This window comes from Suricata suricatta, chromosome 6 (assembly GCF_006229205.1).
Source record: "Suricata suricatta isolate VVHF042 chromosome 6, meerkat_22Aug2017_6uvM2_HiC, whole genome shotgun sequence".
Classification (NCBI taxonomy): Eukaryota; Metazoa; Chordata; class Mammalia; order Carnivora; family Herpestidae; genus Suricata; species Suricata suricatta.
In genome coordinates, this window is record NC_043705.1 from 14,000,531 (window position 1) to 14,072,258 (window position 71,728).

The 71,728-nt window shown below is 38.4% G+C and overlaps 2 protein-coding genes and 1 pseudogene across 3 annotated transcripts; 1 reads left to right on the plus strand and 2 right to left on the minus strand.

The window, feature by feature from the left end:
- The first annotated feature begins 9,084 nt into the window (after window positions 1-9,084).
- CNOT6 (CCR4-NOT transcription complex subunit 6) lies at window positions 9,085-58,854 on the plus strand. Of its 2 annotated transcripts, none has more exons than XM_029941677.1 (11): window positions 9,085-9,196; window positions 34,750-34,936; window positions 36,759-36,844; window positions 45,376-45,480; window positions 45,561-45,629; window positions 46,686-46,843; window positions 47,607-47,761; window positions 48,346-48,500; window positions 49,661-49,891; window positions 51,783-51,985; window positions 54,498-58,854. In XM_029941677.1, exons 1-11 carry the CDS (start codon window positions 9,085-9,087, stop codon window positions 54,708-54,710), a joined length of 1,674 nt encoding a protein of 557 aa, XP_029797537.1. In that variant the 3' UTR covers window positions 54,711-58,854. The 2 variants fall into 2 exon arrangements, with proteins under 2 accessions (XP_029797537.1, XP_029797538.1); XM_029941678.1 differs by having other exon boundaries at window positions 45,376-45,465.
- Window positions 20,733-27,128, minus strand: LOC115293971 (annotated as a pseudogene).
- A 10,983-nt stretch (window positions 58,855-69,837) lies between the features above and the next one.
- Window positions 69,838-71,307, minus strand: SCGB3A1 (secretoglobin family 3A member 1). The gene is made up of 3 exons (XM_029941432.1): window positions 71,181-71,307; window positions 70,232-70,521; window positions 69,838-69,987 (listed from the first exon to the last, which is right to left on the minus strand). Exons 1-3 carry the CDS (start codon window positions 71,290-71,292, stop codon window positions 69,964-69,966), a joined length of 426 nt encoding a protein of 141 aa, XP_029797292.1. The 5' UTR covers window positions 71,293-71,307; the 3' UTR covers window positions 69,838-69,963.
- Between the last annotated feature and the right edge of the window lie 421 nt (window positions 71,308-71,728).

Sequence of the window (71,728 nt, forward strand, 5' to 3'; positions counted from 1 at the left end):
ATATTAAAAGACTACCCCTTAGAAGTAGGTATGCTGTTATAAATTTAGGACTTTATAGGGTGTCATGAGTAAGTAGATGAAGAGGAATGAGAAAATAGTTGGCTAAGTCTAGATAGTAAAGGAATTTGAAATTTGGACTTTAAGTAGGTAGGTGGAAAGGCCCATCTTTGGTTTTTAAGCAGAAGAGTGACATGAACAGGCCTATCTGTCTGGAAGGTAGATATAGAGAAGATTGTTTAATACTTGAAGCTGAGAAATGATGAGGGTCTAAATTAGCTTCAGTAGCGGTGAAACACAGGTTTGAACTGCATGGGTCCATTTATTGTGGATTTTTTACAGTACAGTTCTGTAATTACTTTTTCTGCCTTTCTTTCCTTTAGCTTATTGTAAGAATACAGTATATAATATATATTACATAGAAAATATGTATTAATCAGATGTTCATGTTATCAGTAAGGCTTGCGGTCAGCAGTACGCTGTTAGTGAAGTTTTTGGGAAGTTGGAAGTTACATGTGGATTTTCAACTGTGTTCAAGTGTCAACTGTATATCCTAACTTGCAGCTCTGAGAGGGGCCTGAAAAGTCAGTCAAAAGGGTCTTTCTGCGCCAATGAGTTTCTTTCTGCTTCCCTCCCTTCCTTTCCTTTGCCCCTCTCCTTTTTTTTTTTTCCTCCATGTTTGAGAAAAAAGTAATACACAAAGAATGGAGGAGAAAATGTAAAAACGAAAAGAGATGTTAAATTTAGCATTTTTTTGGTCAGTTGAGGATGGCTGTAACTCAATTTCACTTTCCTTGAAAAAGATCTGGCCAAGGGGTGCCTGGGTGGCTCATTCGGTTAAGCGTCCAACTGAGGCTTGGGTTATTATCTTGCGGTTCATGAGTTTGAGCTCCACATCAGGCTCTGTGCTGATAGCTCAGAGCCTGGAGCCTGCTTTGGATTCTGTGTGTGTGTGTGTCTCTCTCTCTGCCCCTCTCCTGCTCATGCTCTATGTCACTCTCAAAAATAATAAATGTTAAAAAAAAAAGATCTGGCCGATATCATTAAAATATTCAACTTGAGAGTGCCTTTTAGCAAACATTTATTTGTATATGGCCAAAATAACATGATTTCATAATTATTTATTAATATTCAATTTTTTTCTTATTTATTTTTTTAGAGAGCATGAGCAGGGGAGGGACAGAGAGAGAGAATCCCAAAAATCTGTTAGCACAGAGCCGTCTCAACAAACTGCGAGATCATGACCTGGGCTGAAATCAAGAGCTCAACTGACTGAGCCACCCAGGTGCCCCTTATTCATTCATATTTTAAATATGAACTAGGTATTAAATATTTCTCCAGCTGCCTAAAAAATGTCCTTTATTGCTGATTTGTGGATCCTATATAGGGACCATTTATTGCATCTGATTATATAGTCCTTAATTCTCTTCGAATCTAAAATAGTCGGCATTAGCTTGTTGAAGGCAGCAGCCCAGTTATCCTGCAGAAGCTCCTGCATTCTCACTTTGATTGATTTTTTGGTGTCATCTGGCCCGTTCCTCTAGTTCTTCATCAAGATGAACATTGTTGATATGTACTTGGTGTTTGGTCATATCAAGACACTCGTCAGTATCTGGTTCTCCCCCCATTAGTAATGTGAAGATTGAAGAAGCTAACCTTTTATTCCTCCCTTGAACTTTTTCTACCTTGTGATCTCCAAAAACAATTTGGGCGATGGTGTTACCTTAGCATTACACCAGTGCCAATGATTCATCTAATGGTTTTAACACAATTTAGAATCCTTGCCTTAAAAAGGAATTATAAAATGATACTGCTTTTTTTTTTTCTTATTCATTCTTCATCTGTTAGCTGTCATTCTTTTGTAAAGTGGGACTGTTCTTCAAGTGGAGCTGTTTGGTTAACTCTGAAATGCGGTACCTGCTGAAAAGTCAAATACCTAAATCTTTCTCTTTGGTGACCAGTTTTCTTAGTTTAAAAGCTGCCTCAAATGGTGGCTGACTTGTACCTGTGGAACTGGCTTTCCTCCCCCTCCCCGTTGCTTGCTTCTTGCCTTGATTACTGCAGTAGTTTTCTCTGCTGCTGATGTGCCTTTTATAGCGCTGCCAGCTCTATTTTCTGCAGCACTGGTACCCGTGTTATCTACACATCTTTGTTGATTCAGTGTATTTCATTCCATTATACTTATGGTTCTTTTTGCTCAAGTTGTCCACAGTTTTGGCCAGTGAGGACTCCTGTTAACTTCGGTTTTTTGGCACTAAAGGATCTCTCAGGCTTTAAACATTTTATACATTTCCTGCCCCAGACTTGTAATTGTCCATTTTACAAAGAACTTCACTTTCTTGGTATTAGAGATCAAAACTGAGGATGAGGGGTGCTGTTATTCCAGAGATAGCATTGCTTCTGGAACACTCCAGCCCATAGTTAGAAACAGTTTTAAAGTCATTAGTTTAAAATTCTCAAGTCAGTTTTGGTGTTGGTGTTTTCACTTCATTTATAAATGCTTTCTTAGCCTAAAAATCTTGGTTTGTAACATCATTGACATAAATCCTCCTTTGCTTAATCCTAAAATACGAAGTAAAAAATTCAATGTAATGCCAATACTTTGCATCATTCTTTCCACAACTGCGTGATTTCCCCTAGTATGGCTGTAGAGTGACTCATTGAACTGTACACTCTTGTTATGGCCACTCTCAGGTTGTTTGCATTTTTACCATATACTATGAGTAATTTAGAAAAGTACATGGGTTGTATGCTTTGTTAGTAATTGCTTGTCTGAAAATGTCCTTTTGTTTGTCTTCATGCTTGACCATGTGTTTGAGGACAGGTTTTTTAGTTAAGGTAAAGTTCTATAGAGTGAACTGTATAGGCTTTAAATGTAGAGTTTGGGGTTTGATAAATATATATACCAATATAAATTACACCTCATTTAAGATATTGGGTACTTTCATCATTTCCCATTAGGGAAGCCGTTGTTACTGCAAATTCATGTAAATGGAATCTCTTTTGGGTCTTTTTCATACGTATTGATACATATACCAGTATATACCTAATAAACTTGTTCTTCTTTTATTGCTGAGTAGCATTTATATGGATATACCACAATTTGATTATCCTTTCATTGTCGAAGGACATTTGGGTTTTTAGGTTTTGGCAGTTGTGAATAAAGCTCTTATGCAGATTTATATATAAATATATTTTTGTGGAAATACAGTTTTTTTCTCTCTTTGGTAAATACCAAAGCGTAGGTTTATTGAGTTACAGCATTACTCACTTTCTTAGATATAATGTTAATCATCTCTGATTTTTCCATAAAAAAGTATGTTAATTTTTGCCTGCTTTTGCCTTTTGTTTTAGTAGGAATTGTGTGTATGTTGTTGGTGACTTTCCTTTTTTGCCTCAGTTTTGTTCTAGACATGCTAATTTTCAAATACTTTCCCCCCTGTTAGATCTGCGCTCTTTTTATCTCCCTTTGTGTTGTCCCACAGTTGACTTTTGCTTATGAGTGACTTTTTTTAAGCGCGGGAAACAATTTTTTGTGGAATATTGCTTTTTTCTTTTGTATTAGTGATTTTGTATAATCATTGTGCTGTGTGTATTCTACTTAACTTGTGTTTGATAGTGACCACTCTTTTCACTTGCATTTTATGAAGATATGAGGCGGGTGGGTATTTAGGCACTTTTGTTGGCTTTCTCTCACACTGATTTTGAAGGTTAAGTACAGTTGAGGGAGAGGCAGGCTGTAGCACACCTGTTGGCTGTGGGTAGTTATGATTAGTGGAATTTAGCCCCCAGTTGGTGGTTTTTGTAATTACGTTTTCCTTCCCATGGGGAGCATTCAGATACCTGATTGTCCCCAGTTTTGATTGAGTAGAAGTTTGGTTCCTGACAGGAAAAAAACAAAACAAAACAAAACAAAACAGAGGTTCCTTTCCCTTTCTTTATGTTCCTGTCTCTAGCAGCTGTTTCTTTCCACTCCTAGCCTGAGGATGGTTAAAATAGATTTAATATAAGGGTTTCAATTAAGGAGCTGTGAATCTGTTTGGGGCTGTGGGGGTGGGGTATAACTTTCTGCAAGGACCTTTGTATATTCTAGTCTGCTTCTTTAGGTGTTCTTTTCTTCTCTCTCTTTCTACTTTAGATTCTGATAAATCCCTTATAACCCCTCCCTGTGATTCCTGTCCCAGCCTCTTCTCAGCACCATATCCACACACACACACACACACACACAGCATTTCTGGAAATGTTGGGTAGAGAATATGTAGATTCCTAAATTTTCTCCCTATCTAAGTATGGTATGCAGTTAGGTCATTCTTCGTTTAAACACTCCAAGATAATCTTACTAGTTGTGTTATGGTTTGTAACTCTGCTTTGCAATGCTAACTTTCCCATGATGGTTATAGTTCTGTATTTTGAGGCCATTTCTTAAAATGTATTCTCTGTTGGTAAATTATGTCCTGTGTTTCTTTACGGTAAATAATAATTCTTAGATAATGAAAACCTGTTTCTCTGAGATCCAGAATGGGGATGGATTTAATGCTGCCAGAGTTAGTAGTGATGTCTGGCATTGGGTTGGAGGGATAGGGAATTGACTAGTCAGGTGCTACATACCTGCTGTCTCTGGCCTGTTTCTAATTCTTTTGTAATACTTGGCAGTTTTTAAGTCTGTTTTGGAAACAGTTTAGTCTTTTTAGATAAAAATATGGTATGCCACTGCAGATTATTTAGAGATCTGCTTGTTGATTTCAGAGTCTTGGGAAAGATCCTAAATTGCATGCATACTTATATCCTTTTCCCTACCTATGCTATGCTCTGCCAGACTCAAAAAAAAGGAGGGGTAGAGGTGTTCAGTGGGCAGATGTGCTCGTCTTGTTGCTTCTGGAGTTTGTCCACTTTGCCTTTTTTTTTTTTTTTTTTTTTGACAATAGGTGACACAGTGTTAAATTAGTTTCAGGTATACAGTGTAGTGATTGGCCAACTTCTGTGCTATCATACACCCCTCCCCCCTCCCCCTGTACACCCCCCCCCCTTTCCAAATCCTCAGTCTCAGGGATTTGGAAATAAAGATGATCTCCTCACTGCTTTTACTTTTAATGAGCTGTCCCTTAAATTTTAAGACCATCCATCCCACATTATGAAAAATCGAGAAGGGGAGTGTTTGGCTACTTAGGCAGAAATTATGACTCTCTGGAATGACCCTAGGTCTAGTTTTCAGATTTCTTAGTTCTGTGGCACTTCTGTCCATTCTCTGAAGTGGGATGAAACTCTAGACCTTCATCTAACTAAGCTCACATGAAGTTGGTAAATCAGACTTCTGAACTTTCACTAAGAAGTCAAATGATTAATAATAGAACCAAAATACTAACCTTAGCTGGAGAGAGCCAATTTGTTACCATTGTTGAATTGTACTTGGAAAAGCCAGTGAAGTTCAGATGGTTGTTTTAATGTTTTATTTATTTTTGAGAGAGAGAGAGACAGAGCATGAATGGGAGAGAGGCAGAGAGAGAGAGAGGAAGCCACAGTTTCTGAGCTGTCAGCACGGAGCCCGATGTGGGGCTTGAACTCATGAACGGAGAGATCATGACCTGAGCTGGTTGTATTCTCAACCAACTGAACCACGCAGGTACCGCCAGATGTTTGTTTTCTAAGTCTGGTCAGAATCATGGCATTTGGGTGATCTTAAGGGCTGTTCTCATCAAGCCCTGGTAGCCTTACACAACGTTTTATATTTTCTAGGTTATTACTAGAATATTCATATCATTCAAAAAGGGCACTTGCTTTGCCAAATTGTCTTCTGGATGGAATAGGAACAGTTTCTGACTGTATAGCTCTCTGTTAGGGATGTTGTAACAGTCTAAAAACTTCAGACATTTTATTTCTATTCTCAAGAAGTTAACATGTAAGAGAACAGTTTTAGCAATAATACTTAAAAATATAAATGTGCTATTTCTTGTGCAGATGATTGGTCTCATCATTTATATTTTTTAAGCAGCTTTTTAAGATTATTTACCTCCTTCTATGTTTTGATTACTCAGTCAAAGCTCATTTCTGTTTCAAAAATAGCCCCACTTTCCATCAGTTAGGGATGCAGCATAGTATAATGAAAGTTGCTTAATTTTTTCCAGTCTTTTTTTATTGTGGCAAGTATACATAAAATTTATCATCTTAACCATGTTTAAGTGTAGCGTTCAGTAGTATTAAATACATTCATAATGCTGTGCAACAATTACCCCCACCCATCTCTATAATTCTTGTATACAAACTCTGCAACCCATTCAGTAACTTCTCTTCCCCACCCCCTGGCAACTGCCATTCTACTTTCTGTCTCTGTGAGTTTGGTTACCTCATGTAAATGAAATGATATAATATTTGTCTTTTTGTGATTGGCTTATTTCACTTAGAAAGTAGCTTTAACTTTTTACTCAGATGCAATCAAAGCCTGACTGTGCTACTTCCGAGCCTTACAATGCTGGTTAAATTTCTTAAACGTTTTTGGGCTTCAGGTTTCTGTTGGCAAAATGGAGTTAATTCTGACTGCAGGAAGAATAGCAAAGGACTAAGTCTAGTGAGATAAGAGGAAAACCAAGAGAAAAGATATCCTGGAAGCCAACTGAATCAGTCTGTCTACAGGGGAGTGATCATCTATATCGAATACTGATTGTAGGACAAGCAAAAGGAGGTCTAAGAAATGACCGTTGATTGTAACAATATGAAGTCACTGATTTTCTTCTGGCAGTTTTTGGTGGAATATTAAAAGCACATACTGATTTGAATGATTTTAACTGGGGAAAAAGTAGTAGGAGACAGTATATATAACTCCCGAGGATAAATTTTTTTTTTTTTTTGAGAAGAGAATGACGAGAAAAAGTGTAACTGGAGAGGGAAATGGGGTCAGGACTCTTAAATAGAGGAGATAATACCGTGTGTGTGTGTGTATGTGTGTGTGTGTATATATAGATATAGATATATATATATATATATACATATATATATATACTGAAGATAAAGCTCTAGTATAGAGGGGAAAAGTGATGTAGGAGAGAATTGCATAGTAATGTCTTTGAATAGACAAGATGATAGGGCTGGGATTGAGTGTTCAGAGGGTGGGCAATTTATTCTAAATAAGAGTGTAAATGGGTGGGGGTGGGAGTTCATAGAAAAGCCTCTTGTGGTTGTTTTCTGTCTCAGTGAGGAAATGGAAGTAAGGGAAGGTGGAAGGATAAATTTGAAAAGTCATATAGAATGGACTAGGAGAATTTAAAGTATAATTTCCTGGCAGCATAAATAGTCCGTTTGAGGTAAGTGACTGCTGAGTGGCTTGCTCTAAGTTCACATGGTAGTAGGTTTTTCTCTGGCTGTATTTAGCTAGGTATGTATCCAGAGTAGGTGGAGTTGACAAAAGTGAAATGGGCTCATCCAAATGAATAAGGTGAAGTGAGACTCAGAAAAAGAGTTGGGGGGATGTGCCAAGGGTATGAGACTTCATTTCACCTGTTTCAGAATTTATTGATAACAGATAAGGATTAAGGAAATAACCACAAGTGAAATGAACAGTAGTCTTTCAGTATCAACTTATATTTAGTTCTTATTGTCTGATTCTCAAAAATTTTAAACTTGGTTTGTTCAGATTGGACCCAAAGAAGGTGTATATATCGCATTTGCTTGCTGTGCTCTATAAGTTGTATAATTCATGTCAATTTCCTCTCCTCTTTTTTCACGTCCTTTATTTTTGAAGAAATTAGGTCTTTCTCAGGTAGAACTTTCCATATTCTGTATCTGGTTGGCTGTTTTTTTGTGGAGGTATTTACCATTTTCTTAAAATTTTTAGTTGTGGTTAAAATATAACAGTTTGCTGCCTTCACCATTTATAAGTGTACAGTCAGTAGTGCTCAGTATGTTCATATTGTTAGTCTTGTGTTATTTTTTTAATGTTTCTTTATTTTTGAGAGAGTGCGTGGCTGCACAAGTGAGGGAGGGGAAGAGAGAGAGGGAGACACAGAATCAGATGCAGGCTTCAGGCTCTGAGCTGTCAGTGCAGAGCCCTATGTGGGACTCGAACTCAAGATCCACAAGATCATTATTTGAGCCGAAGTTGGATGCTTAACCAACTGAGTTGTCCAGGCGCCCTGAATGTGTTGTTTGTAACATATTCCTCTATCCTCTTCCTTTTGTGCTAGCTGGTACCAGGAGTAGAAGGGTTTAATATAATTCACATTCAATTTATTTTTTATTTTTTAATGTTTTATTTATTTTTGCGAGAGAGAGACAGCATGAGCAGGGGAGGGGCAGCGAGCATGGGGCTCTAACCCACGAACTGTGAGATCATGACCTGAGCCAAAGCTGGATGTTCAACTGACTGAGCCACCAAGGCGCCCCAAATTTTTATTTTATTATTTTTAAACATTTTTAATATGTTTAGATGAGGGGGCAAAATATGTCATGTTGGCTGGCACATGAGTCTAGCCCTAATGATGAGATGAACCGTTGGGCTGACGTCTCATAGCCTAGATATCGATTTGTAATTTTTCACTGGATTCTTTTTTTCACCTAATGCTTTTATTAATCATCAGTGGTCATTACCGTGATTCATTTTTTTTTCATTTTGGGTTGTGAAATAGTGATATTTCTAATTATGTAACTCTTTCTGCATTTATTAGCTGGAATTCTATTAACGTTCTCATATCTAGTTTCAGCCAGAAATGTCGGATAAACACTTAATTCTTTCCCTTCTCCCAATTTTTAGGTGACTGAGTTTTTTTTTTTTAATTGAAGTTTTGAATTCATGCAGTTTGTAATGTCTCATAGCTTTTCCTTTGATGTTCATGTTGTCTTACTTGTGGCCACCGGGAGCTGTCTGCCGTCTTCCACAGTCACAGCATCTTTGCTAGCATCCAGCCTTAGTTTGGTATTTTTCTGATTCTGGACCTGCAGTTCTGTTTGTCCAAGAAGCACCTGGTTCTTTTTAGTGGGAAGTGGTCTTTAGAGATCATAATATGGATGCTTGATTTTAAAAAGATGTTGCTTATTTTCAGTTATTCGGTTCTTCAGGATACTGATTGCTTTTTTTTTTTTTTTTTTAATTCAACAGGAATGCCCAAAGAAAAATACGAGCCTCCTGACCCTAGGAGGATGTACACAATTATGTCCTCTGAAGAAGCAGCAAACGGGAAGAAATCACATTGGGCAGAGCTTGAAATAAGTGGTAAGACATGCATATATAAATATAATGATTTGGAAATGAAGATGGTAGAAAATTAAGCTTTCTAATACTAGTACACAAAAGAGGCAGTGTTGTATTTTACCAGTGCTAATTAACTTAGAAGCGGGAAGGTTCAGTGGAAAGAACATAATTTTGGTCAAAGTTCAAAACTCGTTCATTGCTTAATTCAGTGTCCGTGTCCTTTAAAAAAATGGAAATAATAACAAGGATGAAATGAAAATAACACATGTGAACTGCCTACTACATAATGCTGTTCTTATACTTAATTCTCTGATAAAGTAGTTTTGAGCTCTTGTATTATCAAACTACAGATTTCTAGTGGGGTGGGAAATGCCTGTTCTAAACTAGATCATGCAATAGATTTTTTTTCCTCCTCATTATTTTCATTTGCTTTTCAGTCTGCGTCTCCAAGGATAGCCTTATTTAGAAACACAAAATCTTTAAAGAATTTAAAGCAGATCTCAAAATTCCCTTTTACCTTAATGCAGTCTAGACCTAGTCAAAGAAAGACCCAGAGCCATAGAGATATCCCTGTGATCCCTGCCAGGGGGCCTGCAGCCTTTTTTTTTTTTTTTCTTTTTTTTAATACTTCAAAGGTGGTGAAGGGATATTATTCTCAAGGCAGCCAGTGCTAAAGAGGTTTTGTGTTAATACTGGCCTAATAGGCCTCCTCATAATTTCCTTCCAATCTGTCTTGATTTTTGCCTTCTGAAATAATGAATAACAAGTTTAATCCTCTTTTCCTAACTGCTCTTGATTTTTTTGTCTTTTTAATTTAATGCAGCAAACATACTGAGCATATGCTATATGTAAAATGTCTTGCCAGGTGCTGTACTAGGTATATGAAAGGTACATAGCATGGAAAAAAACAGTCTCTGCATTCTGAAGCTTATGGCATATTAGGGAGTGAGGAGAACGGAGTGCACCAGTATAAATAACTAATAGACAAAATATAATTGCCAAGACTAGGTAGAAAAGTATTTACAGGAAGCAAAAAAGGAAGTCATGATAGTAGTAGTCATCCCTTGTCAGCTCAGAATCTCTGGTGAACCTATTCCGTAAACCAAAACGCTCTCCCTGGGTATCCTCATGAGTCTCTCTTGGTTTCCCTCTCTTAGTTTTTAGAGTGCTCATAGTATGTAAGGGGAGTTCAGTTTCATAGAGTAGGTGTGGTAGATAGAGAGTAAAATTTCTCCTTCTCCTGTAAGATTTGGCTTTCTGGATCAGGGGAGCCCAAAGGGAAATATGCTGTCTGGTTTACCAGTTACCTTCAAAGCCCAGGCAGTCCTCCATTCTTGCTTTTTCCTTTTAATTTCCTCAGGATTGGTATTTAATTTTATTTTTCTCTCTCTCTTTTTTTTTTCAGCCTGTACTGGTGGTTTTTTAATTACAGTGCTTTGCATGTAGGGAAGCTTTCATTTTCTTACAATGCCAGGATAAGCTGAAAAGTACTTTGGTCAGTGATATTATATCTCTGAGGTTAAAAGGATTCTCCTCCACTCTTCCCTCCCTCTACCTTATGTTTGGAACTACTTGGCAATTTTGAATCACTGTTTTCGGCTTACTCTGAGCCTTGGTAAGAAATCTGTATACAAGATAGGAAGGAAGAAGGGATTCCTCTGAAGTAACTTTCTTAACAAATAGTCTTATCTTTGTATACCGAGTATCATGGGGGATAAACTGTTGGTTGAAATTGGTCTGTGGAATAGGAGCTTGTAATAAAGTCACTATCAGAAAGGTCACTTTTTATCTTAGCCAGTCTTGATAACTGGCTTGCGTACATAAGCTCCCACACGTAGAAATAGTCAAGGCTGAATTCAGTTCATTCAAAGATAGTTTGTTTATGCTCCAGTTCCTTAAGATTCTGTGATGCAGTGTTCTAGGGACCTGAGGTCATTGAGTCCTGGACCCACTTCATATGCTCCTCTGGTTCCAGGGGGATGGGTGGTGAGGGGTTTTTTTTTTGCCATTTAGTAGTAACCAGATAAGCCAAAAACTATTCATCATTTACTTCTTAAAGAAAACCTTTTTTAAATTATAAAATGAAACACAGATAAAGAAAACCACACAGATGAATCTATTAATGGTTTACTATAAGGCCAAAAACCTTGTGACCATAACCAGTCTCCAGGTCAAGAATTAGAACTTTTTCAGCTACCCCAGCTCCCTTTCCATTTCCACAGCCAATCATAACCACCTCTCTGTTCTCAAAAGTAACATTACTTTCTTTTAATCATTTCCTGTGTTTCTTTATAGTCTTATTTTTTTTAAGGGTGTTTTTTACTTTTTTTTTTTACATTTTATTTTTGAGAGAGCGTGAACAGGGGAGGGGCAGAGAGAGAAAGAGACATAGAATCCGAAGCAGGCTCCGACGCGGGGCTTGAACCCACGAACTGGGAGATCATGACCTGAGCAGAAGTCAGATGCTCAACCAACTGAGACACCCAGGCGCCCCTCTTTATAGTTTTAATAGTAAATTATGTGTATCTAAGCAAAGTAGTGAAACTCTTAATTCTGTCATCTTTTTCATTAAGTGAGCTACATCTACAAAGATGTGCTTTCCCTCACTTACTGATGAATTAGAAAAGAATGTTTATTTCTTTCCTTTTATTTACCAGTTTTCAAGATAAACTATCATCCTTTGAGGGTAACTAATCAGGTTTTTTTAAAGTGCCATTAACTACTATATCTAAACATTTGAGTTTCAAACTATGTTGTGGGTTGTGATTATTTTATTTTGATGCTTAAATTGCCCTGTTGTTGGCTAATTGGAGAGCTTCTTAAAGGATTTCTGTTTTTGATACAACCCTAACCGCCTTTGGTAGCTTCCTTGCTTTTTGAAAGAATAAGATTTTCTTGACTCACCTTGTGTATTTCCTGCCTCAAACCGGGAAATTTATAATATTTTCTAAGAAATCTTTTTTTTTTTTAAAGTGGGAAATGATATTTCAAGACCAAAATATCTGTTGCTAGGGACACTTGTTGCTATTGGGTTGGACATCGTTTCCAGGTCTTTTCACTGGAAAGAGCTGTGAAATAAGACTATGTATCATATCTGTATAGTCATACATATTTATGATTGAAAGATATATAAAATACATTACATACATACTTAGGATAAAATGTTTTAAAATATTTAAAATACATTTGTATACTTTCAGTTAAAATGTTTTATAAAAATATATTGAGATTTTTGATTCAGATTCAGAATAACAGGGATTTTAGTTAACCTTTTCTGTAATTACATGTGTATCTCCTTTAATACTGAGTGTCCTAGTTCTCAGGGATGGGGGATGATGGAATTTGAATATGCTGTGGTTACTTACTTGGTTTATCCCATATTACATTGCAGTCTCAGAATAATAGTACTAAAAATACTACCACTGATGAGTCCTGAAAGCAGGTAAAACTGCTTGGAATATTATCCTCATTCCCCACCTCACTCCCATTAAATAGTTGTCCTCTATCTACTCTAAAGAGTATGTAGTCCTTACATACTATCAGCCTTTCAATTTCATCTGCGTAACTCCCCATTTAGACGTTGTTTTGTATGTAAGTATGTATTCAGTGCCTCCCACTAATTCATTGATCTCTAATCATTTCAGTTTTCTGGAAGCTTGTTCTCTACATGTTTCTTAGAAAGGGCTCAATGGGAGCAGTATTCTCTGAGTTTCTTGCATGTTGATAACAGTTTGTGTCCTTTATATTTGAAAGTCAGTTTGGCTGAATATAAAATTGGTGGCTCATATTTTTCCCTTAAGTATTTTATGTATGTTGCCTCAGTTTTGCAATAGATTTATGCCAGTATAATTTTTCTTTCTCTTATTAGTTAGGTGTTCTTTTTGCCTAGCTGCCCCAAAGGATTTTTTGTTTTTTACCTGTAAATTTACTGGAATATATCTTGGTGTTTGTTGTTCTATCTTGATATTCTAGGTACAGTATATAAAGAAAAAAATTTTCAAATTACACATGTTTTGAAAGAAACCCATTTCAGGATAGTTTGGATAATATTTTTTATTCCAATTCCTTTGTGTTTTTTCAGAGATTTATTCTCTGAATTTGCATATTTGTCTCTTGAATCATTTTTAAAATTTTTTTTAAAAAGTAAGGTATAATTGGGGAGCCTGGATGGCTCAGTGGGTTAGGTGTCTGACTTCAGCTCAAGTCATGATCTCACGGTTTGTGAGTTCGAGCCCCGCATCAGGCGCTGTGCTGACAGCTCAGAGCCTGGAGCCTGCTTTGCATTCTGTGTCTCCCTTTCTCTCTGGCCCTCCCCAGCTCACACTCTGTCTCTCTCTCAAAAATAAATAAATGTTAAAAAAATTAAGGTATAGTTTACTGTGAAATAAAAAAATACAGAAAAACTCAGTTTTTTGGTGTACAGTTTTTAAAATAAATACACACAGTTGTGTAACCACTACCACGAGCTTTATCACCTCTAAAGAACTTCCCCATGCACCTTTTTAAGGCAAATCCTTCCTTGACCTCCAGCCCCTGGCAGCCAATGATCTTGTTTTTTGTGTTTTTTTGTTTGTTTTTTGAAATGACTATATTTAGAGCAGTTTTAGGTTCACATCAAATTTGACAAAGTATAGTGCATGACTCCCTCCACCCACTCACTATCAACATCCTCTACCAGATTGGTGCATTTATTATAGTTGATGAACACATGATCACCCAAAAGTCCACACTTTACATTAGGGTCACTCTTGGTGTTGTACGTTTCATGGGTCTGGACAAATATATAATGGCATGAATCCACTACTGTAAGCAATAGAGTATGTTCACTGCTCTAAAAGACCTCGGTGTTCTGCCAGTTCATCCTCCTTCCCTGTCCCTGAACCCCTGGCAGTCAGTGATCTTTTTATAGTCTCTATAGTTTTGCCTTTTCCAGAATGTCACATAGTTGGAATCATGTAGTATGTATGTAGCCTTATTCACATAGTTGAAATTTTGTAGTATGAATGTAACCTTAAAGATTTGTTTCTTTCACTTAATAATATGCATTTAAGTTCCTCCATGTCTTTTCATGGCTTGATAGTTCATTCTTTTTAGTGCTAAATAATATTCCATTGTCTGGATGTACTACAGTTTATTTATCCATTCATCTACTGAAGGACATCTTTGTTGTTCGAGGTTTTGGCAGTTATGAATAAAGCTGCTATAAACATCCATGTGCAGGTTTTTGTGTGGATATAAGTTTTCAACTTCTTTGGGTAAATGCCAGGGAGTGCAATTGCTGGATCATATGGTAAGAATATGTTTAGTTTTGTAAGAAACGACATATGATTAAGAGCATCTTTTCATATGCTTATATATTATCTGCATATTTACTTTCATAAGGTGTTCATATCTTTTGCCCATTAAAAATTTTTTTACTGTTTATTTTTGACAGAAAGAGAGAGCACTAGTCAGGAGAGAGGCAGAGAGAGGGAGATAGAGGATCTGAAGTGGGCCCCGAATTCATCAACCAGGAGATCATGACCTGAGGCAAAGTTTGATGTTTTACTATCTGAGCCACCTAGGGGCCCCTCTTTTGCCCAGTTTTAAATTGAGTTGTTTTGTTATTATTGAGTTTTAAGAGTTCTTTGTATTTTGATTGACAGTCCTTTACCAGGTAGGTCTTTGCAAATATTGTCTCCCAGTCTATGGCCTGTTTTCTCATTTTCCTGATTGTGGCTTTCACAGAGCAGAATTTATTAATTCTAATGAAGTCCAGCTTATTATTTCTTTCAATGGATTATGCTTTTGGTATTACAGCTAAAAAGTCATTGTAAACCCAAATAACAGTAGATTTTCTTCTTTGCTGTGTTTTTAGGATTTTTATGGTTTTGTGTTTTACATTTAAGTCTGTGATCCATTTTGAGTTCACTTTTATAAAGAGTCTAAGGTATCTCTTTTTTCTTTCTTTTCTTTTCTTTTTTTTTTTTTCTTTTGCTTGTCGATGTCCAGTTATTCCAGCGCATCTGTTGGAAAAACTTTTCTCCATTGTATTGCCTTTGTTTTTTGTCAAAGATCAGTTGACCGTATAGGTGTAGTGCAGTTCTGTTGATCTGTCTATTCTTTTGCCAGTACGCACTGTCTTTATGACTGGAGCTTTATGGTAAGTCTTGAAGGCAGCTAGCATCAGTCCTCCAGCTTTGTTCTCCTTCAATTTTGTGTTGGCTATTCTGTGATCTTTTGCGTCTGCATATAAGGCTTTAAAATTAGTTTGTCAGTATCCACAGACCTACTTGCTGGACTTCCAGTTGAGATTGCATTGAATCTATAGGTCAAGTTGAGAAGAGCTGACATCTTGATTATATTTAGTCTTCCTATCCCTGAATGTGGAATATCTATCCATTTATTTAGTTCTTTGATTTCTTTATTAAGTTTTAGTTTTCCTCTACGGGTCATGTGTATATTTTGTTAGATCTGTACATGAGTACGGTAAAACCTTTGATTGTAGTTAACTTGTTCTGCGAGTGTTCTGTGAGACAAGCAAATCATTTCTAATAAATTTTAACTTGATAAGTGAGCAGTGACTTGCAGTTTGAGTCGTACGTGATGCCAAATGTCACATGATAACAACTGAGCCAGTGGTTCTTGAAATTTGCTTTGATATATGGGTGCTGTGGATTATAAGCATGTTTCTGGAACAAATTATGCTCACAAATCAAGGTTTTACTGTATTTCATTTTTGGGGTACTGATGGTATGGTTTTTTTAGTGTCAAATTCCAATTGTTTATTGCTGGTATATAAGAAAACAATTGATTTTGAACCTTTACTTTTTCATTTATTTGTGCTTTTTAAAAATTTCCTTCTTTGTAAAAGCATACTTTGTTTGGTATTCATCATTAAGTTCTTGGTAATTTAGTTTTGTTTTGTTTTTTTACTGAGTTTTTCTAACTTATGTTCCTTTAAAATTTCTTAATGCCAAATTTTTAGCTCAGTTTGAAATTGTAAGTAATCGTTTTGGGGGCATATTTGTGGTATGCTTTCCTTTTCCGTAGGGAGTTATTCTGGTAACTTTTAAAAATACCTATAGCTTCTATGAGATTTGACCATATAACTTTTCTGTTCATTTTTATTTAAACTTCATATTTCTGAAGTTTTAGAAGATGTGATTCAGGATTGTTTTTCTAACTTTAGAGCTTCCTCTTCTGGTTTTCGCAGAGTGAAACTTTCTGATTCTGTTTCCTGCTCTCATTTTTATCTAGACCTTTTTTCCCCCTTCATCTCTTTTATGCCCATCTCACTAAATTTTAATTATATTTTTAGAGGGTTTCTCCTCCCCTCCTCAGTGAGGGATCTCAGTTGGCCAGTTTGTGGAGTTCCCGGGTCCAGATTGCTTTTAGACTTATCGTGGACACTTTGCTCTCATACTTGAGTTGCACTAAACTCCTCCTGGATGCAGTGATGTTCTCAGATGGGTGCTTCCAGTGGATACTAGCCGGTTTCTCTCTTTTCAGTTCTTTTAGTTGGGCTTAAATCTGTTGTCATGTGATTTAGTTCCATTTTCTAACCTTCTTTTTTTGTTGCCTTTTCTTTTTCCTTTTGGATTAACTTAGTATTTTTTTGTAAAATTGCATTTTATCTCTTTGTTGACTACTTAGCTATAATTCTTTGTTTAAAAATGTCTAATTCTTTTGAGTTAATAATATAAAGTATATCAAGTTATATTATATTCTATTATTTTATATTTAGTATAAGAGTCTTTAACAGTCTACTTATTTCTTTTCTCCTGTTGTTTGTGCTGTTGCTATCATCTATTTTCCTTATACGTTTATAAATCTCACAATATATTCTTATTTTTGCTTTAAACAGTGAAGTGTTAGGAAAAGTTGTTATTATTTATCCATGCACTTACTATTTCCAGTGTTCTTGATTCCTTTGTGTATAGGCAGGTTTTTTCTGTTCTCATTTTCCTTCTTATTGAAAAACTTACCTTAATATTTCTTGTGGTAGAGGTGTGCTGTTTCATATTTGAAAAGTCTTATTATTTTTTGTAAGATAATTTTTCCGGGTATAGAATTCTGGGTTAACAGTTTTCATTTTGAAGTACTATAAAGACCCTGTTCCATTTTCTTGCTTGCATTGTTTTTGATGAGTAGTCTGTTTGCATTGTTTTTGATGAGTAGTAATCCTTGTTTCTTTTAGGTATGTCCCTTTTCTTTGGGTGCTTTAAGATTTTTTTTCTTTATTACTGGTTTTAAGCAATGTGATTATGATGTACCTTGGTGTCTTTTTTTTTTCCCCCCTTGTACTTAGGGCATGTTGAACCTCTTGGATCTGTAGGTTTATAGTTTTCAGAAAATTTGAAAGAGTTTAGGCCACTCCTCAAGTAATTTTTTATATTCTCCCCTCTCCTACCCACCTCTTTTGGAATACAATTACAATAAAACCTTGGTTTGCAAGCATAGTTCTTTCCAGAAACATTCTTGTAATCCAGAGCACTTGTCTATCAAAGCAAATTTCCACCTAAGAAGTAATGGAAACTCAGATGATTTGTTCCACAACTAAAAATAATGCCTATAAAATTAATTGCAGTACTGTAATGTAATACAAAATAATAAAGAAGATACAAAGAAAAATAAGCAAATTAACTTGCACTTACCTTTGAAGACCTTCGTGGCTGGCGTGAGAGAGAAGAGGAAGGTTATTGTGTAGGACAACTTCCAGTGTCCCTAATGGAATCACTGCTATCTATTGGTTCAGTGGAATCTTTTTCTTTTGGTGCAACTTTAACAAGGAACCTATCCAGTGACACTTGCTTTTGTCCCCTCTTCAGGATTTCTCAGAAATGTATTATGAAACATTCATCTCTTGCACTGCTACAGTCTTATTCAGGTCATGCTTTTTGACAAAATTTGCACTGTTTCCCACATTTTACACATCTCCCTAATCTCATTTGAAGTGAGGGATTTCTCCGCCTTTTTCTCCTCCCTCTCTACAGATGAGATGCAGATGTAGACTTCTTATAAAATCAGTTTCGGCCACCCTCATACCTTGTTTGTACTTCTCGATGATTTCCTTCTATGTAATCAACTCCTTCTTACCCCCTTTCTTTTCAGCCTTTTTCTGCATGGGAGCCATTGTATATGCTCACACAGATGTTGACTACAGTACAGTATTAATTAAACTCTTGTGATATACTGTATTTAATGCAACTGGCAGTTAAGAAGGCAGAGGAATGAGTCTCTGCAGGCAGCCTGACCTAGAAAGGAGCAAAGCTTTCCTAAGCTTATTCTTGCGTGGAAAAGTAAAGAACTGTCCATAGGTGCTTTGAAGTGACAAAAATTCCCTAGTGCCAGTTGTGGGCATCTTCCAACATTTTGAAAAAAAATACTGATTTCTGCCAACACCATGGCCTGAGACCAACCATCTGAGCATGGGAGATGATCACCCACAATCCTACAATGAGAGAGAGAGAGAGAGAGAGAGAGAGAGAGAGAGAGAGAGGAAGGAGAATTAGACTCAGTTGTGATCATGTGACATTCAATGTCACGTACTACTCATATTGCAAGACATTACTTGTTTATCAAGTTAAAATTTATTAGAAATGTTTGCTTGTCTTGTGGACACTCGCAGAACAAGTTACTCGCCATCCAAGGTTTTACTGTACTTGGATCCTGAAGTTGGCTTGTAGCTCACTAATCCTGTTTATAATTTGTTCCTTTTTCTTTTAGACAGTTTTTATTGTTGTGTCTTTAATTTCATTAATCTTTACAATATCTAATTTGCTGTTAATTTCATTCAATTATAGTGTATAACTCTGTATTAATAATGTACTGGTGTCTTTACTTAACATTTTGCCTCTACCTTTTTGAGGGTATGTAATATAGTTATAATAACTTAATGTCCTTATTTGCTAATTCCCACCTGTCAATGATTACTGTCCTGTGCTGCTTGATGTCTAATGGCTGAAACTCAATTTTACGTATATTTGTTTGCTCTTTAATTGTTTTACGTGGGAGGGCAAATCTAGTATATGTCACTCTTGCTTAAAGTGCAAGTCCATCATAAGGGGGTTTTTTTTGTTTGTTTTTGTTTTTGTTTTTTTTTTTTGGTGTTTGTTTATTTTTGAGACAGTGCAATCAGGAGAGAGGCAGAGGAGGACAGAAGATCCAAAGTGGGCTCTGCGCTGACAGGCTGACATCAGCAAGTCTGATGTGGGGCTCAAACCCACGAACTGCAAGTTCATGACCTGAGCCAAAGTTGGTAGCTCAACTGACTGAGCCACCCAGGTGGCTCATCATAGTTTTTTTGAAGATTGTGTCTGATACTCCAGTATCTGAATCTCCTGGGAGTTCTGTTTTATTGTTTCTCTTTTTCTGTTGGTTTTCAATACTTTGATAATTTTCTTTCTTTAAGAGAGAGGGAGAGTGTGCCTGTGCACGCAAGCAGGGGAGGGGCAGAGGGAGAGAGACTTTTAAGCAGGTGCCACGTGGATCCTGCTGCAGAGCCTGAGCCAAAATGAAGAGTCAGTTAATTGACTGAGCCACCCAGTCACCCCACTTTTTCATTGAGTGCTGGAAATTGTATGAAATGGCCCAATCATTTGATGGTCTGGAGGGTTTTCTTTTTCTTTAGGAGTGTATTTACTTTTGTCCTTGGCAGTTAGTTACGGTAGGAGCAGCTGGCCATAATCTAATCAGAGAATCATCTCATTTTGTGTGGTATTCATTAGGTTGGCTTATTGCAGGTCACACTTAATACATTTATAGACCTCCCCCCCCCAAGTTTATTTATTTATTTATGTTTGAGAGAAAGAGCATGAGCAGGAGAGGGGCAGAAAGAGAGAGGGAGAGAGAGAATCCCAGGTAGGCTCTGCACTGCCAGCAAGGAACCCTGTGCGGGCCTTGAACTCACAAACCAGGAGATCATGACCTGAGCTGAAATCCAGAGTCCAGACCCTTAACCAACTGAGCCATCCAGGTGTGCCTCCCATTTATAGACCCTAAGTAGAATCTTGACGGTTTAGCAGGGTCCTGTGATGGTTTCCGATTTTCTGTATTGTTTCCCCAGTGGTGGAAGAGAGATTAGAGCTTTGCTTTTAGCACCTCAGCCTTTCTGTTTTCACCTCATCTACATGCCTTAGCTTCTTGGGATTCTGCATATTTTGCCAGAGGTAATGTGAGATCTGTTCTGCCTGATACTTCTCTTCTAAGCTCTTTGTCTATCATCTCTTTGCTGCCTGATAGTTCTCTGGTACTTTCAAATTCATTTTTTTGTTTTGTACCCTATTTTCATCTAGTTTTTCTTTCCTTCAGTAGAATGGTTGGTCAACAAATTATTTTATTGTTATAGAAAGCTGAAATTCAGATATTTACAAATTTTTAAATTCTACCTAAAGAATCTGCAGATACCAAACAACTTTCGTGTTCCTCTTGTTCTCCCATTGTGTGGTGGCAGCACTGTGACTGCCTGCTTTTCAGGTACATCTGTAGCCCAGAACAGCTACTTGTTCCAGGCCCTTGAGGTGGCAGTGTGGGTAGGTAGAGAGATACTGACCAGAGCCACACTCAGGAACTGAACTTAGGTCTGGATCCCTTGGTAGTCTTTTTTTTTTTTAACTTTCAATACTGCATGTGTCTCTAGGAGGTAGCCCTGGTCTGGCCTTTTCACTTTGTATACTTCGGGAAGCCTGTGACTCAGGACTCCACTTCTAGGAATCTGTCCAGACTCCCGATTAGGGAGATAGCTCCAGTCCTAGATATCATGCTCTGGCGACTTAAGTGTGTGCTGACTCACCACTGCCACCATCTGCCCTGGGCCTTTCCTCCTCATTCTTCAAGCCCACAGTACAGCTGGCATGTTGGGTGATGTTTCTCGATAGATTTCTGGCCAAGGATATATATGGTTCAGAAGTATTGTTGCTATAGTTCTGGTGATCCGGATTTTCTTCTCAGTCTTTGGCTTTTTGAAACCTCATTTGGGAACTTAACGTGTATTCAGTTGCACCTTTAAGGATATCTGCTTTGCTATGCTTCCTGCTCTGGAGAAGAAATGGCACAAGTGCCTTCAGTTTGGCAAAACCAAGGTTGAGATTTTTTTATCCACTCGTGCTCCTTGACATTGGCCACGTGCTCCTGCTCCTGCTGAGGCAGCCACTAGAACTGGCAGATGGCGGCCGGCTAGGGCAGCATCCCAGACTGTTGCCACAGCATGTCCTCTAGCACCTTGGCCTACAGGGCACCCATGAGAGTGGGTGCAGGTGCCATCCATGGTGGAGGGCAGTGGGCCTCCATGGTAGTCTTTAAATGACCTGATTTATAAATCAGGTGCCTTTAGCTACAAGGCTACATGTTAACTTTTTCTGGTTTGTGGCATTTTCTGGCATTTTGAAGGCTTCAGTTGAGTTTGAGTCTAGTTTAAGTAAGCTCTCTTCATGTTTCTCCATGGAGAGTAGTAGACCATGCCTCTCAAATTCTGGATCAGGTTCTTCTGATTATTATTATTATTTTTTTTAATGTTTGTTTATTTTTGAAAGAGAAAAGCACACAAGGAAGGGGCAGAGAGTGGTGGGGACAGAGGATCCAAAGTGGGCTCTGCATTGACAGCAGAGAGTCTGACATGGGGCTTGAACTCACAAACCATGAGATCATGACCTGAGCCAAAGTCAGATGCTTAATTGACTAAGCCACCTAGGCATCTCAAGTTCTTCTGATTTTTTTTTTAAAGATAGTATTATATTTGGCTCTTTTTGATAATTGTGGTAAGCATAACTCCAGAGTCAAGTTCAGAATGTTACCAGCTTGTGCAGCTGGCCGCCCTCTGGGTGACCCTGGTGTCTGCTCTAGGGAAGTTTAGAGTGGGGACAGGTAAACAGGAGGGAAACTCAAGTGGAGGCAGGACATCCAGAATAGTAGTTCTGCGGCCATCACTGACTCACTGGAAATCACTTACATGTTATTCACTCATTTACTCTGAAACTTCTCGTGTGGAAGGTGATGAGATATAAGGTTTCAGGAATCTTACAGACGGAAGGAGAAGACCCCCCCCCCAAGAAGATAATTATAAAACCATGATAAATACAGGACAGAAAGCTTGACCTATTATCTTTTCCTTAAGACCATCTTAGCCAGCTTGGCAGGATCACGGGAAACATCCTAGAATAGCTGACTACTGAGTTAATGATATTAGCCAGGGGAAAGTGGAGTTAAGGACATCTCAGGCAAGGGGGAGTGGGGAACACGAAGTATATAGTGAAAGTCTCCCTTTCTTCCCCCTTTCCCCATTACGCCTCCCAGCATGCACACACACATGCATTCATACAAAGGTTATTAGTTTCTTTTGTACATCTCTGTAATCCTTCCATGCATATGTAAATACAAATATAATTTCTTATCCCACACCTTATTTAAAAAAATTTTTTTTTAATGTTTATTCATTTCTGAGAGAGACAGAGCATGAGCAGGGGAGGGGCAGAAAGAGAGGGAGACACAGAATCTGAAGCAGTTTCCAGGCTCTGAGCTGTCAGCACGCAGCCAACATGGGCCTCGAACCTGTGAACTGTGAGATCATGACCTGACCCAAAGTTGGGCAACTAACTGACTGGGCCACCCAAGTGCCCCTGCACCTTATTTTTAATTTAAAAGATAGTATATTATGTACATATTTCTAATTTTTATACATATTTATACATATTTATAATTTTGACACATGATACTTGGCCACTTTTTTTTTTAATAATGAAATTCAGAATCAACTTATCTTGTCCTGGCATTTTTATTATGATCATGTTGTTTTATGTATTAGTATGATTTATCAGATTTTTTTTTAATGTTTCTTTTTTATTTTTGAGAGAGAAAGAGCAGAAGCAAGGAGGGACAGAGAGAGAGAGAGAGACACAGACTGCAGGGCAGGCTCCATGCTTTGAGCTGTCAGTGCAGACACCACGTAGGTCTCAGACTCAGGAACTGTGAGATCATGACCTGAGCTGAAGTCAGATGCTTAATCTATTGAGCTCCCCGGGTACCCCTATAGGATGTCTTTCCATTTGTTCCTTTTGCAGAAATCTAATCTACTTGTTGTTAGATCTGTTCCTAGGTATTTTACCCTCTAGTTCTTCTTATGAATAAAGTCTTCTGTTATTTTTTCATCTGATTATTGTATACATGCAAATTATTGGTTTGTATATGTTAATTTTGTTCTCTGTTATGCTATAAACTTATGTAATGGTTTTATTGAGATACAATTCACTCATTAAAGTGCACAGTCAGTGGGTTTTAGTTTATTCCCAGGTGTGCAACTGTTACCACATTCACTTTTAAAATATTTTTAGCACACCAAAAGAAACCCTATACTCATTAGTAGTCACTTCCATTTCCTTCCAGTCCCTTATCTCTAGGTAACCAGTAACGTATGTTTACATCTATAGATTTGCCTGAAAATTTTTTGTCGTCTTTGTGACTGCCTTCTTTCTACTTAGGATAATGTTTTCAAGATTCACCCATGTTGTAGCATGTATTGGTACTTCATTCCTTTTAGTGGCTGAATAATATTCCATGTGTGGATATCATCACATCTATTCATCTGTGGAAAAACACACTCCTGTGCGTCTTCTCTGTTCTCCGTACTCTGCTACAGTACTGCTTCACCACCACATGTGCCGGTTTTCTACACTTAAAGCAATTCTGTGACACCACCTCAGCTGGGTGTCCTGTAATTTAACTCAGTCTGACACTAGAGTTGGGTACCACAAGTCCCATGGAACTGCTCCCCGCAACTGCAGATACTAGTCACAAGTCCAGGTTCTTTCTTATCTTGTGTTTTCAGTTGAGGAGCCAGAAATCCAGAGGTTCCCATGATCATCCTCTCCTTGGTTTAATTAATTTGCTAATACTGGCTCACAGAACCAGAAAGGTGTACTTACTAAATTACTGGCTTATTATAAAAACTGAGGAACAGCCAGATGGAAGAGATCCAGAGAGCAAGGTGTAGGGAACAGGCAACAAACTTCCATGCTCTTTCCAGACCCCCTCATCTTCCCCATACCTCCCTGTGTTCCCTACTCTTGAAAGCTCAGAACTTTATAGTTAACAGACTCCCTCAGAGGGAGGCTTCATTAGGCACTGTTGATTAAATCTGATGATCGATGCAGCTTTTCACCCGCCCCTCTCCCCTCCCTGCTTGTTGGGGATGGGGGCCGGTTGGGACTGAAAATTTCAACTCTCTAATCCTGTTTGGTTTCCCTGGCAACAAGCCCCTATTTATGGGGGCTTAAAAAAAGTCACCTCATTTAAGATTAAACTCTGGTGTCCTTGAAAGGAGTGCCTATAACAAAAGACACCTTTACTACTTAATCACTTTAGAAATTCCAAGGATTTGGGGAACTCTGTTCTAGAAACAGAGATAAAGATCGGATGTATATTTTTTGTTATAAATCAAAGCTTCACAGATTGTTTCTAGTTTTTGGCTGTAAAGAATAATACTGATATGAACATTTGTATACAGGTTTCCTTGTACGCATTTTCATTCCTGTCTGGTAGGTACTTAGGAGTGGAATTACTGGATCATATGGTAAATGTTTAACTTTTTGAGGAACTGCCAGACTGTTGTGAAAGATTCTGCATCATCCTACATTCTAAACTAGCCTTGTATAAGGGTTCCAATTTCTCCACTCTTTGGCAACATTTGTTACATCTTGGATTTAGCCATCTTAATGGGCATGAAAGAAGTATTTCATTGTGGTTTTGATTAGCATTTCCTTGATGGTTCATGAAATCGAGCATCTTTGCATGTGTTTATCGACCATTTGTTTATCTTCCTTGGAGATGATACAAGCTTTTGATGATGAGAAAGTATGTAATGAGTGGATGGGGGAAGTGTAAAATGATGGTCTAGTTCACTCTCATTGTCAGCAATCAAGTTTAAAGGCAAAACATGCAGTTAAAACTGTAAGGTTTCTAACCTTTAATGTTTTTAGAATCTTTGTTAATCTAAGATCAGCTTTAGAAAATCTTGGGGTGCCTGGATGGCTCAGTTCGCTAAGCGGCCAACTTCAGCTCAGGAAGTGACCTCGTGGTTCGTTGGTTCGAGCCCCGTGTCAGGCTCTGTGCTGACAGCTCAGAGCCTGGAGCCTGCTTCTGATTCTGTGTCTCCCTCTCTCTTTGATCATACCCCACTCACACTCTGTATATCTCTCTTTCAAAAATAAATAAATGTTAAAAAAGTTTTTTGGAAAAACTTTTATAGCAAAAAATTAAAAAACGTTCTATTGTTCCATCATTTTTTCATTTTTTTTCTTTTTTAAATCACATTAAAGAATCATGTATAGGGGCGCATGGGTGGCTCAGTTGGTTAAGCATCCGGCTTTGGCTCAGTTCATGATCTCCCGGTTCTTGGGTTGAGCCCCATGTTGGGCTCTGTGCTGACAGCTAGCCTGGAGCCTGTTTTGGATTCTGTGTCTCCTTCTTTCTCTGACCCTCCCCTGCTCATGCTGTCTCTCTCTGTCTCTCAAAAATAAATTAAAAACATTAAAAAAAATTTAACAGCTACAACAAAAAGAATCATGTATAGTTCAACTCACTTTGATTCCTTTTTTTTTTTTTAATTAACATGAGTGTGATATAAGGGTAGTTATGGTATGTGGTAATTTTAAACAGTGCTGAATTATTTAATAAGCATGTTCATTTAAAAATAAATGTATTAACAGGGCACCTAGCTTGCTCAGTCAGTGGATCATACGACTCTTGATCTTTAGGTGGGGAGTTCAAGCCCCATGTTGGGTGTGGAGATTACTTAAAAATAAAATCTTTAAAAAATTAAGCTTTTTAGAAAAGGGTAAAAGGTGTAACAGGTTTAGATGTTACTGACTGAGTTTTGCAACAAACATTTCCTTTTCTTAAGGTCAAACCATTGCCAAGTGGTAGAGCTCAGACTGCGGTGTGAGTCCCTTGACCTGAGTGCAGCCCTGTTTTCATCTACATCACGACATAGCTGACATTCTGTTTTCAGCCTGATATTCTCACCTTTCTCTGTCCTTTTGCCTCTTTCCTAATACTTGCCTCAGTCTTTCCATTCTTAGGTTCTAGGCTTTTTGCCTTCAGGCCTAATCTTTTACTTAAACTAGATCTCTTTAATTTGAGCAAGTGGCATTCTTTCCTTGCATTTAAGACCTGAATTCTTTCCCACCAACATCGGATGAGTGTAGCTTTGCAGATGTGTGTTTTCCTTCATGGATTGAAACTTCCATTTGTTAACTCACATGCCCTGTTTAATACCGTTCCTTCCTCATAAACTTTACTATTTTTATATTAAGCACTATCAAAGCTTTTAATCTGCCAAATGTTCTCCTTAGTGCCCTTTATGTAATTTAATCGGGTCTCTCTTCTTCTTAATCCAATTTGCCATTCTTACAGCAGTTCTTTTCCTTTTGTAAAGTTTACCTTGATGTGAGCCTGAATCCTGGTCTTTAACTTCATCAGGAGTTGTGAGTGGGGAAAATTTCAAATGGCCACCTTTTCCAATTATAGTGGATTCTTGTTATTCACAGTAGTTATACTCTCTCTATGTGATCACCTTGAACATGGGATTAGCAAGTACTGAACCATTGCTCTGAGAGGAGATACTTGGTTAGGTTCCTGTGAATCTCTGGCCACAACACTTTGCATCAACTAATCAATACATAAGCTTGTTTCATGTGTGTTTATGTTTAAAGACTACGTATTTAATGTATATTGTCGACTCATTAACCTTGAACTCTCGGAAGTTGTAACGAATGCCTGAAAGAAGCTTACCTAAAACACTAGACACCTCACAGTCTTGCAGTTGGCATTATAGCACTATGCTTAGGGACCATTTAAAACCTCAGGTTCACCCACAAAAAGCACAAATATGCAAAAACTGGCACTATTTAGTGAAAAAGACACGTGCTCACATTGTGAAAGGTGGAGCAAGAAACCAGAATGTTACCTTGTTGGACCTCATCTGGGAACTGTTCTAGGTGCTCTGTTCTGTGCATGTTTGTGAATGAGTGTGACAGAGATACATACAGGAATTGCATTTGGAGTTAAGAAAACTGGAGGGGGTAGGAAAATTCACCAATAAGAGAACCTGGGAATAATAATCAACTGCATTTCCTTTTTCTTCTAAAATGTCAGTTTTAAAGATTCAGTCAAGATTTTTTTCCCCTTGCTTTGTCTAAATCTGCAAATGTAGAGGTGACAATTTTTTATTACTTCATAGGGATGTTAATTGTATCTGGTCCCTTTAATGTTTGCTAATTGCCCCTCTGATTTTAGGGTATACTAGTTAGATTCCCCCTATCTCCTAGTATTTAACAGTAAAGGATTCTGGACATGTTAGAATGAAATTACTTCTCAAAACACGCCTCTTAATTTAATTTAGACCACCATAATCCCTCCATTTCTCAAGTCACAAAGCTGCTTAAAATTGAATGCACATTTTTGGTTGCATAGGAATATGTACAATTTTATGGAGAAGTAAATAAGATATCCTCAGAATTTAAAAAACTGACTGTATTCATTGATCTCAAAAATTAGGAACCTTAATTTCTTAGATTACATAGTTCTACCAATAGAGTTTTATCTAATTGAGGAATTGGGATGGGGTAAAGGATATTCACATTTAAACTTTTAGTACCTATTTCAGGTTGGTTTCAAAATATAGTTGTGTTTCTCCCGATAGTCAATGAGGGCGTCTCAACCCTCTTAGCCTTGTGAATATTGGATCCTAACCTTATTTTGCTATTTGCATAAGTAGAAGTGAATGTTTTATTGTTTAAACTTGTATATGTTTTATTACTGAAACAAACCATGTTTTAAAAAATAACTGACCCCTTGTTTTTTCTTGAGGACTTTATATGTACTATTCTGTCCCCATACCAGCATACTAGTCCTTGAAAGTTGACTGAATAAATGAATGTTATCTCTTTCTTTTTTCTTTTTTCTTTTTTTTTTTTAAGAGAGAGAGCAGGCACTCATGCAGCGGAGTGGCTGAGGGAGAGGGATAGAGAGAATCTGAAGCAGGCTCCATGCCCAGTGTGGAGCCTGTGCAGAGCCATACATGGAGTCTTATGTGAGGGTCAATCTCACAACCATGAGATCATGATCTGAGCCAAAATCAAGAGTTGGATGGTTAAATGACTGAACCACCTGGGTGTCCTCGAGTGTTCGCTCTTTGGCTCGTATACGTGTCGGCATCTCCACATTAGAGAGGTTTTGAATTTTAATGAATTCAAACCTGACAGTTTTTGGATTCTCTGACTTGAGTTATGTTAGATATAGTGTCTTCCATTACTTTTCTGGGTTTTTGGCATTTAGAAACTTATTTGTTTTACTTTTCTGCATATGGTAGAGAAAGTGAATAATGTGATGATATATTTGGAAGTCTATACATCTTTGAAACTATCACCACATTCAAAAGACATAGCCATCATTCCCCCAGATTTGTAATTCCTTTCCCTACCTCTTTCATTTCTGTCTCCCTTCCCCCAATCCCAGGCAGTCACTCTTCTGCTTTCTTTAACCATAGGATTGGTTTACATTTTGTAAACTTTTTTTATATAAAGGAAGTAACACAGTATGTACTTTTTTTGTGTTTTTCTGGTTTGGTTTTATTACTTATTTTGATACTCATCCATGCAGTTGGTTTTCTAATAGGTTTTACTTTTTTTTTTTTAATGTTTTGTTTATTTTTGATACAGAGAGAGACAGAGCACGAGAGGGGGAGGGGCAGAGAGAGAAGGAGACACAGAACAGGAAGCAGGCTCCAGGCTCTGAGCTAGCTGTCTGCACAGAGCCTGACGCGGGGCTAGAACCCACGAACGTGAGATCTGACCTGAGCCAAAGTTGGAGACTTAACCGACTGAGTCACCCAGGCGCCCCCAGGTTATACTTTTTATTACTGAGTAGTAGCCTATTTTATATGCCAGCATTTGTTTATTCATTTATTTGTTACGGAAAATATTTGATAATTTCTAGTATTTGGCTGTTTCAAATAAAGCTGTATTTATGTACAATTCTTTGTAGAGGATAAAGCTTTTCTTTCTCTTGGGCAAATAAATACCTAAGAATGAAATTGATCATAAGGTAGGTAAAGTTTAATCATTTAAAGAAACTCAAAACTATTTTACATTCTTACTAGATGTCTTTGATCCATATCCTCACCAACACTTGGCAAATCTTTTTAATTTTAGCCATTCTTCTGGGTGTGTAGTGGATATCACATTGTGGTTTTAATTTGAACTTCCCTAATGATGTTGATGTTGAATATTTTTTCATGTGATTATTTGCCAGATGTATGTATGTCTTTGGTGAAGCGTCTGTTTAGATATTTTTCCTGTTTTGAAAATTGGATTATTATTGAGTTTTGAGAGTTCTTTATATAGTAAGTTCTAAAATCAAGTAGTTTTAGTCTTCCAGCTTCATTTCCAAAGTTGTTTTGAATTTTATAAGGTCTTGGGATTTGTGTGAATTTTAGAATCCGTTTTCCAGTTTCAGACATGCTGGCATTTTGATTGTGATTGTGTTGACTCTCAACCAATTTGGGGGAGATCTAATATCTTAACAGTATTGAATCTTCTGACCTGTCAACACTGAATATCTCTCTACTTATTTAGGACTTCTTTCATTTCTTTCAGGGTGTTTTATGGTTTTTAGTATATAGGTCCTCCGCATATTTTTGTCAGATTTTCCTGTTTCATCGTTTTGGTGCTAGAGTAAATGTTATTGTAAATATGTTTCTTATTATGCATTGCTATATATTAAAATACAGTAGATATTTATATATTGATACTTTATCCTACAATCTTGCTGAATTCATTTATTAGTGGTATTTTTATAGATTTTTAGGATTTTACATAGATGATTGTGCCATTTGCCGATAAACATGGCTTTACATCTTTCGACTTTCTTATTGCACAGGGTAAAACTTCCAGCATAATTTTTGATTGGGAGTGGTGATAGTGGACATATCTTTCTTTGTTTCTGATCATAGGAGGAAAGCATTCACTCCCTTACCATGAACCTCCTTATAGATGCCCTTTATTAAGACACAAGAAGTTCTGATCTTTTCTTAGCTGAGAGCAAGCTTTTTTTTTTTAAGTCAGGATTTGATTTGATTAAATGCTGATTTTTAAGTGTTGATTTTTGTCAAATGTTTTTCTACATCTATATATATGATTTTCTTTTCTAAGAAAAAGTTTTTGGAAAAATTATTTTGAATGTTTAACCTTGCATTTCCTGTTACAAATCTTACGTGATCATTATCTTTTTAATCTTTTGTTGAAATTAATTTGTTAAAATTTGCATTTTTGTTTATGAAGGATTTGATTTGTAATTTTTTTGGTACTAGTTTTATCTGCTTTTGTTTATAAAAGTGATGTTGGTCACATAGAAGAAGTTCAAAAGTATCTTCTTTACACTTTCCTGGATCAGTCTGTGTAGAATTATCAGTTCTTCCTTAAATGTTTGGTTGTATTCACCAATGAGCCTTTTTGGTTTTAGAATTTTCTTTGTGGGAAGGTTTTTTATCAAATACATTCAGGAGTTCCTGGGTGGTTCAGTTAAGCGTCCGACTTGGTTTCAGCTCAGGTCATGATCTCACAGCTGGTGGGTTTGAGCCCCGCAGCGACTCTGCTGACAATGTGAAACCTGCTTGGGATTCTCTCTCCCATCTCTTTCTGCCTGTACCCTGTTTGTGCTCTCTCTCAAGATAAACTTAATTTAAGAAAAATACATTCATAATGTTGTACAACCATCTCTACCTTCCATCTCGAATAGCTCTTATCATCTTTTAACTTGCCTTTTTTGAAAGATATTTTTGCTGGGTTGCCATGTTCATAGGAATTTTTTTCTTTCATTATATTAAAGGTATTGCTCTGCTCTCTTCTCTCATGCATTGTTTACAAGTAAAAGTCTGCAGACATTTTATCTTTGTTTCTCTGTGTAATTATTTTTCCTCCAACAGCTTTTTAAGATTTTTCTCTTTATCATTTGTTTTAAGTCATTTGACTAAGGTGTGCCTTACTGTAGTTTTCTTTTTTCTTCGTGGAATTTTCAGGTACTTGGTGTTCATTGAGCTTTTTGTGTCTAGGTTTATAGTTTTCGTCAAAAGTAGAAAATTTTCTGCATCTCTTCATTGTCTTTTTTTCCTCTTTGGTGATAGCCCAAGATACAATTCACATGATTCACCCAGTGCACATTCAGCACTTTTGTATATTCACCCAGTTGTGCATCATCACCACAGTCAGTGTGACAATATTTGCATTGTCCCTAAAAGAAACCTTGTACACATTAGTGGCCATTCTCCATTTCATCTCAGCTAGCCAGGCCTTGGTAAGCATTAATCTTTTTTCTGTCTGAATGGATTTGTTTGTTACTCTCCTAGACACTTCAGATAAATGGAATCATATAATGTGTGGTCACCAGCTTTTTCCATTTAGCAAAATATTTTAAAGTTTCAGCCACGTTTGAACATGTATTAATATTTCATATGTTTGAATATATCACATTTTATTTATTTGTTAATCTGTTGACAGACATTGGATTGTTTCAGTTTCTTGACTCTTAAGAATAATTCTGCTGAGTGTTTAAGTTTTTGTGTAGTCACATGTTTTCCATTTTGGGGGGGGTATAGTCACAGGAATGAATTGCGGGCTCACATAGTAACTTGTATAACCTTTTTGAGGAACTGCTGTACTGTTTTTCCAATGAGGCTTCATTGGTGTACATTTCCAACAACAGTATGTGTTCTCTTCTGTCTTTGATTATAGTCATCTTAGTGGGTATGAAGTAGCATAGCGTTGTTTTTGATTTGCCTTTCCCTGATGGCTGGTGATAATGAGCATCTTTTCATGTGCTTGTTGGCCACTTGTGTATCTTTTTTGGAGAAGCACCTGTTCTTTGCCCACTTTTATTTTACTTTTTTTAAACAAGGTATTCTTTTTTTTTTTTAATGTTTTATTTATTTTTTGAGAGAGAGAGAGAGAAAGAGAGATAGCATGAGCAGGGGAGGGTCAGAGAGAGAGGGAGACACAGAATCCAATGACAGGCTCCAGGCTCTGAGCTAGCTGTTAGCACAGAGCCCGACATGGGGGTTGAACCCACCAACTGTGAGATCATGACCTGAGCCAAAGTCGGACGCTTAACCAACTGAGTCACCCAGGCGCCCCTGCCCACTTTTAAATTGAATTCTTTGTCTTACTGACTTCTATCAGCTCTTCATGTATTATGAATACAAATGTCTTATTAAATTTATGGTTTTCAAATATTATCTCCTATTTTCTGTGTTCTCTTTTCACTTTGTTAATGGTGAACCTGAGCCTGAGCCACAAAAGGTTTTAATTTTGGTGAAGTACAATTTAACATATATTTTGTTGTTGTGTTATTAGTGTCCTATCTAACAAACAATTGCATAATCTCAGGTCATGAAGGTTAATGCCTCTGTTTTCTTCCAAGTTTGTAAGTCAGTTTTTGTGTATGGTGTAAAGTAAGGGTTTGACTTTATTCTTGTGCATGTGGATATCTAGTTATCTTTTGGGTTTGTTTCTTATTTTTTTTCTGTCCTCAACTAACTCATACCTGTTTTAGGGACTCCAATTACATCTATATTCGGCTGTTTAAAGTTGTCCAAGAGTTCATGGACGTGATTTTTTTAATGTTTATTCATTTTGAGAGAGAGAGAATCCAAAGTAGGCTAATGCAGAGCCTGATGTGAGGCTTGATCTCACCAACCTTGAGATCATGACCCGAGCCAAAATCAAGAGTCAGATGCTTAACTGACTGAGACACCCAGATGCCTATGCCTGTGATTTTTTTTTCCAGTATTTTTCTCTGTTTCATTTTTGTTGCTGTATCTTCATTTTAGACATGGTGTTCAGCTTTAGAAATTTAGTTTGCGTTTCTGAGCTATCTTGTGTTTCTGTTTAACACTAGTTTGGTCTTCTAGTTTCTGATCATATAGAATAGAGTTAGAGTAACTTAATAACTGTCTACTAATTTTATCCTTCTTTTTTCTGGTTTTTATTGATTATTTTCTCTCATTATAGCTGTTTTCCTTCTTTGCATGCCTGGGAATTTTTAATTGGGTGCCAGCTATTGTGAATTTGCCCTGTTGGTGATGCATATTTTGTATTCCTATAACCAGTATTGAGCTTTATTTTGGGATACAGTTAGGTTACTCAGAAACAGTTTAATTCTTTTGAGGCTTGCTCTTAAACTTTCTTAGGTGAGACCAGAGCAATCTTTAGAGCTGATTTTACACCACTGATAAGTCCAGCACCTTGTGAGTTATGAGACATTTCCCTCTGGTAGTTGGCAGCATGAACTAGCTTCAGTTCTGTGTAAATGTGGGGGTGGTTGTTTCTACTCCTTTTGGATGTTTTTCTCTCTGGCTCAGGCAATTTCTCACATATTTATACTGATCAGTATTGAGCTAAAAACTTGAGAGGGACCTTCCCATCTCCGGATTTCTTTCTTTGTTCATCGCTCTTCTCTGGTACTCTGGTCAAATTCGTCACCTTGGCTTCCCTCCTCCAGAACTTGGAGGAGATCACTGTGCTGCCCCTGGGATCGCCTGCCTGTGCAGTCCAGGAAGCTGAGACCAGTGTAAGGCCTGCCTTGTTTGTGATCTTTGGAGATCACTCTTCACTGGTTGATGTCTAATTGCTGAAATTTTTGATTCATATATATTGTCTGATGTGATAGTTGTTCAGGTAGGATAATAAATTCGGTCCCTTTTACTCCACCTTTATTAGAAATCCTAGGATTGCTTTTTCAGCCGATAGAAGACCAGTTCTCAAAGACTAGTGTATTTGCATTACATCTTTGTTTTCTTCTGTCTCAGACTAGATTTTGGACCACTAAAGAGATTGGAGGAAAGTTCTTAGATGGATTGTAGAAATGACTGGCATCTTACCAAGAAGTAACAAGTACTATTTAATGTTGCATTGAAAAAAATTATTTTTCCTTAGTTACTGAACCCTGGGTCTACTGTTTAATTATATATTTATGACTTCATATCTGTAATGTTTCTAGACAAGTATTTTTCTTGTAATTATTCAGTACAACGTTTGTTTAGTTATGCTTCTTTGATGCAGTTATCACTTGAGTACACTGGTCTTAAAACTTTGCTAAGTTGAGAACATATGGTTTACCTTTTGTTTGTAGGCAGAATTCTTGTTTTCTAGAGTATAGATAGGAACAGCCTCTGAGACAGTGGATTTGATTTTTTTGCATAATTCCAGATTAATCAAGTGACATACTGGATTTCTCATTACTATAAATTATTCATACCCTTGCTTTCATGTCATAGCTGTAGTAACCTTAAAGGATAAAGTCTTAACTGTTGTGCTCTTAAAAATGATGCAATCTAAACACTGAGATTTTTTTAGTTTGCTAAATAAGTTTATAACCTAATCACAGCAGTGCATTGTCCTAGAATAGGTAAGTTTTCTCCTGTTAAACCCTTCCTCACAATTTGTTGTATGATAGATTATTATTTACTGAAATATGTAAACATTTAATCCAGGGACCAAATTGTATAGAGCATCATATAATCCTTTCCCCATTTTTTTCTTTTCTTACAGGAAAAGTAAGAAGCTTAAGCTCATCCTTGTGGTCACTAACTCATTTGACAGCTTTGCATCTGAGTGACAATTCCCTGTCCCGCATTCCTTCAGACATTGCCAAGCTTCACAATCTGGTGTATCTGGACCTGTCCTCTAATAAAATCCGGAGTTTACCGGCAGAACTCGGAAACATGGTATCACTCAGGTGTGCAGATTCGACTTCTTCTATGACTTTAACCCCTTAAAAACAAAGTAGAGCGCTTATTTTGCTAGGAAACTGCACTACCAATTAAGTGGCATTTGAACAAAAGCAAATATAATGTAAAGGTTTTCGGGTAAATTTAATGTCAAACATGAAATAATAAATTAGGTAGATTCATTCCCTAAAATTTGTTTTACTGCTATGTTTTGTGTAATGTACTTTAGTCTTAAGCAAATATTTGGGGTAAAGTGGGGGTAAACAAACAGAAGGCAGGTATGTTGAGCCCACATATGAAACTCTCCTGGGACAAATGATAGTGGTGCTTCCCCCCCCAAATTCTGGGGCACCATACTATGTTTAACACAGGGCCCAGGAAACCATTGCCAAGGAATGACACCTTTTGGGACACACCAGGGCTTGTTTGCATGATAGTAATAAAGCCTGGACTCGAAAAAAATTAGAATTAGTCATGCATTGCATTTGGGGACTATAGTGCAGAGTAGAGGAGGTAGATAGGATGTGGACTCACGTAGTTTAGTTTGGGATCCTCTGACTTTGCCATTTACAAGATATGTGATTTGGGGCAAGCTCCTTAACCTTGCTGAGCATGGTGTCCTCTGTAAAGTTGCTGTATTACGTACCTAGCCAGGGTTGAGATTAGAGATATCTGAGATAATGAATAAGAAACTGTTAGCATCCTGCCTGACACATACTGTATTTAATAAATGGTAATTGCTGTTTTCTTTTATTATTTCTTTTTTTGTAAGGTAGATGTTGATCCAAGTTGAAAGTAAAGCTAATTTCCAGTTCTTATGTTAATCCCAATGGAAAAATCTTGCCCCATATCATCTTACCTGCCTTTTCTCTGATTCCCCTGGCTTTTTTGCTGCTTTCTACCATTTGCTACATACTAAAGAGAAATAATGACCTCTTGAGAGTTTCTGTATATTTGCTGTTCCCACTCCAGCTTTTTGACATTGTTTTGGGGTTAATTACTGAGTATTATATACCATGACCATTTTTTATCTCTTTAAAAGACCTTCTTTCCCATGTGGAAATAAACGGGAATGAATTATTCAGACTTGTTTCATTTATGGCCTCACCAGCCTCTGGTTCACTTAAGCAGTAACCGAGGTTCATTTAAATTCCAAGAACCATGGATTATAGTAGTGTTGTTGTTTTTTTTTTTAAGAAGTAGTTCTAATCACCGTTAAAAATTGATAAATAAAACTTGTAAAAAATTATAAGTATCTCAATGTTGGGTCTTTGTTTTTTCCCTACTGAAGATTCCTTTGATAGTTATATTATGGTTATCTGTACAAAAAGTTATTAGTTGTTAATACAGCTGCCATGACTTCTAAAAGTGAAACTTTAAAATTTGGAGAAATGTTAATGGTAAACTTAATTTTGCAGCTATCAAAAACTATTTTCAGTTGGTGCTACGTGATCATCTTAAATCTCATTTAACAATTCACTTGTTAGGCTGTTTTATCATTTCCACTTTTTTTTTTAATGTTTATTTTTGAGAGAGAGACAGACAGACAGACAGACTGAGGGGGAAGGGGCAGAGGAGAGGGAGACACAGAATCTGAAGCAGGCTCCAGGCTCCAAGCTGTCAGCAGCCCTGATGTAGGGCTCGAACTCACGAACTCAGATCATGACCTGAGCTGAAGTCAGATGCTTAACCAACTGAGCCACCCAGGTGCCCCCATTTTCTACTCAATTTTCTTTCTTAGAAGATTATATTCTTAGAAATTATATTGCTGAAGTTAGCCATGGGTTACAAGGTAATAAATGTTCTGACATGGAATTTTTACATCTACAGGGAACTCCATTTAAATAACAACCTGTTACGAGTTCTACCTTTTGAGCTGGGAAAACTGTTTCAGTTGCAGACTTTAGGCCTGAAAGGTATGATTTCTTTTATTTGCGCTTCCTCTGGTTTGTATGTTGTGTCGTTGAGGATAAAGAAGCTGTAAGAGGAGGATCCTGTTGCCAGGGATTTCCACGCTCACTCTTCCCCAAACTTTATCAAATTTTTAGATACGTCCCAGTGGTTTTCGCTTTTGTCCATCTGGAGACTCTGCTAATTTTTCTATTCCTTTTCACTCCTAACCCGGCTTTTCTTTCTTCTAACCTTTGTTTCAGTCAGTTCAGTGTTCTGATGATAGATTCCTCAGGTCATACTTTATATCATTATACTATAAACGGCTGCTTTTCCCTTGTATTCAAATCTGAAAAAATGGAGTCTCACAAAGTACAGAAATTGAGTAGAAAATTTTGATCCATTGGGACCTGCTAATAACATAGTTTTTGAGCATTTTTTATTTTTTATTTTTTTTTAATTTTTATCTTTATTTATTTTTTGAGAGACAGAGACAGCGCGAGCAGGGGAGGGTCAGAGAGAGAGGGAGACACAGAATCTGAGGCAGGCTCCAGGCCCTGAGCTAGTTGTCAGCACAGAGCCCGATGCAGGGCTCAAACCCACGAACTGTGAGATCATGACCTGAGCCAAAGCCAGACACTTAACTGACTGAGCCACCCAGGCGTCCCTTGAGCATTTTTAAAAACTTGGTTTATAAGGACTTCATTAATCTATTATAATTTGTGGGCATAATTGACCCAGTAAGAACTTTTGGGAAATATGTTTTTTAAATCAGCAGGATTAAAAGCCCTTTTTAATAATAGGCCAATACCTAAAATTTTTTTTATCACATTAAGTGATTCGCTGCCAATATTGTATCCCCCTGTCATTCTGTAATCAATTCCTAAAAAAAGTCACACAGTGAATGAAGTCTTCAAGAATTGTACTTTTGTTTCTCAAGACTACATTTTACAAAATGAGGTTTCTTAAGACTACATTTAGAAAATCTTTTTCATATCATAAAGGTAATGGTAATTGCACAAAAAAACAAATTAAATTGAAAAATATTAATAATACATTTGTAAATGTTTGCAAAACCATATTTAGCAAACATCAGCTTTATAAACTTTTCTTTGGAAAGTGTAGGCTGGACTTGGCTTAGGCTTTTTTTTTTTTTTTTTTTTTTTTAAATGTTTATTTTTGAGAGACAGAGTGTGAGCTGGGAAGGGACAGAGAGGGAGACACAGAATCCAAAGCAGGCTCTAGGTTCTGAGCTGTCAGCACAGAGCTAGGGACTCATGAACTGTGAGATCATTACCTGAGCTGAAGTCAGACACTCAACTGACTGAGCCACCCAGGTGCCCTTTGACTGAGGCTTCTTAAAAGCCTTTTAAAATTTTCTTGTTTTAACTTTGAGAAACAAATATAAAATGTAGCAACATGTATCTGTATACCGAACAGAATGAATAATGAATATGTGTCACTTTTGTGTCTTTTCTAATGCAAAGAAATAGAGTATTACAGAGTGTAAAATCCTTTGTTCCTCTTTAGCTCCCTTTCTCATCCCAGAGGCAGCTACTGTTTTATTTCCTCTTAGTTTCAGGTTTTGTAATCTTAACAGTGTTTATTTTACAAAAATATGTTCATTTCTCTAAGGAGTCACAAACTTTATTTGAAGTTAGGGTCAGAGGTCACAAATACCTGCATTGCATTAATATGTATGAAAGCCTTTGAAGTGTTGGGGAGTTGGAGGGTGGTCTTTGTGGCACCTTAGTTTTTGAGGATCCCTTGCTCTTTCATTTCAGAAAGATCCTCTAATGTTTTGACATTTAGGTTTTAGGTTTCTTTCTTGGAAGTATAGTTTGATTACACCATTTTTTGGACAGATTCTATTATTTTTCTGAGCTTGCCTCTGATTATTGTTTGTTAAGTTCTGACAACCACTGATACATATGGTCTCCATTTCTGTAATTTTGTTATTTCAGTCATATCGTGTTAGTGGAATCACACTGTATAAAACCTTCTGAGATTGGTTCTTCCCATTCAGGTGTTAATTCATGGGCGACTCACACAGGCTCTTGCATGTTTACTCCTTTATATTGAGAAGCAATGTTTCATGGTCTGGGTGAGTCATGGTCTGGTTAACCAGTCACCTGTTGAAAGACATTTGGCTGGTTTCCAGTATTTGGCTGTTGTGGTTGAAGTGGCTATGAACAATTCTGTGTACAGGTTATTATGTGAACATAAGTCTTCATGTCTCTAGGATAGATGCCCAGGAATGCAATTGCGTGGCCATATTTTAGTGTCGTTTAGTTTTTTAGGAATCTGCCAAACTTTTCCAGAGTGACTGTACTATCTAACATTTTCACCAGTAATAAATGAGTGATCCAGTTTCTGTCAGTCCTCCCCAGCTGGGGTGTTGTCAGGTCACTATAGTTATGTTAGTATTTCTGATAGATGTGTAGTGATACCTCATTGTGGTTCTAATTTTCATTTTCCTGTTAGGTAAAGATATTGCCCATTTTTGCATGTGCCTCCCTGTCATCTGTATGTTATCGTCTGTGGAATATTCATCATGCCTTTGCCCATGTTCTAATTGTATTTTTTACTGTTGAATTTTTGGAGTCCGTTATATATTCTGGATCTTTATCAGATACGTGATTTGCAGACACTTCTTCCCCAGTGTGTAGTCTTCACCCACTTAACACACCCAGTTCCAGTACTGCGAGGCTGTCCCCAAACCAACAAGCAATTCTAGGAGACCAGCTAGTTGTCCTATAATTCAACTAAATTCTGACACTACCTACCCAAAGATAGCCTCAGATTCCAAGGATAAAGGGTTTGGTCCTACATGACTGCTACTAAGATGCCAGTCACAAGGCCAGATTGTCACCTGTGCTTCTGATCAAGGTTCCTGCAGTCCCCTCCTTGAGTTTGCTCAGTTTGTGAGAGTGGCTCACAGTAACAAGGAAACCCATTTACTCACTGGATTTCACGATTTATTATAAAAGGATAGAACTCCGCAGCAACCAGATGGAAAAGGTACGGGGAGAGGGCACAGAGCTTCTGTGCGCTCTCCAGGACCACCACTCTCCCCAAATCTCCATGTGTTCATCAACCCAGAGGCTCTTTGAACCCCATGATTTTGGTTTTTTATGGGAACTTCGTAACATAGGCATGACTGATTAAATCATTGGCCTTGATGATTGAGCTGGCTTCCAGGGCCGCCTCCCCTTGCTGGGACTGGAGCTTTAGGAACAGTGGATGAAGATCAGATACATATTTCTTATTACAAATCACAATATTACACAGGGTCTTTTATGTAGCAAAAGTTTTAATTTTGATGAAGTTGTTTATCATATTTTTCTTTTATGAATCCTGCATTTTGGTGTCAAGTCTGAGAATGTTTAGAATAGTTCTAGGTTCCAAAGATTTTCTCCTGTATTTTGTTCTGAACGTTTCATCATTTTATGTTTTACATTTAAGTCTGTGATCTGAGTTAAAATTGAGCTAAAAGAAGTGAAGATTAGTTCAGGCTTCATTCCTTTGCCTGTGAATATCCAGTTGCCCTAGCACCAGTTGTGGAAAAGTCTACCCTCCATTGAATTGCCTTTACACCTTTCCCTCAAATCAGTTGTACATATCTGTGTGGATCTATTTCTGGATTCTCTCTTCTTTTCCACTGATATATGTTTCTGTCCCTTTGCCAGTAGTTACTTGAAAGCTGAAAATACGGTAATTAAGTCTTGAAATAGGATAGAGTGATTCCCCTACAATAGTCTTTTTCAAAATGTTTTTAGCTATTTTAGTTCCTTTGCCTTTCTATATACATTTAGAAAAATTTTGTCCATAGTTGAAAGAAATATTGCTGGGATTTTGATCAGAATTGTGTTGAACCTGTATATCATATTGGGAGAATTCACATCTTTAATGTTTAGTCTTATGATCCATGAACATGTCATATCTCTCCCTATATTTAGAACTTTGATTTTTTTTTTTTATCAGTATCATGTTGTTTTTGGTATGTAAGTCAGATAAATGTTTTGTTAGATTTATTTCTAAGTCTTTTTGTTTGGGTGGATTTTTTTTAATGGTTGTAAATTATATTGTGTTAAATTTTGCTTTCCATATGTATGTTCCTGATCATAATACAATGGATTTTTTTTTTTTTACTTTATTTCACCCATTCTCCAAATAGTTTGTTTTCTCAACTTAAGAGTCTGTTTGGTTTTTGTTTGTTTGCTTGTTCATTTGTTTTGCTTTTTAGATTCCACATAATATGTGAGATCATGTATTTGTCTTTCTCTGACTTATTTCACTTAGTATAATAATATTACATTGTATGTACATATCACAGCTTTATCCATTCATCTATGGATGGGTAGTTGGGTAGCTTCCATATCTTGGGCATTGTAAATAATATATGGAATATTACTCAGCCATAAAAAGAGAGCGAGAGATCTTGCCATTTGCAACATCATGGGTGGATGTGCAGGACATTATATTAAGTGAAATAAGTCAGTAATGGTTCATATATTTTTATGTTGTATCCTCCACCTATTTTTTTTCTTTCTATAATTTATTTTTTATAATTTACATCCAAGTTAGTTAGCAGATGGTGCAACAATGATTTCAGGAGTAGATTCCTTAAGCCCCTTGCCCATTGAGCCCATCCTCCCTCCTAAAACTCCTCCAGCAATCCTCTTGTTTTCCATATTTAAGAGTCTTTTATGTTTTGTCCCCCTCCCTGCTTTTATATTATTTTTGCTTCCCTTCCCGTATGTTCATCTGTTTTGTATCTTAAAGTCCTCATGAGTGAAGTCATGTATTTGCCTTTCTCTAATTTTGCTTAACATAACACCCTCCAGTTCCATCCATGTAGTTGCAAATGGCAAGGTTTCACTCTTTTCGATTGCCTAGGAATACTCCATCGTATACATACATATACCTGTATCCCTTGGATAAATAACTGGTAGTGCAATTGCTGGGTTGTAGGATAGTTTTATTTTTAATTTTTTGAGGAACCTCCATTACTGTTTTCCAGAGTGGCTGTACCAGTTTGCATTCCCATCAGCAGTGCAAAAGAGATCCTCTTTCTTCGCATCCTTGCCAACATCTGTTGTTGCCTGAATTGTTAATGTTAGCCATTCTGACAGGTTTGAGGTGGTATTGCAGTATGGTTTTGATTTGTGTTTCCTGGATGATGAGTGATATTGAGCATTTTTTCATGTGTCGGTCGGCCATCTGGATGTCTTCTTTGGAGAAGTGTCTGTTCATGTCTTTTGCCCATTTCTTCACTGGATTGTTTGTTTTTTAGGTGTTGAGTTTGATAAGTTCTTTATAGATTTTGGATACTAACCCTTTATCTGATATGTCATTTGCAAATATCTTCTCCCATTCCATTGATTGCCTTTTAGTTGAGACATTTCCTTTTCTAATGTATACACTGGGTGCTATAAATTTTCCTCTTGGCTCTGCTTTTGCTGTGTCCAGCCACAAATTTTGATATGTTATGTTTTCATTTTCACTAATTCAGTGCATTTTAAAGTTTTCCTTAAAACTTCCTCTTTGACCCATGAATTATTTAGAATTTTCCAAGTGTTTGCAGATTTTCCTTTTGACTTTCAGTTAATTGATTTTTAGTGTGATTCCCATGTGGTTGAAGAATTCCATATGATTTCAATTCTTTTACATTTGTTGGAGTTTAATGGTTTATAGCCCAGGATGTGGTCCATACTGGTTTATGTCCCTTGGACATTGGACAAAAATATGAGTTGAGTAGAATATTCTATAAATCTCAACTGGATCCTCTATATTAACCCTTGGGACTATTAGATTGATGATATTTAAAGAGGCTTTATTGTCTAGGGTTTTCTTTTTCTTTTTTTCTTTTTTTTTTTTTTTTTTTTGGTCCTATCAGTTGAGAGATGAGTGCTGAAGTATCAGCATAATTATAGATTTCTCTATTGTCCTTTCAGTTCTATCAGTTTTTGCTTAAAATATTTTTTAGTTCTGTCATTTTGTGGATGCATGTTTAGAATTGCTGTGTCTTCTCTTTTATCATTATATAATGTCATTTTCTGTCTCTAGTAAATTTATTTTCTCTGATATCAACTTTATCTGATCTTAGTCACTCTTGCTCCTTTGACTAAGGTTTACAATGACATCTTTTTGTATCTTTTTCAGCCTGCTTGTATTGTTATATTTGAAGTGAGTTTTCATGTGATAACATACATACTTTATCAGGTCTGCTTAATGATGTCATTTTACCATTTTGGGTGAAATATAGAATCTCTAACTGTGACCTTTTATTTGCTCCCTGTTTATAGTGTCATTGTCTTAATATTTTCTCTACCTATATTTAGAACCAAATCAGTGTTACAAAGATATCTTAAGGGCTGAACATGAGTTAGAAATCATAAGTGAAGGAAAGCCTATTATATTTGCCCCTTTTAAAGACCATGGTCTTTTTTCTTCCAGGGTTCCTTCTTTTATCATTTTGTTTCTATTTAGAGAACTTCTGTTCCAGTTCTTTTAGGGTAGGTCTGCTGGCAACAGAGGCTCATAGTTTTCAGTCCTCTGGGAATGTCTTTATTTCTCCTTCATTCCTAAAGGCTGTTTTCACTGGGGATTGGTTCTGGGTTGTGAGTTCTTGTCTTTCAGCACATAAAGATACTGTGCCACTTCCCTTTAACCACCATGGCTTGTGATGAGAAATCTCATTCAAGTTGTGTTTCCTCGAGTTCTTACCTAGAGAGAAGCTGTTATACTCTGGATGCCTTCAAGGTCTTCCTTGTCTTTAGTTTCTAGAAGTTTAGTTACAGTGTGGCTTGTTGTGGGATCTTTTGAGTGTGTCCTATTTGGATTTTATCAGACTCTTGAATCTGCATGTTTGTGTTTCTCCAAATCTGGGGAGTTTTTTCAGCTGTTAATTCTTTGAGTACTGTGTCAGCTCTGTGCTTCTTATTGTCTGCTTCCATAACTCTGAGGACATGAACCTTAGAATTTTCTTGTGGTCCCACAGGTCCCTGAGGCTCCATTCATTTTATTTTTTCAGTTTCCTTTATGTTGTTCGGATTGAGTAATTCTTACTGTTCTGTCTTTAAGATCACTGATTATTTCCTCTGATGCTTTATTTTGCTGTTGAACCCGTCCACTGAGCTTTTTATTTCATTCATTCGGTGTTACAGTTTTTAATGTTTCCATTTTTAAAAATAGGTTTTGTTCATTTGTCAAAACTTTCTTTGTTGAGTCTTCCTATTTTTCCATTTATTTCAAGCGTGTTTGTAATTTCTCATTGAAACATGCCTGCTCTATTTAGGTCAGTTCATTCTAGTGTTTTTGCCATCTTGATGTTGGAGTTTTGTTTATCTTTTTTCATTTAGTTTGAAATCTTCCTAGTTCTTGGTAGGATGAGTGACTTCACCTGAAACTAGACATAATTCATATTACATTATAAAACTCTGGATCTTACTTAAATCTATTTTTGCTGACTCTTTCTAACTGCCTTGGCATAGAAAGTGAGGGGGGCAATATCTTTTGAATATCTTTTTTCATTAGGCATGGTTAACATCTTAAAATCACTTAATGACTTATAAATCATTTGTCATTTTCAATTTATAAAATGTATTAGTTTTTCTTAAAGTGGAATTGTGGTATCTGGGACCTTCACTGTTCAGAACAGTTCATTTTACTGTTCATTGTCATAAGCACATAAGAAATCCTTCTGAAAGGATTTGAGACTCTTGTAGATATATGTAAATCATTGCATTTGCTTTCGCTTTTGGCACTTAGGAAACAGTTATTAAATTTACAGATGGCTCACAGCCCTGGGGTTTTCCCCTTTCCTTAGTGACTTCATCTTTTTTTTTTTTTAATTAAAAAAAGTTTTTATTATTTTCGAGAGAGAGCATGTGCAGGGGAAAGGGGAGGAGGGGGAGACAGAGAGAGAGAGAATATATCTCAGGCAGGCTCCGTGCTCAGCACAGAGTCTGACAGAGGGCTTGATTCCACAACCCTGGAATCATGGGATTATGACTTGAGCCAAAATCAAGAGTTGGATGCTCAACCAGACTGAACCACCCAGGCGCCCCAGTGACTTGGTCTTAAATCAGATCTGTCACATCTTATTACTTTATTTGCAGAGTTTTTAAAAACCTAAATGAAGACTACATCTATTATGAGGATATCTTCTTATTAGCTTTGTTGCATTCTTAAGTTCTAATTCTCTGATTCATTATTGTGGCTGTCCTCTTTGCCTTGTCTTCCTTCCCATTCTTCACTGTCCAGTTTCACTTGCTTTTGATTGTCATAAAAGTGTTGGTGAGGCAGTGCCAGATACAGAGCACTAGTAGATATCTTCTAGATTGACATCAGTCCACAATAATTGTTCTCTGGATACTTTTGCAGATGTGGTACCAGTCATTTTTAGTCTTCACATCAAAAACTGAAAAAATATTTTCTCTATTTTGGTATCTTACTGATTACATATAGATCTGATAATTTTCATGTTTTTTCACTTATGCAATATTTTATTACCTTTCTTGGTTTCATTTTACCTTTTTAAAAATATTTCCAGGAAATCCACTTACCCAGGATATACTGAACCTCTATCTGGAACCAGATGGAACAAGAAGGCTACTGAACTATTTGCTTGATAATTTGGCAGGTACTGCAAAAAGAAGTAAGTGGTCATTCGTTTAACTGATTTTTTTAAGAAGATGTGTAAGAATATTACTTAATTTTGTGTTTATGTTCAACTAGTTTCAACAGAACAGCCACCTCCAAGATCTTGGATTATGTTACAAGAACCGGACAGAACAAGGCCAACTGGTGGGTAGCTTATATTTTTTTAACTTATTTTTACTTGATATTACATATCTAAAAGTGTTGTTGGCATGTTTTAGATTATGGGCTGTGTTACAGTTGAATCAAGCTTGGGAGATCATAATAAAGAATTAGTGCTTACCTGGCCTCTGTAATGGGCTGTAGGTATGCTGTGAAGCAGTGCTTCTCAACCAGAGGCATTTTTATCCCCCAAGGGGCATTTAGCAATGTCTGGAGACGTTTTTTGATTGTCACAAATAGGGGAAATGCTACTGACATCTCGTGGTTGGAGATCAGAGATGCTACTACGTGTGCTACAGTGCACAGCACGGCCCCCCACAGCAACGAATGTATCCACCCATAATGTCATTAGTGCCATTGTTAAGAAATTATGTTGAAACGATGCCCTTGTACACTGTTTGTTTTGTAAAGAATTGATCAAACTCATTTGTCATAATAAATATACCACAGTCTTTGTATTGGAAGTTTTCAAAGCCTATTGTGTTCCAAATGTATGTGATACAACAGAATTGTAAGACAAACGGTGACCCCTCATTGAACTAATGACCCCTAATTTCCTTTTAACTTAAATTGTATGAAAATAGTTTGGGAATTACATGATGTGTGTAATAGGATTTGGTCTATGATACCTCTTTCCTTTTGCGTGAGTAAATAATAGTAGTTCTTTAGAAAAAAATGCCTATTAAGAAAACTGTCAGTTTTCCACATTCTACACTAGCAGTTAGCAAAATGGTAGAAGGAGTATAGAAATGAGGAGCCCTGGTCTTAGAGACCGAGGGGCTCAAAATCTTAGTCTCTGAGCTTTGAGCCTTCTGTGGTATCTCTGTAGCTGAGATACCACGTCGTGCTGTAATTTGCTCACCGGCCCTTCCTTCCGTACCTAGCTTTATTTGTGCCTGCTGTGTCTGGCAGATAGGAGCCTTTCAGTGAATGTATATTGAATGAATAAAGTCAAACTTAGCATTAAAGTGAAAACTATTGATATTAATTATGTTTTTTTTCTGCCACGTGTGTGAATAAGTAAAGTTATCTTTCCTACAGCCTTGTTTTCTGTCATGTGCTATAATGTTCTTTGTGATAAATATGCGACCCGGCAGTTATACGGCTACTGTCCATCTTGGGCACTAAATTGGGACTACAGGAAAAAGGCCATTATTCAAGAAATTTTGAGCTGCAATGCTGATATCATAAGTCTTCAGGTAAGTAATCGGGAGGGGGTTTAAATTGTACAAATGCCCCAGTGTTACTAAGCAAGGAGCAAACTGGGAACACATACCCTGACACATTTGAAGTTCCAGCTTTAGCAGTTCTTAAAATACTGCCTTTTTCTGTTTTTAGTGAATCCTGGGAGCACTCACTCCCTGCTTTGTTTAGCTGCACTTGTGCTGCCAAATTAAGCAGATCGGTTAATTTGGGTTTTAGGCATTTGGCACGACAGTTAAAATATTCATCTTCCCCTCTCAAATGCCCTTGCACACTATTTTTTAATTGGATGGCTATATTACTGAAACTGTGGCATTGTCAAGGTCTGGTTTTGCTTTACCATTAACAGTAATAGAAGAATTAGGACATGGTGGAAAGAGCATTGAACCTGATGCACAGTAACCTTAGGGTCTCGGTCCTACTCTCATAATGATTCACGTGACCTTGAGCAAGTCACTTTTTCCTTGTGGTCTGAAAATATAACCTGATTCTTGTTCCCCATAAGTTACAAAATATAAGAAAATATACACACATGGAGTTGTATGTCTTTCCATTATATACTCCTAAGCAATAGGATACCAACTGATGGTTATAAAATGACAAGTAGGTTTCAGATGAATTATGTTGAAAAGATGTTACGTTCCTCATTCTGCAAATCAGTCCTTTGAAATTATCTCAGCCCCTCAAACTACATATAAAGTTAATGCATAGGACTGATTTCTGTCTTATGAAATAACTTTGCCATTTACAATTTTTCAGGAGGTTGAAACAGAACAGTATTACAGTTTTTTTCTGGTAGAACTGAAAGAACGTGGCTATAATGGATTCTTTAGTCCTAAATCTAGAGCTAGGACTATGTCAGAACAAGAAAGAAAACATGTCGACGGCTGTGCAATATTCTTCAAGACGGAAAAGTAAGTCCTCTTACATTTAAAAACATTTTTCTCAGTATTCGCGAGTCAAGGGTGTGAAAATTAGTTGGCAAATAAGAGAATGAAGCATCGTATTACTTCTCAGTAAACCGTACTCTTAAACGGTTTTGTTATAAATCATCAGAAATGAATTTGTTTTGGAGACTTGTTGAAAGTGCTGCTGCTGTTTCTTCAGGTGTTTGCTAGGGTTTAACTCCAATTGTTAATTGAAACACCTTGTAATTAGCATTCCCTCTAGGATGGTAGAGGGAGTCTTAAATCCAGATTTTGGAAAAGATTTATTTAAAAATTACAAGACAGAATATTCCAACATGAAACTTACATAGAAGATGACGTTATCTTAAGTTGTAAAAGTATTTCAAGATGTTATTTGTATCAGTAACAGACTGAGAACAACTTGAAATGGATGTGGGAAGCTTGGTGTTAAGTGTGGAGGATTTTCCATAATGTGATTTACATGCCATTGTATTTGTTCAGGAAGTATGGGAAAACTGTGTTTCCCACAAAGCTAATAGTTTGGTATTCCCAATTCTCTGTTTGTGTGTGTGTTTTTGTTTGTGTTTTAGATTTACTTTGGTTCAGAAACACACTGTTGAATTTAATCAGCTAGCAATGGCAAATTCAGAAGGGTCTGAAGCCATGCTGAACAGAGTCATGACAAAAGATAACATTGGAGTTGCAGTACTGCTAGAACTTCGAAAGGAATTGATTGAAATGTCATGTGAGTGACCTTTTCACTTCCTGTAAAATTGACCTCCAAAATCTAATAGCAGAAAATTCATTATGTATTAATAGTCTTGTCTAACACCTGAAGAAACTCAGTGAGAATTTAAGTCCTTTCTAAAATATCCTATTCCTTTTTCTCTACCACAAAGCTTAAGATTGAGAAAGCAGTGCCCAGAGAAGTATTTCAAACTTTGAAAGGCATAAAGCCAGAGGAAAAAATGGGCTTTTTTGCTCTCCACTATTTTTCATACAAAAGCAGTGTTTAAGTAAATATTAGCTAAAATAACCGCTCAGAGAGAACTCCATACACTCCAGTAATTTCTTGGCAGCAAGGATTCTCTGTAAGCTAACTACTCTTTCTGACCTATTGTAATGATTAGTTTAAATGTCTTGAGATTTGGATAAATGGACCACTTATTTCTCTTTTTTTAAGTTTAAAAAAATGTTTATTGTTTATTTTTGAGAGACAAAGTGCAAGCAGGGGAGAAGCAGAGAGAGAGGGAGACACAGAATTTGAAGCAGGCTCCAGACTCTGAGCTGTCAGCGCAGAGCCCAACATGGGGCTCGAACCCATGGACTGTGAGATCATGACGTGAGCCGAAGTGTGACCCTTAATTGACTGAGCCACCCAAGCGCCCCAGTGGACCACTTGTTTCAAACTAAAAGTATATTTAGAGTGACCAGCATGCTGAGAACTGAAAGTTGTGTCACCTGAGGAATAGTTGGAACTAGAGATGTTTAACCTGAGGAGTCAAAAATAAAGACAGAGCTTAATGACTCTATCAAATATATCTAGGAAGAAGGACTGTAGATTTGATTTTGTGAGACTCACTTTAGGACATCTTGACGAAGCCAGAAATTTCAAGGAGACAGCTGTTTGGGCCCAAGTACAAAGGGCTTTGTTCAAGTAGTGAATGCCCTCTCCTCCGAGTATTCACCCAGAGGCATAGGTGACTGCTTCTCAGGTTTGAGGTCCAGGAGATGGAGTGGTCAGGTGGGAGATTGTTAGGTAGATTTCAGGGTCCTTTTTTGTTTGGAAACTCTTGAGATACTACTTGCTTTCAGATCCTCTAAGAATATATGGGCTGATGGGCGGGTTTTGTTTGTCTGTTTCTTTTTTTTTTTTTTTTTTTTTTTTTTTTTAATCTAATGTAGCTGGAAAGCCCCATCTCGGAACAGAAAAACAACTTATTCTTGTGGCTAATGCTCATATGCATTGGGACCCAGAATACTCTGATGTGAAGTTGGTTCAAACTATGATGTTCCTCTCAGAAGTGAAGAACATTATTGATAAAGCCTCACGGAACCTCCAGTCCAGTGTATTGGGAGAATTTGGAACTATTCCACTGGTGTTATGTGCAGATCTTAATTCTTTGCCAGATTCTGGTAAGAAAAGTTCTTTTATATAGAATGCTCTTTTGACTTAAAATGATTTTGTAAGTATCATTTCTAATAATTCCAAATTTAGTCAAAATGAATATTCAGTTTGTAACAGCAACTGTGAATCAGGTTTAACATATTTTGTGTGCAAATAGGGAGACTATTTTGAAAATGAGATATTATGAAAATCTAAGGAGGGACATTGATCATCTTCAATAAATATGTGATTGTTAACTTGAAAGAATGTGTGATTAGATTTCCATATCCCAGGTGACCTGTAATCCAGACTCTGAGAAGGTTAGGAAGACCGCATCTTTGGGATTCCAGCATGTAGTAGTATAAAGCAGTTTAAATAGGATACTTACAGGATTTCTGTTTTGGTAGGCTTGATTAGAAAAATACACTTTAGGTGGAAATTGAGGTACTTTATTTACACAGATCAGGGGGTGCCTGGGTGGCTCAGTCGGTTGAGCGTCCGGCTTCAGCTCAGGTCATAATCTCACAGTGAGTGGGTTCGAGCCCCACATCAGGCTCTGTGCTAACAGCTAGCTCAGAGCCTGAAGCCTGCTTCAGATTCTGTGTCTCCCTCTCTGCTCACGCTGTATCTCTCTGTCAAAAAACATTTTTAAAAAGAGTGATTTTTTTTTTTTTTACACAGATTAGGAAAGTGATTTGAGGCAAAAAAAAATAAACAGGAATCTTAATTTTTATTGTAAAGTAGAAAGGCTTATTCTTGAATATTTTTCCATTAGATAGTACAGTGAACAAGCCGTAGTTTGTTCTTATAATACCAAAATTAAGTATTTATTCCTTTTTATATTTCAGCTCTTTATTGATTATTCTCTCATTCACACAAAGTACTTTTCCTGGCACTTGTGTGTGTATGTGAGCATGCGTGCACACTCACGTCCATTTGGGGTGGTCATTTCAGTAGCACATCACTGCCGTCACGATTCATGGGAGCTATAACTGTTAAAATTTGTTTTCAGGGCAATTAAAGGTAGCTGAGACCCGTAGTTCTATAGTCGCATGTCATCAAGCTGCCTGGGCATTACTGCTGCTGAAGCAGTTGAGGACTATTCTCTGGCTCTTGCTCCAAGTGTGTTCCTCATTCTGTTTTAGCTGCAAAGTATCTGAGGGGCAAAGAGAGACTCTAGTCAAATAATACGTAGTAAGCCTCATTTCAGTATTAGAAAATACAGTGGCAGATGCATGGGGAAGTGTCCATCCTTGCTAACTAGTGAGATGCAAAGTAAAAGAGCTATTTGTAGAGCCCATCTAACCGGTGGTGATCTCTTGTGTAGTGGGCAATATGTATAATGGCACATTTAATCTTAATCTTGGTATTTTATACCAAGTAAATAATTCTGCGTATTCAGAAACCGACATACTAAGATGTTGATTATGGTGTTAATTCTTTTTAAAAAGTAGAAACAACCTGAATTTTTAAAACAAAATAAGGAACTGGTTTAACAAGAAACACCAGGGCAGTTGTATTAAGCAGCCAGTAAAAAATAGTGATTCAGGGCACCTGGGTGGCTCAGTCAGTTAAGCGTCCGACTTAGGCTCTGGTCATGATCTTGCTGTCCATGAGTTCAAGCCCTGTGTCGTCGGGCTCTGTGCTGACAGCTGGGAGCCTGGAACTGGAACCTGCTTCAGATTCTGTGTCTCCCTCTCTCTCTACAGGAGTTCATGTGACACAGCAAAGTGTAAAATATGCAGTATGCTGTGACCAAAACCATGTGAAAATGGATTTAGATAGGTTCTAGGAAATGTAAAACAAACAACCATTTTAGAAAGGGGGAACATGCAGTTTAAAGTATTTCCTGTTACATTATAGTTTTGTGTGCTGCGTATTATACTTGACAATGAACAAAGGTCTGTATTTTCATTATAGGTGTTGTAGAATACTTGAGCACTGGTGGAGTAGAAACAAATCATAAAGACTTTAAGGAACTGAGATATAATGAAAGTCTTACAAACTTCAGCTGCAACGGGAAAAACGGGACAACCAACGGAAGGATCACTCACGGTTTCAAGTTGAAGAGTGCCTACGAGAGCGGCCTGATGCCTTACACAAATTACACGTTCGATTTCAAGGTGACTTTTCAGATTGAGAAGCTTTTCAAACCTCCAGCTTTTTTGGAGAGTCTTATAACTTTATTATGTCTTTAAAATGTGGATGTGCAAAGGCACCTGGGTGGCTGAGATAGTTGAGTGTCCGACCCTTGGTTTTGACTCAGGTCATGATCCCAGGGTTGTGGATCTAGCCCCACGTTGAGCTCCTTGCTGAGTGTGGAATCTGCTTGGGATTCTTTCTTCTTTTCCTCTGTGCCACCTCCCTCCCCACAGCTGCTCCGTGTGCATACATGGGTGCGCTTTCTCTCCCCCAGTGTGGGTGTGTGTTCAGCCTGGAAGCAAGCCATCTTGAATCAGTTCACAACAGTGCTCTCTTACCACTCTTCTGTGGAATTTGATGTGATTGGTGTCCCATTCCCACTTGAGAGGTACCTGATAGAATCATTTCCAGGGTGAGAAATGAGATAAAGTAATGATAGTAAATCCTCAGTTAACTGTCACTGTTTGGGGACAGTTAACATTTCTTATATGCTATTGCTAACAGCTGTTTGTTAAAGTACCGTGTAGTATCTAATTTGGTGTCAGTTGGAGTGGCATATTTTGTCTCTCATATTTTAACTGAAACGGTACTCCTTGAATGCCAAAATGTGTTTTATATTAGCCACTTAAAACTCTATCTTCTATTTATATGTCTTCATACACAGTTAACGGCTTACAATTTGGAACCTTGCCTTAGAGCTTCTCCTCATTTTTAATATCGGTGGTTGTTTAGGGCTTGCATTCATCTGTCCTTTTTAACCACCAATGAATTTCTGCTCTCCTAAATCTTAGTTTTCCATTTCTAACCTTCTGGAAAAATAATCCTTCAGGTTAGATTGTGTATTAAGAGTGTAAATATTAGCATTAGCTGGTTTTTAATATCAAAGGGAAAGGGCTGGTTAGACTTCCTTGAGAAACTGTTGCAAAGCTTGAAGTCTTTTTTAATTTGACTTTGAAGAGCCACAGTACTGTAGCTAATGATTCAACCCTGGGAACTGATGAGTGTGTCAAGTTGAAGAGGGGCTGAAGGAGACTGGGGAAAATGAATGTGTGAGTGACAGAAGAGTAATCACGCAGAGGAGGCAGGGCAGTGTCGGAGCCTACCTGCCAAGGAAAGAGGAGTGTGCTGTATGCTCCAGGAAGACGGTGGTGGAAGATGCTATACTGGAGAGCTAGGCACAGAGACTAGGATGTGGTGAGTTAATATAACTGGGTGATGAGGCCGTGAAAATGAACTTTTTAGATTCTTGCTTTATTTTCCTTTTTTTTTTAATGTTTTATTTATTTTTGATACAGAGAGAGAGACAGCATGAGAGGGGGAGGGGCAGAGAGAGAAGGAGGTATCGGACCAGAAGCAGGCTCCAGGCTCTGAGCTGTTAGCACAGAGCCTGACGCGGGGCTCAAACCCACGATTAGATTCTTGCTTTAAAGAGCAGGTGAAGGGGGCCCTGGGAGGCTCAGTCAGTTAAGTGTCAACTTCAGCTCAGGTCATGATCTCCTGGTTCATGGGTTTGAGTGCCGTGTCAGGCTCTGCTGACCGCTCAGAGCCTGGAGCCTGCTTGGGATTCTGTGTCTACCTCTCTGTCCCGCCCCTGTTCGTACTTTGTCTCTCTCTCTCTCTCAAAAATAAACATTAAAAAACTTTTCTAAAGAGGAAGCAAGGGTGATAACCAAAATGTGGGAGAGATTTTTTTCTCTCTTGTTCCTGTTGCTGATGCAGAGATAGGAGAAAGACACTTAAATGTGCTGCTGAAACATGTTGAAGAGAGGCTCAAATTACAGGGCGGAGAGGGAAAATTGAGAGGTGCCAGGTTCTGTGCCTGCATGGGTGCCACTGAGGTAGACATGGCCCTGCCCTCATGGAGCTCACAGTGTGGTGGGAGAGGCGGGTCTCGAGCATGCAGATGAGTGTAGTTCAGCTCGGGCTGCGCCTTAGCCAGAGAAGAAGTGTGGAGGTGATAGCAGGTATTAAGAGGGTGAGGGTGAGATTCAGGAAGGTCTTTGGAAAGTGACTGAACTCAACAGGCAAAGGCTGAGAAGAAAACCAACCGACACTTAGAAGAAAATGTTCCAGGCAGGAGGAACAGTGTGTGTGGAGGCCCTGGGGTAAGAAAGAGCTCAGCACCTACAAGGGATGTCTCCCCATCCCCCTTACCCCCAGTCCCTGATGGAAAGGCTTGGTGTGGTAATAGGGTAGTGAGCATGAGAAAATGGTACAAATCAAGTTAGAGTAGAGAAGCAGAGGCCATCCCACGAAGGATCTTGTAGGTCTCATTAAAGATTAAAAAGTCCAGAAAGAGTAAGAAAGCACGATTATTATCCCTAAACCGTCTTCATTCTGCTAGATGGGACATTTAGGGGACAATTTGGTTTATGTCGTAGCACCTCCCACACGCCAGTCACTTTCTTTGTTGACCAGACATGACTGTAAGGGTAGGTCTTGAAAGCCGTTCTCTTATGTGAGGCCTCATCTTTTTTTCCTTCTATTTTTCAGGGTATAATTGACTACATCTTCTATTCTAAACCTCAGCTGAACACTTTAGGCATCTTGGGACCTCTGGACCACCACTGGCTAGTTGAGAATAACATCAGCGGCTGCCCACATCCACTCATCCCCTCCGACCACTTCTCACTTTTTGCACAACTGGAGCTCTTGCTGCCTTTCCTGCCCCAAGTTAACGGCATTCACCTTCCTGGCAGGAGGTAGTCAAGTATCTCCAGAGGAAGACCTCAGTTTCACTTGTAAACTCATAAAATCTGAATATAGGGGAGTGAGGTATGGCCACCAGGGTTTTGTTTTGGTTTTTCTTTTCCTTGATGATTTGAACTTTTTTGATCTTGATTATTTGATAAGGATATCGTATGAAAGCCAGGTGCTAGTAACAGACAAATTCTGAGCCCAATATGCTTTATAATATACTGCTGGACAGGGGTCGGTGTGTTTACACCTATCTTTAATTTGTTACAAGGAGTTTTCCTGTTTCTTCTATCCAATGTAATATTTTCATGCCTTGAAATAAGAAAATGTTTGAGCAGCATATTCTCTTTGCACAGAAATCTGTAGCACTACTTTTTTGAGGCCAGTAATGACATCCAGAGACCATTCTTCCATACTTTACTCCCTCCCTTTTCAGACTTGTTTGTAAAATATAGACTTTGAATTTAGCCTTTATGATTGTATATGATCCACAGAAGACCTGATTTATGAAATTTTGTACTAAGAAAATCAGATTTGGAAATGATTGTATTGTAAACTAAGGCTAAGTTTTTTTTACTGTTTCATGTGTTTTAAAGGCCAGCTTGTAAAAGAAGTTGCAACAGACTTTCTCTGCTGATGATTTGCACTGTTAGGGTTTTGTTAGCCCTTTTGTACTACTTTATTTTTAAACTGAGAACATTGCTCTCTTTAAATCTAAATCTGCTTAAAGCTTTGGACATTTTCTCAGACCAGAGGCAACTTATCCATGAATTCCTGGGTTTTTACAAAAACTGTCTACCAGGACAAATAAGCTGAGCAGTGAATGATCTGTAGGCATTTATGGACTGAATGTAATGGTTGATATATGTACATTCTGATATTTTTAAATCTTTAACTTTTTTAAGTTAAAAAATTCCAGCTGCTTGGATACAGCTTCTTAACTCCTTTTTGAGACACTTCCTGTCCTATCTCCACTGTGCCTGCCTAAATTTGTTCTCACCAAGCACTGCCTGTGCATGCAGAGAAAATCTGTGCATCCTCTTTTATATTTTTTAAATACTGTTTTAACATTTGTGAGAATTTTATGAAAATGCTTTTGTATGAGCTGTGGCTTTTTTTCCATTGTGAAGCATTGAATATCCCATTTTGGAACATCTTCACAGGTTGGGTCCTGGGTCTTCTGCTCACCAGACCCGAGCACTGCTTCACAGCGTCTGTCATTGCACAGTGCTGTGCGTCACCCAGAATGCTACTATCATGTGAATTCTTGTTGTTTTTCATGTACTCCTTAGTCTCTGTGGGGATTTTTTTTTTAATTCCTTTTTAAAAAAAAAAAAAGAAAAGAATTTTCCATTTATGAAACTATAAACAAGATGTATTTTCAAAACAGGTCCCTACGACAATTCTTCAGATCGTTTATAAAGTGACTAAGTCATTTTAGTAGGTCAGCCAAGGTACAAGTTCTCTCGTACCCTGTATCCTGCCCGTAGTGCCAGTCGTAGATTAGAGATTAAAGCCAGCTTTTAACTTGGCAGAGTTAGCTTGTATGTGTTCTGTTCTCGCTCGTTCATTCTCTCAAAAATCAGATGGGCTCGGAGGGAACGTGGTCTAACTGCTTTTGTTTCAACTGCAGGCAGGGGAGCAAAAGGATACCATATGAGCATTGAGTAAAACTGTTGAGATGTTCTTAACAATTTTTATACAGAGAATGAGTCATTTTGGATAATGACTTAAAATTTTATGAAAAATATTCAGCACTTAATGTGCTTATTCTGTTTTTAAGAGAAAATAAAATACTGTTTAAATAAATAATATTTTTTTTCTTTTTTAAAGAATTTTCCAAAAGGTGTTGATCTTGAATCTTTGTCTGGGACCTGGTTTTTCCTTTGAGGTTTTTAAAGATTTTGTTGTGATGGCTTTTTATTTTTTGCTTTTTGTTTCAAGTTGTGCTGACACCAAACACATCCAGTTTATAATCCGTACATTGGAAAGCTGGTATTACTGATGTAGAACCAATGCATAACTTTTTATGGGGTTTTTGTTTTGTTTTGTTTTATTTTATTTTATTTTTTTGTAAAGTGTGAATAAAAGGTGTGTTTACTCATTTTTCCTAAACACTGTGTTGGTAATGTGCATCATGACGATTTCCAGCGAGGGCGAGCTGGAGCTGGTTGGACTGATGAGGCCAGGGAACCACGTTTCCTATGATCTGCATTCCGTGAGAACAGGTCCGCAGAGCTTTACGGACGGGGGAGGGGAGAAGCACTTACTCATTCGTATTTGTTAACGGAGGATGTGTTCTTTTCGTAGATGCTGGGACTAGAGTGCCCTTGTTAGATGCTAAAGGTTTGAGCTTTACACAAAATGTTTTCATCTGTATTTGTTATTGTCTGCAATATATTTGAATTTGGGGGCAGCATAGTAAGATACGAGGGCCAGTTGTGTCTCAAAACTGTTCTTGCCTCTTCTGGGCACACTGCATTCTGTGTGTCCCTCTGAACAGCTTCTCCATCTTATCTAGTGATAAATTGAACCAAGAGTGTAGATTTACAACGGTCACCTTCAAAAGAGAAAGATATATTTTGGGTCCGTAGGGAATGAACAGTCACACCAAAATAGACTGATAACTTCTGTCAAGCAAGGCTTTGTGTTTGAAATATTTTCTGTGTCCTGAGTAATTTCCAATAATCCATACTCCTTAAAATGCAATAAAAACTACTATGTTTTCACAGTATAGACTTTTTTCAAAATTCTGTAACACGTATATTTAATGTGATGATGCCATAATGTAATTTCAGTGTTCTTGCTGGATAAATCCATTTTATGAATGTTTTACAGAGAATTTGGGGGTATGTTTTCTGTTTTTACCGATCTGAAATTTGGAGGCACTCAATTCCTTGTTGTAAATCTCTTGAAGTACATTTTACCGTATTACTGGTAATTATTTATGCTTTGAGAATTTAAATAATCACCAAAATTAATTTATGACATAATTTAAACTAAAGTTGTAGAAATAAATTGTTGATTGCAACTTTAATAGTCCTAGAAGAGAGGCCAGGAACATCTCCAAGAAATGTGTTTTTATTCTTGATTTGGTGACAGCCAGGAAAACTTATTTTGAGTTAGCACTTTGATACCTAAGGACATTATTAAATTGGGTGGAATGCACTTCTAAATGTTGAAATTAAAATTTCAAAGCTCTTCTAAGATTCAAGCTTTCAGCGACAAATTCCAGTTGTAGTATTCCATTTTTACTATTTAAATTTATGGAATTCGTTTCCATAATGACTTCTAAGGTCTTGGGGTCATGTCATCTGTAAGACAAAAGCCAACCTAGGCAAAGCCACTACAGCAGTTTGTTCTTTAATGAACCGGTCAGAGTATTCCATACAAACGATGCAGATAATTCAAACAACACCTTCAGCAAGTGTCTCTCCCCTGCTCGGAAACAGTATTTTAAGATGTTCACTTGGCTCTTCTTTTTGGTTACATAAAGTTTAATGACAGGTATGTTGAAGTAGCCTCTAAAGTAGAGGATCTAGTCCTTACTCACATTACATTATCTTGTGTAATATGCACTGGGCTCATTTGTGTTTACCGTTCCTGTAACAGAACCCAGCACGTTATCTGCACTAAGTTCGAAGAATGTCGCGTTTGCCTAGGCAGCTCTTTGATAATAAGGGTCATGGGAAACTGAACATGTACCTATGGACTGGTGGTAACAAGGGCTTTTACTGTTCTTTTCAGTGGAACCTTCTTGGTCAAATTGTAACTAGCTAGTATTATATTTATATACAGGGTCGCTTTTCTTTACTGATGTATTTTCCTACTCATAGCCAACCAATAAATTCAATATCTGTTTCAAATATCTTAAAAGTGTAATTTGTATAGCTGTAGTACTGAGGTTTGAGACGAATAAATGTTAGCAGACCACGTGATTAAAAATCTGAGTCATCTGGGACAGGGTTGTAACTCACCCTCTGAAAGGGTGAGTGAATGGGCGCGAGGCGGGGAGATGGTGTATTGACTGTGTTTTCTGTATAACACTCCTATCTTTGCCAAAGTCGAGTTTGATATTTGGGCAACTGATGGTCCGTTTGCATTTAGGAATTTTGTTGTTGTTGTTGTTACCAATATACCTCGTTCAATATAAGAATTAGGCTCATGTGTCTTCCGTCTTTTTTGGAAAGAGTTTGACATATTTTAAATAAATGCTTTTAAACACGGTAACAAACATTGCGTTGGTGGGGGTTATACTAATTCACTAGATGTTTTGCTTTTCACGTGTATATTTTATTGTATATATAAACTTTAAAAATGGGACTTCCAACTCTTCAGAAAAAGTCAATTTGATTTTTAGAAACTACTTCTGTAACAAATGTGAGTTTTTATGTATGCTAGAAAAAGTCCTTTAAAATCAGATGACAGTGAGCATTTGCCAAGACTGTCCAGTTTTTAAAGTAAAGTTAATCCTTAATATGTTATTTTGCCTTTATAATAGAAAAGTCTTGTTCCTCCTCCTGTCAAGAAGTAAGTGTATAGAAAAGTAAATGAAGTATTATGCCCGTGTTATCAATTCTAGTTTATGTTCTTTAGAGGAACCAAGTACCTACGGGAACATGAAGTGAAATATATTTAGAATAAAGGTTTGGGCGTAAGGTAACAATGTTATATATACTGAGAATTCCCAATTTGGAGTGTGATTTAGGTATTCACATTTAAATCGAGTTTAGAATAAGCTTTCAACGGTGCCTGGGTGGATCAGTTGGTTATGAGTTCGAGCCGAATGCGGGCCTCTGCACTGACCGTGCAGAGCCTACTTGAGGGACTCTCTCTCCCTTTCTGCCCCCCTCCATTCACCCAGTCTCTCAAAATACAAATAAACTTAAAAAAATAAGCTTCCACAAGTACTATAAAGACAATTTTGATAAACATTACATGTTAGAAGAATTGTACAGAAGGTAGTTTTTTCTAGGATTTTACAAGAGATTGAGAAACATTTCTCTAAATTTCCTCCAAATAATAAAACGTAAAATGTTCAAAGTGGATTGCAAGCTGTTCAGTTATTGGGGGCCTGTCCTAAGAAGTTGTGCTTACTACACTGGTGCGACCAGGGGCAGGCTCAGAGGTTCGAAGGGCCTTCCTCGCACGGTGAGTGGGGGCTGCAGGCCCCAAGGAGCCCATCGGCACAGCCGTGTCTTCGCCACTGGCCCTCCAGCCCTGCAAGTTCCCAGGCTCCCCCGCACGCAGACCCACTTGTCCTGCTTCCCAGCTTTATGTAGCTCTTGAAAACCTGGTCTGTTAAAGACACTGAAGGGGACCGATGGCATGACCAAACTTGCCTTCTAACACTCATGCCCATGCAGTGGCCGGCTCTCAGGGCAGTGACATAGGTGTCAGGGCATATGCTCAACAGTGGGAGCTTTGGGAGGTAGCAGAACCTTCTCTCCTAGTTGATAAGATACTGCTCATGGTAACTTTGAACAGGTCCGAGACTGTCGTTCGGGCGAATCAGAGTTGTTCCTTTATGTACTTTTCTTGGTCACCATACTGATTGGTACTCATTTGAAAGTTCTTGTTGGACATTATGCTAAGATTGGAAATTCAGATTTATCAGCCCTGGTCTCTGACTTCAAGTTGCTCATGGGTCATTATAATCCAGTGTAACATGTGCTAGAGGTACACCAGGCCATGGAGGGAGCAAATCTGTCTACGTGAGCCTGTAAAATTTTCCAGAGGTGATCTCTTCCTTCTCTCTCTCTCATCCTCCCCTGCTCACGCTGTCTCTCTCTCAAAAATAAATATAAACATTAAAAAAAGAACTTATTTCCCAGATGAATAATAGCTACAGTAAAACCCTTTGTGAAATGTGCCTAATTACAAATAGAATGGATTTTGAACCTGTGGGTCTTTCAGTGGGAAGCGCGCTGGTGGAGTAAATGGAACACAGTGGAAGCCTTTGGAACCTTGAGCCATAGGTGGTGAACTTAACCCTGTAGGTGGTGATAAAGAGCCATACAAGGGTTTTAAGATTTTTTTTTTTATGCATGTTTATTTTTGAGAGAGACAGTGAGCAGGGGAGGGGCAGAGAGACAGAATCTGAAGCAGGCACGGGATTCTAACTCACAAACCTTGTGATCATGTCCTGAGCCAAAGCCAGACACTTAACCGACTAAGCCACACAGGTGCCCCTTAAACGGGAGCAGCATTACCAGGTTTACGTGAAGAGTGGACTAAAACAGTAAAACTAGTTAGCTGGCTCTGGTGTGGTCTGTAAGCTGAGGATGGCTTGCAGGGCTGTAAGAGAAGAAAGAAGGGGGAATTAGACGTTCAGGAAGAAGCTCGATTTATCCCTCATCATTAGTGGGTTTGTTGGGTCACTCCTTACTTTGATCAGGTAAACCCTGACTCCACGTCTCTTAGGTGTTCTCCTCCAAAGCAAACGGTCTTTTTTCCTTTTCTGACCTCACTAAAACATTAAGGCAAAGGATTTTGTTTCTCAGGCTATGCTTTACTGCATTTTGCAGTATTTTTCATGCAGATTTTAGTCTGCAGAAGAGATCCAGTGTGTCTCTACCAAACAAGTAACTACTAGGCGTTAAAAGATACTTCAAGGGGCGCCTGGGTGGCTCAATCAGTTGAGCTTCCCACTTCAGCTCCGGTCATAACCGTAATCTCACGGTTCCTGGGTTTGAGCCTGGAGCTGCTTCAGGTTCTGTCTCCCTCTCTCTCTGCCCCTCCTATGCTTGTGCGCTCTCGCTCGCTCGCTCGCTCTCAAAAATAATTTTTTAAGATACTTTAATACAGCAACATTCCTTCCAATGGAAGGAATTCAAATATTCCAAGCCCAAGTACTAGTATCCCCTCATGCAGAGGATTAGGCCTGTGTCAGTCTAGTAGCCTCTGGCCACATGTGCCTTTGAGTACTCAAAACATGGCTAGAGGGACTGGAACTAAAATATTTTTCTGTAAAACTTTATTATTTTGATAGGACCAAATTTCTCTGTATCCGACACAATGTGTAAGATATGAAACCAAGGTATTGCTTGTGTTAGACAAACACTTCACCAGTTGATGTCAAAGAACAATTTCTGCCCCATTTTACTAAACCATTTACACTATAATGTGTTTGAATACTTAATGCTGGCAGCATGAGTTACTGTGCCTGTGTAAGTCATTAGTAATTGAGATACCTTTGTTCATTTTAATATAAATTATTTTTCTGGCTTAAAAAACTATGGTCAAATTATTAAATTTAAAATCAGTGCCGATATAGATAGAAGTGAGCTAGTCTCACAACTGGAACAGTAGACTAGAAGGTAGATCCACAGATTTCATGATGAATGACAAGTGCAATTACCTGCATCAGAGGAAGAGGAAAGCCTCTTAAGAAAATAATAAAAGTAATAAAGTGAACACTAAGATACGTTTTCTTCAAATACTTACAGAATTCAGTGTTTTCTGTCAACAGTCAAAAAAGAATAATAGACAAAATTAATCACCTGAAATACAAGTCCAACAAAAAGGTGGGTTTTTTTTTCTATTTGTAACAGGACATGAGCTTGTAGATTTGGCCAATTCTAAAAGGGCTTGTATTCTTCCACAGGAAAATAATTTTTTAATGGAGATCTGGTATAAAAATATGTATTTCAATTTGGAAATTTTGTTAGAAAGTGAAGACACTAAATATTTTACAAAAATCAAATATATGCAGTTACGCCAACAGTTACCTATAGAATACAAGGCTTTCCTAGTACTGGTTCAAAAATTGAAAAATTGGAAGTACTTAATTTAGAAGACTTGTGCTATAAAAGGCATCAACCAGTTAATATTTTGTGTATGCTTTTTCATAACAGCTCCAAATTTACGAAGAAATGGGAACGCTTAGCCTAAAATCAAACTTACAGCATAGCTATTTTTGCATCTTTTACAGCTGCCAGAAATTTTCTTCTAGATATGAAGGAAAATTGTTTTTATCACTGCAGATGGTTATTCCAGCATATTAGGTCAAAAATCTGGATTTGTTGAAAATTTTTTTAATGAGCCTTGACTTCCTTCATTTTGTTTCACCTTACGATGCTTATTGAAAATAGTTCCACTTAAATTTTCCAAAATAGATTGAGAAGTGTCACAGTTGGTGAGTATATATAATTTCAGATCAAAGAACCATCACCAGTTTGTTAAGACTATTCAGAGAGCTAGAAGACAACTTAATGATCTTTTGCTAATATTAGCTCATTGGTTGAATTATGAAGAAATGTTAACAATGGCTTACAGTTCTTTTAATACCAATTTAAGATTATCTTGAAACAAAAGGAATGCTTGCCAAATATTCAGTAGTCAAAAGCAAACCATAATCAGTATGATACACATTTTCTTACCAATAGCAAGCTGCTTTTGAGTAAACAAAAATTGAAGCTCCAAGAAAAGAGTATTTGTGACTTTCACAGATGGGTACATGAATTTATGTTGGACTTTAAGTTGTACCGTAATACTAACCAAGAATGCTGGTTTTTGTACATTGTCTAACAAATTTTAACTGTAATCACATTTTGTAAGATGGCAGCTAAAACTACAAGAAAAATTTGGAACAATTTGTTGGTGTGTTGTTAAGTTTAAGGTTGCTTTTCAAATGATGCAAATTTGATTTGGATGTTCTCTAGAGCCAACACAAGAATTTGTAATTGAACAAAGGGCAACTTGGAGAGAAGTTGATAAGCTTTTGCTGCAAAGTTAGATTCATCTATAAAAGAATAAACTTGATGTAGAATAACAACATTTTTAATGACTTGAGGATTCAGTTATATTTGGGATAATTTGGATATATGAGTCTACTTAGAGTCTACTTTTGCAGTTGTGTCCTATGTAATTGTTAAAATCATTAAAGAAAGTAAATATTACACTAGAAAATACTAATGCAGAAAAGTAGTAAAGCAGGAATAGACTAAAGCATGAGACACTGAAAAAGTAAAATGGCAGGCATAAATCCAGTATTACTGTATATGGATGGGTTAAGCTCCGACTGGATAAAAATAATGGAAGCATACACTGACTAGAGGAGACACACTTTAGATGCAAATACACAAATCGGTTGGAAGTAAAAGGATGGAAGGTGTTACCCAACTGAACTCTAAGAAAGTTGGTGTGGCTCTACTAACACGACAAAACAGACTTGAAAACCCAAAACGTTACTAGAGATAAAGAGTATTTTATAATGATGAGCAACGATATGAGCTAAACGATAACCACAAACTACATAAAACTGACAGAAGGAAAGGGATAAATAGACGGTCATCATTAGTTGTCCCAATGCCCCATTCCCAGTGGAAAGAACAACTAGGCAGAAGATCAGCAAGGAGAGGATACTTGAACACCACTATAAAACAACAGACATGTATAGGACACTCTGTAACTGTACCAGAATACACATTCTTCCCAAGTGTGCGCATGGAACATTCTCCAGTAGACCATAGGCTAGCTCATAAAACAAGCCAGTAAGTTTAAAGAATTGAAACTGTACCAAGTATAGCCCCTGATCATAATGAAGTGAAACTAGAAAGAAAGTTGCAAAGATGTGGAAGTTTAAAGTACACTCCTAAATACCACTGGGCCAAAGAGGGGGGGAAAAAAAGAGGAAGAAAGGACATAATAATAAAGACTGGAGCAGAAAATAATGAGATAGGGAATAGAAAATAGAGAAATCAACAAACACAAAAGTTGATTGGAAAGATCAAAATTGAGCTTTATACTGCACAGAGGAAAAAAGATTACTAAGATCCAAGAATAAAAGGAGGGGGAATTGCTCCAAACCTTACAGAATAATGAGTATTATGGGATACTATGGACAGTTGTAGGTTAATGACTGAGATTATGTAGATAAAATAGACAAATCCTTAGACAAATTATCAAAACTGACAAGAAATAGAAATTCTGAGTAAATGTATAAAAAGAAATAGAGTCAAAAATTAAAACTAGGGTGTCTGGGTGGCCCGGTTAAACATCCGGCTTTGGCTCAGGTTATGCTCTCACAGTTCGTGGGTTCGAGCCCTGCATCAGGCTCTGTGCTGACAGACTCTCTGTCCCTCCCCTGCACATCCTCCCTCTCTCAAACAACAACAGACATAAACTGTCTAGAAAGAAAAGCCCAAGTCCACATGATTCCACTTGTGATTTCTCTCAAATACTTAATAATTCTTTACAATCCCTTCCAAAAATGAGAAGGAAGGAACACTTCTTAACTCCCTTTGTGAGGCCAGTGTTACTCTATAGCAAAGCCAGAGATGTCACATGGCAAGAAAACTACACACCAATGTTGCTTGTGAAAACAGGAAAATCTTCAGTGAAATACCAGAAAACTAAATACAGCAATTTGTAAAATGATTATACCCCATGACCAAATGGGATCCATCTAAAAAATGCGAGTTGGCTTAATATCTGCACATAATGTGATCTACTTCATCAGTAGTATAAAGGCAGTGGCACAGGATCGTTTCATTAGGCACATAAAACTTCTATACCCTTTCGTTTAAAAGCAAAATATCAAGCAGGAACGGAAGAGAACTTCCTCAGCCAGATAAAGGGCTTTTACAAAGAACTCACAATGAACTTCCTGCTAAGTGGTGAGACAGTGACCCCTAAGATCAGAAAAAAGACAAGATGTTTACTCTTGCCACTTCTATTCAACATTGTGCTATAAGTTCTAGCCAGGGAAATTAGGCAAGAAATAAAAAGTAATAAGATCTGAGAGGAAGAAGTAAATTATATTTGTAGATGACATGACCAGGTAATCCACATACCAAAAACCTATTAGAACTAATAAATTAATTCTGCAGGCTGTGTGTGGGAGGTGCCGGGGGGGGGGATAAATTAATAAATAAATTCAGCAAGGTTAATGGAATCAGGATCAAAATACAAAAATTATTATTTCGGAGTTTGAGCCCTGCATCGGGCTCTGCACTCTCTCTGCTCCTCACTCACTCACACTCGCGCTCGCTCGCTCTCTCTCTCTCTCTCTCTCTCTCTCTCTCTCTCAAAGAAAGAAAGAGGGGTGCCTGGGTGGCTCAGTCGGTTAAGCAACCAGCTTTGGCTCAGGTCATGATCTCACGGTTCGTGGGTTCGAGCCCCGCATCAGGCTCTGTGCTGACAGATCAGAGCCTGGAGCCTGCTTCAGATTCTGTGTCTCCCACTCTCTCTCTGACCCTCTCCTGCTCACGCTCTCTCTCTCTCTCTCTCTCTCTCAAAAATAAATTTAAAAAATAAATTTAAAAATGAGTAAAGGGCTTGAATAGACATCCTCCAAGAAGACAGAGTTGTTGTTTATTTTTGGAGTGATAAAAATGTTCTGAAATTAGACAGTAGTGATGGCTTCACAGCACTGTGAAGGACTAAAAACCCTCGGAATTACATACTTTAAAAGAGTGAGTTTTATGGGATTTGAATTATTTGAGATTCACTCATGTTGATGCATGTAGCTGTACCGGCTGCAGTGTGATACTGTAATGTATGAATATCCCAAAAATCTACCCTTCTCTGCAGCTATCTTCGCATTGTTTCTAGTTTTCCTTTTCCTTCCCCCAATCCTCACACACCATTCTGTTCTGAACATTCTGTTAGGTGCCAAGAATTGCTGGAATTAGTCGCTAGGAATTGCTGGAATTGCTAGGTGTTGGGACAGGCGTATGATTTTCACTAGATATGCTCATTCCTGTCCAATGTGTTTCTGCTCACTCGCCCATCAGAAGTTTATGAGATTTTCCCATTGTTCTACAACTTTGCCAATGTTTGTTTTTCTCCGACTTTGTTTTTGGCAATCTGGTGGGTATAATAGTATTTCATTGTGGTTTCTGTTTATCTTTCCCTTATTAATAACAGGCATATTTTTGCTATTTCATGTTCCTCATATGATTTTATGCCTGTTGAGGATTTTTGTCCTTTTCTGGCTAATTCATAGTTCTTTATGTACACAGGGTACTTACCCTTTATCAGTTAATGTATCTTGCATAATTTCTCAGTTGTCTTTTAATTTTAAAAAATCTGTAACTCTGTATGTTAAAATATTTGTCAGTTTTCAGAATGATGAACTGATTTTCTTGTGTCCTCAAAACATTACCAAACAGGCTATTTTCCCCTCTGTTTCAAAACCACATAGATTTAAACATATTTGATGAGTGTCATCCATTGCACTTACTACCATTACTGATGTGTAATTACCCCATTTTTGGCAAGTGAGAGATTTAGCCAGACCGGTCCCTGTGTCTTTTTGGCACCATCCTGGTGGTCTTGAGTAGCTTACTTCTAATCTGGTATGAAACGAGGTTCTAGGTTCCATATCTGGAACCAGCCATTTCTCCAAAGCCTCTTGGTTCCTTCAGTGGTATCTAGAGACCACAATCCGGATGCAAGGATTCTCATTGCTACTGGATTCATCAGTTTCTAGATACTTTCAGAGGATAGAGACAAGAGACTTTTTTTCTGAAGATAAAACACAGCAGGTAATTATAATGGCACTTTCTGTTCAAATGTTGAGCCTTGAAGTTTTTACTGAACCTTAATAATCTTTTTTTAATGATTATTTTTTAAATTTCTCTCTCTGTCTCAAAAACAAACATTTAAAAGACAGAAGTGTGAGCAAGCAAGGGGCAGAGAGAGAGGGAGACACAGGATCCAAAGCAGGCTCCAGGCTCCGAGCTGTCAGCACAGAGCCTGATATGGGGCTTGAACTCACAAACCGTGAGATCATGACCTGAGCTGAAGTCAGACATCCAACTGAGCCACCCAGGCACCCCTGAACCTTAATAATCTTCTTTCCTTCTTTCCACTTTGCCAGAAATCTCAAGTTTCAACGACACTGACATAATTAGTCATAAGTCATATTATAGAATATGCAGAGAATAGCCTCAATCTAGCAACACCACTAAGAAAAAGTTGATTGTTTTTACCGTTCTCATCCTTGGAGTATTATTACCCTGCACTGAATGTAGAGTTAAATTACTGTATTTTCATGTTACTTGGAATAGTTTTTTTTTTTTTTTGCTGTTGTTTGTTTGTTTGTTTACTAATCTCCAAACCCAACATGAGGTTTGAACTCATGAACCTGAGATCAAGAGTCGTATGCTCTACAGATTGAACCAATAGTCTTGGGATTATACCACCATGGAAAATAAAATTAGGTTTGTTCCTCTTTTTTCATAATTTCAATTTTTAGAGTGCTTAATTTTTTTAATTTGGTATTTTAGAATCTTGTAAAATATTTATATAGTTACCAAGTCAAATGGGCAAAATATGATTTTTTAAAAAATTTTTATTTATTTTAGAGAGAGAGAGAAAGAGACAGAGTGTGAGCGGGGGCAGGGCAGAGAGAGAGGGAGACACAGAATCCAAACCAGGCTCCAGGTTCTGAGCTGTCAGCACAGAGCCCAACGTGGGGCTCCATCTCACAAACCCGTGAGATCATGACCTGAGCCGAAATCAGATGCTTAACCAACTGAGCCACCCAGGTGACTCACAAAATACAGTATTTACAGAAATCTAGCCTTCCGCCATATTCCCTCTTTCCCTGGATTTATGGTTGGTGTCTTCCCAGGAATCTGTAGGACGGAGAAAGGGAGCTGTTAGCCTCAGGCTTTCAAGTGTTACTGACTCGTGGACACTCTCTTCTACTGAGCTCTGTGATCTCCCCTCCAGGGTGTGGCTGGGAAGGTTCCAGAGGTGGGAGGTGGCAGGGTCATCTCAGGACAGGGTCCTTGCCTGAACCCCCAACCCACTATCAGTTCCAACAAGCTCCTGGGACATACTATTTTCTCCCAGTGATCCCTTGAGCATTTTAATCTAGTGCATTAACTGAGGGGCATACATAATGTTCCCAGGAATTGGCTTGTCAGGTTTTATGTCCCCACTGCCTTCTTCACCAGAGATGCATAGTGATTCACCTAATTATTGATTCATTTTTGTCCAGACCAGAGCCTTACACAAAGACTCAGAACCCTTGAGAATCTTGGGGACAGTGGGTTGATGAGAAATTTAAATTTAATCTGGATCCCAGTGGCTGCCTCCCCTGTTCTAAGTTGATGTGTAAACTTGTCAGAATACAGCCACGGCCCCCCATTTAAAGCCTGAATGTCCTTGTCAGAATAGGAACAGAAAAAAGCCAGACCCATGTTTTCATATAAAACAGGTACAGGGGCACCTGGGTGGTTCAGTCGGTTAAATACCCAGCTTCAGCTCAGGTCATGATCTCACGATTCGTGGGTTCGAGCCCCACATTGGGATCTATGCTGACAGCTCAGAGCCTGGAGCCTGCTTTGGATTCTGTGTCTCCCTCTCCCTCTGCTCCTCCCCCATTCATGCTCTATTTCTGTCTCAATAATAAATAAACATTAAAAAAAATTAAAAGGGGTACATTAAAAAAAAAAAAACAGGTACAGAAGGGTTCAGATCGTCCACGGTGGGTTGATAGTTAAACCAGGGAGAGCCCTTCTCAGAAAACGTGAGGCCGAGTTCTACTTTTCCTGGAGCAGTAACGTATCAATCAAAGAGGAGTTTGCTGGGAAGTTTCCCTCAAGACAGACATCAATAGTCAGACTCCGGGCGCCTTCCCACCAGCACTGGGGATCAGTCCAGGAATGGTGGGTCTTCTGGTAGAACCAAAGGGCCCAAAGCCACTAAATTATTTCAATAATGAACGATCAGAAACCACCGAGAAAAATCAAACCTGACATAGACTTCCTACAGCCCTCAGTCCTGCCTCAACCCAGGAAAGAAAGGTATGTCAGAGGGAAGATAAAAACTTTTCAAAAAGTAGCAACAAATAGCTAACTTTGGAGGTTCTCACCAATTTCCAAGGGTTAAATAACTCCTATGCTTCATAAGTAATTGTGGAGTGTAACAGGTGGGGGATCCCAGTTTTAGCTAACTCTAATACTTGGCCAATCCCCGTCCCCTTTAATTGGTGGCTCTGAGTCACCTGCAAAATGTCAGTAGTGTCTTTCACACACCTGCACGCACCCTCACACAATCGGGGCATCGTGTACCCCCTGAGGCCTAGGAACCATCCCACCTGCAGGCCCCTCAGCACCATCGCTCACGGCAGCGGGAGAAACGGGCTTTGGTACCGAGGCAAGAAGAAACCAGCCTCAAAGCCGCTCCTATCCATGTTTATTGGGAGAGTAGGGAAAGGAAGGCTTGGCTGATCAGGGCTAGGCGGCCATCCCCAGCCTGCAGATGGCAGCACCTCATCCCCAGGCAGAGATCCTCCAGTCTCCACTCAGCCAAGGTACGTGAGGGCCCCCTGGAAAGGAAAAGCCAAGTTTGAGTGGGTTCTCACCCCCAAGGGCCCTCAGAAGCCCCCTTGCCATTCAGATGTGGTCCACAGGGTTCCCACCCAAGGAATCCTGCTTCTGGGGGCCGGCGACGAGGACCCCCTGACGTAGGGCTGGGCCGCCTTTGTGGCATTTTGAGGAGCAGACTGTGCCACTCTGGCAGGGTGGCTGGGGAGGGGGACTGCCTTCAGAGGGAGGGTGCACCCACATTACCAGCAGAGACTTCACGGCCCCCATGGCCTCAGGGCCCAGCTCAGCCACAGGCTTCCTGGAATCCTCCATGAGCTGTTTCACTGGGAACCCCAGGATGGTCAGGATGAACTTCAGGGCTTTGAAACCTTGGAGAAAGGGGTTGGCCATGGCCCCGGCCCCAGCCATAGCGGCTGTCTCAGCCAGGTCTCCTGCCCCGGCCAGGGCCTCTGCCCCAGCCTCCACAGCAGGATTGAGGTCGGTCAGAGCTGAGGCCACAGGCTTGGCCACTGTGTCCACGAAGAAAGTGGCAGCTGCAAACACAAGGAGAGAAAAGCCCCCTGTGTGAACTGGGCCTCCGTGGAGACCTGCTAAGGGCCTGTCTCCTCCGGGTGGTGCGTGCACCTCTAGCCACTCGCTGACGGCTACCCCATCTGAGTTGGGGGAGGCCCAGCCCTGAGGAGTCCCCTGCTGGTTGAGACAGGCAGTCTTGTGAGCAGATCGCTGTGGCCCAGCAAGCAGGTGGCTGGACAGAGGGGCATACGAGGTGGCCCAAGGGTGAAGGGAGATGAAGAAAGCTCTGAGTGGCATCCACGGCAGGCTTCCCAGAGAAGGGGACACCTGGAAAGGGCCTTGAAGGATGAAGCAGAAAGCAAATGGGTGGCGTAGTCCCAGACCAGGGCCAGAGCTGACGTTGGCCAAGGCTAGGACAATCTGGTGTTGGGTCAAGAGGAGACACTGGGGCCAGTGGGAATAGGAGAGGAAGCCTGTGGGCTGGGGCAGGGCAGACCCCAGAGGGCCTTGAAGGCCCACGAAGGAGCAGGACATCCTGCCCAGAGGGACGAGGAGCCCCAGGAGGTGGTAAGTGGAGGAGTGGCCTGGTGCCCAAGGCAGAGGCAACAGGGGACCCAACCAGAGCCTCTGCCAAGGCCCCGGAGCGAGGACCTGGGGACCAAGTCCTGCAGGCACTCACCAGGACGGCTCAGCAGAGCCACACAGAGCACCAGGAAGGCGGCCGCGAGCTTCATGGCGGACTGGGCGCAGTGGCTGCTCTGGGAACAGAGGCAGGCTTCGCTCTGGTTCATATACCCCGTCCTCACCCCTCTCCCAGGCTGGGGCCTCGCCACCTCATCCTCCTGAGAAATGTGCTGTTTGCTCAGCTAGTACAACCCTGGCCAACTTCCTGCTCAGCCTGGTGGGCCCTGGGAGGCCTGTGCCCCCCTACGCACCCAGGGCTCAGGGACTTCCTGTTGGCAGAGCCCCCTGGACCAGAGGGCTGGGCTCTTCATTGAGAGCAGGAATGTAGGCTATGCTTTGTGGGCACAAGGCCCACGCAGGAGGTTACCTTTGTGGAGAGCTCTCTGTTCTGACCCCACCTGGCCCTCCAGCACTGCTGCGCACCCCGGGACAGGAAGGGACAGGGGTGTGACACTGGTCCTTCCCCCGCTGCCAGACCATGGAAATGGCGGGCAGTGGGGGTCCTCCGGGCCCTCCTGGTCCTGGAGAGGCAGAGAGAGACTC

What these genes read in the sequence shown, in the direction of transcription:
- CNOT6 (XM_029941677.1), top strand. Translation starts at nt 9,085, where the DNA reads ATGCCCAAAGAAAAATACGAGCCTCCTGACCCTAGGAGGATGTACACA. An exon ending in GGAAACATGGTATCACTCAG is followed by an intron (nt 34,937 to 36,758) that starts GTGTGCAGATTC and finishes TTACATCTACAG; the next exon opens with GGAACTCCATTTAAATAACA. An exon ending in GGCAGGTACTGCAAAAAGAA is followed by an intron (nt 45,481 to 45,560) that starts GTAAGTGGTCAT and finishes ATGTTCAACTAG; the next exon opens with TTTCAACAGAACAGCCACCT.
- SCGB3A1 (XM_029941432.1), bottom strand. Translation starts at nt 71,292, where the DNA reads ATGAACCAGAGCGAAGCCTGCCTCTGTTCCCAGAGCAGCCACTGCGCC. An exon ending in GGCTCTGCTGAGCCGTCCTG is followed by an intron (nt 70,522 to 71,180) that starts GTGAGTGCCTGC and finishes TTGTGTTTGCAG; the next exon opens with CTGCCACTTTCTTCGTGGAC. An exon ending in GGGCCGTGAAGTCTCTGCTG is followed by an intron (nt 69,988 to 70,231) that starts GTAATGTGGGTG and finishes TTTCCTTTCCAG; the next exon opens with GGGGCCCTCACGTACCTTGG.